This window comes from Pogoniulus pusillus, chromosome 37 (genome assembly GCF_015220805.1).
Source record: "Pogoniulus pusillus isolate bPogPus1 chromosome 37, bPogPus1.pri, whole genome shotgun sequence".
In the NCBI taxonomy this organism is placed as follows: Eukaryota; Metazoa; Chordata; class Aves; order Piciformes; family Lybiidae; genus Pogoniulus; species Pogoniulus pusillus.
In genome coordinates this window covers 2,811,269-2,879,098 of record NC_087300.1, presented here as the reverse complement: position 1 = coordinate 2,879,098, position 67,830 = coordinate 2,811,269, and the positions used below count along the sequence as shown (strand labels likewise).

The 67,830-nt window shown below is 54.5% G+C and overlaps 2 protein-coding genes and 1 long non-coding RNA gene across 10 annotated transcripts in view; 2 read left to right on the top strand and 1 right to left on the bottom strand.

Annotated features, from left to right (window-relative positions):
- Positions 1 to 10,216, bottom strand: part of RIMS3 (regulating synaptic membrane exocytosis 3) — a 21,749-nt gene extending 11,533 nt beyond the window's left edge. For 2 of the 5 annotated variants that reach the window (XM_064172734.1, XM_064172735.1), the window contains exon 1: positions 9,716 to 10,216. In XM_064172734.1, the coding sequence (XP_064028804.1) occupies positions 9,716 to 9,829 (114 nt within the window). In that variant the 5' untranslated portion in view covers positions 9,830 to 10,216. Of the gene's footprint in view, positions 1 to 427; positions 1,314 to 8,616; positions 8,665 to 9,715 lie in introns of those variants that run through there. The other 3 variants (XM_064172736.1, XM_064172737.1, XM_064172738.1) reach the window with 3 other exon arrangements.
- On the top strand, positions 2,249 to 4,963 carry LOC135190928 (uncharacterized). The gene is made up of 2 exons (XR_010308674.1): positions 2,249 to 2,393; positions 4,531 to 4,963. It is a non-coding gene; the product is annotated as an uncharacterized LOC135190928 (long non-coding RNA).
- An 8,562-nt stretch (positions 10,217 to 18,778) lies between the features above and the next one.
- Positions 18,779 to 61,521, top strand: NFYC (nuclear transcription factor Y subunit gamma). 4 transcript variants are annotated; one of them, XM_064172740.1, is made up of 11 exons: positions 18,779 to 19,005; positions 20,950 to 21,104; positions 39,681 to 39,793; positions 43,335 to 43,406; positions 45,141 to 45,254; positions 46,061 to 46,156; positions 50,673 to 50,846; positions 52,330 to 52,488; positions 58,152 to 58,259; positions 58,985 to 59,044; positions 60,523 to 61,521. In XM_064172740.1, exons 3-11 carry the CDS (start codon positions 39,689 to 39,691, stop codon positions 60,640 to 60,642), a joined length of 1,008 nt encoding a protein of 335 aa, XP_064028810.1. In that variant the 5' UTR covers positions 18,779 to 19,005; positions 20,950 to 21,104; positions 39,681 to 39,688; the 3' UTR covers positions 60,643 to 61,521. The 4 variants fall into 4 exon arrangements, with proteins under 4 accessions (XP_064028810.1, XP_064028809.1, XP_064028811.1 ...); XM_064172739.1 differs by lacking the exon at positions 20,950 to 21,104; XM_064172741.1 differs by lacking the exons at positions 18,779 to 19,005; positions 20,950 to 21,104 and adding an exon at positions 23,716 to 23,862.
- Positions 61,522 to 67,830: the final 6,309 nt, after the last annotated feature.

Sequence of the window (67,830 nt, the reverse complement as noted above, 5' to 3'; positions counted from 1 at the left end):
CCACTGGATTTCATGCAAGCCTCCTCCTTCCCTACCATGCAAACACATCCCCGAGCTCCGTGGGCTCGGGGACGACACCCCCAGCCCCCAACCCTCCCCTCCTCCAACCCCGGCAACGCTTACCGCCGGGAAACGATAACCACCACCATGAGCTGCCAGAAGTTCTCCAGCGAGCCAGCCCCAGTACCCCGCCGGGCCGGGATGGGCTGGAGGGAAGCAGCGGGCAGCAGCGGAGCCGCCAGCAGAGCTGTCATGGCTGGAGCATCCCCCGCCGGCTGCTCGGCAGCCAGCGCCCGGCGCGGTGCCCGCTGCGCAGACCCGCAGCCAACCGGGGTCCCTCCTGCCTTTCCGTGCCCTGCCGAGGCTGCTGGGGCCGAGCCCTGCCCTCCTGACGCCGCTACCCTAAAGGAAAAGAGGAGCCCCTTACCGGCCGGTGCTGAGGGAGGAGGACTGGGCAGTGCCCACCTCGCTTTGCCCGCCGAGGAGGCTCAGCCCCCCAGCCCCAGCCCCGGCTGGAGGCGACGGAGGGTGCCGGGGCGGGTTAGTCTTTAAAAGGTTCTGGAGAGCGGAGCTGTGCTGGAGCTGCTTCAGCATCTCCATGGTTACGTCGCTGACCCAGTTCTCCTCCCAGCCCCGAGCGGGGACAGAGTGGTCCAGCAGGGTGGGATGCATCTCAGGGGGGCTGGGGGCATCCCAGTGCCAGGCTGTGCCCCTGCTGGGTAGAGACTCGCTGGGGAATGATGGGGCTGGGAAAGATGGGGAGCAAGATGGCACAGAGGATGGCTGGGGAGGGAGGGGGTCATAAGTGACCCCAGGGAAGGGATGGGGCTGCACAGCCCCTCCGTGGGTGCATGCCCGTGACAGCCTGGTGTCAGGGGCTGCGTGTGGAGAGGAGCAACCCAAGGCTGCAAGGCAGTCCTGGTCCCAACTACCCGCTTGAGGTGGAAACGAGAGGGAAACATCACTGGGGAAAAGGAGGAGGGTGCTAAATGAGCACGGTGGGGCTGAGTGGGTTGCTGCCCTGCTGAAGAAGGAAGCAAGAGGGGTTTGGGGAACCCAACTGCTCCACCAGAGCCCTCGAGGTGGTTGTCCCCAGGGACAGATGGGCTTGAGAAGCCCCTGCAGGAGGGTGGCAGCCTCCTGCCTGGGCCAAAAGCCAAACTGCTGACACCTGGAGCAGGTAAGCCCTAAAATGAGCACTTTGGGAGGACAGAAACGCTGGGTAGAGCTGCCTCTCTGTGACCCAGCCAGCCCTGAGCAGGGCAAGCTGCAGCAGCACAGCTCCTGAGCTGTTAGGGAGGAAGGAAGGGCTTTATTTCCCCAAAAACTCTTTAATTGGAGCTAATTGCTCCAGGTTTGACAGGCAGTGGCTCATATCGATTTAATTGGCCAGCAAGAGATAGAATTCATTGCAGGTGAGCTGAGAAGTTGGTGGTAGCTCCAGCTACTGGAGTTTAAGCTCAGGCAGGTTGTGGAGTTACCTCCCTGCCGAAACGAGCTGCAGGTGCAGCATTAACTCTTCCTGCTCCACCTGCGCGGGAAGCAAGGCTGGAAATTAAAGGACGGGTCCCAAGGTGCTCTCTTTGCAGGCAAAGTGGAGCTCGGAGAGGAGAAGGTTGGATGGAGCCAAACCAGGGCTGTGCTCAGGGATCTCGGGGCAAGCCTCCTGACAAGCTCCTGCTGTGCTGCTCCTTCTGGATGAGCCTCCAGGCGCCTGAGCTTGAGTGCAAAGGAGGAGGATAAAGCACCGGAGCTCAGCTTGCTCCGTGTGTTGTTGGAGCTGCTCTTCAGGTAGAAAGACAGAGCAGCAGCAGGAGCTGCTGGGGTAGGCAGTGCCCTGGCACAGGGGGCTGTGGCCATGCCTCCCAGTTTGTCTGTGGCAGCTGGGGGCTGTCCTCCAGGACTGGGGGGTGCTGGTGGCTGCGGTGTGGGTGAGGAGCTCAGCTCCCTGCACAGCCCTGGAGTGGTGATGACAGTGGCCACTGCTGAGGGAAGGCTTCTCACAGACAGCTCTTCCAGCAGCCCAAGTAAGGTACCACTTCTCTTCTGGGATGGGCAGGGGGTGGCATTCCTCAAGCCTGGGCATGGGCCAGGTCTGAACTGCCTTTCTGCTCTGGGTGCTTTTTCTCCACACTGCTCCTGTGCATGGAGGGGAGGGGCAGGGGGGACTGGGAAGAGGAGTAGGACCCAAAGTAAGAGACAAGTGGAGCCCCCCCAGCCCTGCACAGCAATGACAGAAGCAGCAATAGTCCCATTCTGGAACATCTTCTGCAGTCGCAGCTGTGCCCAAGCTCACTCCTCTGCCAGGCTCCTTCAGGAGCCAGCCTGCTGCCAGAGCTCCAGCAGAAGTGATGCCCCTGGCAGATGGCATCCACCCAGCAGCACCAGGACAGGTAACCATCTCCAGGAGGGACAAGCAGCACCACAGCATCTTCCCACAGCCACCTTTGGCTGGGCGTGGGGGGAGAGGTGTGGGAGCTGGGGGACACCCAAGTCTGCCCCTCTCTGGCAGCCTGGTTTTGTGCTAGAGCCCCCTTGGGGAGGGCTGGAGCCCAGTGGCAGTGCCCTGACCACGTTGAGCCTTTCCCCATGTCCCTGCGTGACGTCTGCCGCGCGGTTAAATCAGATCTGTGCTGGATCCCAGCGTTTCCTTGGCAACATAAAAGAATCAGAGGAGCAAAAGCCACCCAGAGAGGCTGCAGCTGGGGGACAGCCAGCTCCTGCCAGCCCAGCCTGCTGGGTTAGCTGCCCAGTGGATGAGGACACTTGGCAGGGTGGCCAGCACTGGGAGAACTCCTTCCAGTAGCTGAAGGGGGCCACAAGAAAACTGAGGAGGGACTTTGTGCAAGGGTTTGTAGGGATGGGGTGAGGGGGAAGAGATTGAAGCTGGGAGAGGGGAGGCTGAGACTGGAGATGAGGGAGAAGTTCTCAACAGTGAGGATGGTGATCCCCTGGAACAGCTTGCCCAGAGAGGTTGGGGCTGCCCCTCCCTGGAGGTGTTCAAGGTCAGGATGGATGAGGTCTTGAGTGACCTGTTCTAGCAGGAGGTGTCCCTGCCTATGGCAGGGGGGGTTGGAATTGGTTGATCTTTCAGATCCCTTCCAACTCAACCCATTCTGTGAATCTATGAACTCTAATGATCAAGTCTCATCCCCCAGACCAGACTCCTGCAGGGCAGAGCTCAGTGGCTCTGCCTTGGCTGCACCCCAGTGCTGGTTTTGGCTGTGATGGGCAACTCAGGAGGGAGCAGGACCTGGCTGGGAACACGCATGAGCAGGTGAATGGTAGCCACCGTGGCTAAGTGTGATGCTGCAGCCATGTAGCCCCCAAAATTGAGCCAGTTCCACCAAGAGGCAGGGGTCAAGGTGTAAGAAGCTACCCCAGGGCTTCATGGAAAGGTTTCTGTTGGAAGGGATCTTAAAGATCATCTCAGTTCCAACACCCCCATCATGGGCAGGGACACCTCTCACTAGAACAGGTCACTCAAGGCTGCATCCAAGCTGGTGCTGAACACCTCCAGGGAGGTTGTGGAGCACAGAAGCACCCAATGTGATCAAAGATCACATTGGGTGCTTCTGTGCTCCACAACCTCCCTGGGCAACCTGTGCCAGTGTCTCACCACCCTCAACCTGTGCCACTGCCTCCCCATCCTCACTCTCCAAGACTTTCTTCCTCATCTCCACTCTCAATCTCCCCTCTTGCATCTTCCATCCCTTCTCCCTCATCCTATCCTTACAAACCCAGGTCAAAAGTCCCTCCTCAAGCCCCTTTGCTTGGCGCTGAGGCTTTGCAGCACCACGCCTGGGGCTGGTCGGGATCCGCTGGGGCTGAGGGAAGGAACCTTTCGGGAAGGAGCCTTTCCCGTTAGCTGCCGTCGCTGCCTTCCCGACCGCGCAGCTCCCAGCTCTGCAATGCAGCTCACGGCCGCTCGGCTGCTGTCTTGTGGATCCCATCAATATTTCATGGAGCTGCTTCCTCCAGGGGAAGGGCTGCTATCAGCTCTGGCTTTCTGCTGCTCCTATCAGCGCTGCACTTCTCGCAGAGAACACAGCTGATTTCTTACCATCAGCGGCCAGAACACAACAGCCTCTTCTTTGCCTTCCCCTCCCTCTTCTCCCTTTTCTCTTTCCCATCCTCTCTCTACGTTAGCAAACATCAGAGAATCACAGAATGGGTTTGGGTTGGAAGGGACCTCAAAGATCAGGCAGTTCCAAGCCTTCTGGCATGGGCAGGGGCACCTCCCATCAGCTCAGGTTGCTCAAGGCTTCATCCCAGCCTGGCCTTGAACACCTCCAGGGAGGTTGTGGAGCACAGAAGCACCTAATGTGATCTTTGATCACATTGGGTGCTTCTGTGCTCCACAACCTCCCTGGGCAACCTGTGCCAGTGTCTCACCACCTTCAACCTGTGCCAGTGTCTCCTCAGCCTCACTCTGAAGAATTTCTTCCTCATCTCCACTCTGAACCTCCCCTCTCCCAGCTTCAAACCAGCCACTACAACCCCTTATAAAAGTATCTTCCCCTGCTTCAGGAGCTCCACCTCACGTGGACCAAGAGCAATGGGTTCAAATCTAAGCACTGCCCATGTCCTGCCCACGGTCCTTCAAGCCTGCCAACAGATGCCCAGCACTACAGCCTCATGTTGTGCCCCCCAGGATCAAGCCACCAGCCCCACAGCTCCAGCCTGGATGACCAAACCCACACACCCCACGATGCCCTCAGCTCTGCATCCTGCAGCAAGATGGTGAAAGCAGCTCTGTGACTTGGTGCCAGCAGCTTAAGCCTTGTCTGACTGGGTCTGAGCTGCTCTGCCCAGCCTCATCCAGCCCACAGGTCCCAGTTTGCTCCAGAACCCAGCAGGAGCTGGGGTAAGGCAGAGTGGCTGCAGAAAAAGTTGCTTTTGAAGTGCTAAGACTGCACTATCAGAGCCAAGCTCCTGAAGGCATCAGCAGAAAACTTGCTTGCTGTAGGAAGACTTCTGGGAGCCAGAGAGATGCCAAGAAACAGCAGGGGCCTGGCACTGCTTGCAGCAAACACCCATCACTCCACCCAACATGGACACAGAAGCTGGGGCAGCAGCACCTGCAACACCAGCAGAGCAGGAGGACGCTGGGCACTGGAGAGGCTGCTCCCAGAAGAGCTACCCTGGGCTGGCATCAGCACCCACACAGCCCCAGCAAAGCAGGAGGACGTTGGGCACTGGAGAGGCTGCTCCCAGAAGAGCTACCCTGGGCTGGCATCAGCACCCACACAGCTCCAGCAGAGCAGGAGGACACTGGGCACTGGAGGGGCTGCTCCCAGCAGAGCTACCCTGGGCTGGCATCAGCACCCACACAGCCCCAGCAAAGCAGGAGGACGTTGGGCACTGGAGAGGCTGCTCCCGGAAGAGCTACCCTGGGCTGGCATCAGCACCCACACAGCCCCAGCAAAGCAGGAGGACGTTGGGCACTGGAGGGGCTGCTCCCAGAAGAGCTACCCTGGGCTGGCATCAGCACCCACACAGCCCCAGCAGAGCAGGAGGATGCTGGGCACTGGAGGGGCTGCTCCCAGCAGAGCTACCCTGGGCTGGCATCAGCACTCACACAGCCCCAGCAGAGCATGGGTGCCCTGGCCAGGGCCAGGGGTGATGAGTAAAAAGAAAGCCAAATCCTCTCACATTCCAGTACCCAGCAACTCAGAGATGCACTGGGGCAGGCTGCCCAGAGAGGCTGTGGAGTCTCCTTCTCTGGAGGCTTTCAAGACCCATCAGGAGGTGTTCCTGTGTGACCTGTCCTGGGTGGCCCTGCTTTGGCAGGGGGTTGGACTCCATCACCTCGAGAGGTCCCTTCCAACCCCCAGCACTCTACACCTCTCTTTGCAGGCTGAGAGACCTCTGTCTGTGAAGCCCCTTTTGAAGGAAGGATGAGGAGCTTGGAGAGGCTCTGCCATGACCCAACACAACATCCCAGAGCAGGTGAGAAGCTCCTGAACCTGTAAGGCAGCAAGCAGGAGGTGAGGTGGCAGCAGGGCTGTCAATCCTGTGCTAAATCCCTTTAAAAGCCCTTCCCAAGGGAGCTTGTTTGAGATGCTGTGACAAAAACCTCTCAAGTGGGTTGAAATGGATGCAAGGAGGAGGTGGTGCCCACGGCCTGGGATTTAAAAAGCAGGAGGATGAGGCTGGCTTGGGTTTTTTTTTTTCTCATAACCTGAAAGTGCTTCTTGCATGGAGGTGCTGCTGACCAGAGAGCTGTGCCACAGGGAGGGCAGGAGGGAGCCCACGGAGGGCCTGACCCACATGGGTCAACCTGGCTGAGCTCAAGGAGCAGCAGAAGCTGTAGGGGGAGGAATGGACCTGGAGAGAGGGGGAGAAGCCAGTGAGGATTTGCCATGAGGATGCTCAGAGGGCTGCAGCAGCTCTGCTGTGAGCACAGATTGAGAGTTGGGGCTGTGCAGGTTGGAGCAGAGGAGGCTCCCAGGTGACCTTCTTGTGGCCTGCCAGGATCTGAAGTGGGCAACAAGAAAGCTGGGGAGGGACTTTTGAGGCTGTCAGGGAGTGACAGGACTGGGGAGAATGGAGCAAAGCTGGAGGTGGGGAGAGTGAGGCTGGAGGTGAGGAGGAAGTTGTTGAGCAGGAGAGTGGTGAGAGGCTGGAAGGGGTTGCCCTGGGAGGTGGTTGAGGCTCCATGGCTGGAGGTGTTTGAGGCCAGGCTGGCTGAGGCTGTGTGCAGCCTGCTCTAGGGTAGGGTGTCCCTGGGCATGGCAGGGGGGTTGGCACTGGCTGCTCCTTGTGGTCCCTCCCAACCCTGCCTGATTCTACAATCTGTCCCTTGCCTTGGAGTCTAAGGGGCAGACCAAGGAGCCACCATCTCATGCCAAAAAGGTTGTTGTGCCCAATGCTGTGAGAGTGGGGATGAAATGGGGGTGCAGTGAGAGCCCAGGAGCATGGGGCTGAGATGTGGGAGGGCAGCAGGAGCCTGCCCTCACACTGGGATGTTGGAGAAGGAGCTTTGCTCTGCCGGAGGGATGGGCAAGCACAGGAGAATCTGAGAATCAGTTGGGTCAGAAGGGACCTTAAAGATCATCCAGTTCCAACCCTAAGCTGCTCAAGGCCTCGTTCAACCTGGCCTTGAACCCAGCCAGGGCGAGGGAAGGGCTTGGCTGGCAGGAGGTGGTGATGCAGAAGCGAATGGGCACCTGCCTAAAGTGGGACTGGAGGTGCCAGGTGTAGGAGCAGTCCCAGCGCGGCTCAGGGAAGGGGCTGCGTGACGCAGCTGTGCCAGGGCTGTGCCAGCCCCTCCTGCTGCAGCACAGGAATGGTCCTGAGCTCGCTGGGTCTGTGCTGGGAGCGAATCCCACCCCCACGCCTGCGGCCCGAGAGGCTGCGCAGCTCCTGCTCTCCGCTCGCTGATGAAACGAGCAGCAGCGGCCCCACGGGGTGGTCCCCACGGGCACGGCCAAGTGATGCAATTCAGCCCGGAGCTCCTGGGTTTGCCCAGCTCTTAAGAGATCCCTGGCAGCGCATCCCAGACCCTCAGGGGTGGGCACTGCCCGACACACAGCCTGGCACAGCCCCCCCCTTCTCGCGGGGACAACCCCGCAGCTCAGCGTGGGCACCCACGCACCGGCCCTGGCACTAGGGACTGCTTTGAGGTGCCAACACAGTGACAGCCAGGCCCATGCCCACTTGGGTGCTTCCTCACTGTGGTGGGGTACAAGCCGTGCCCACGCTGCCCTCGGGCTTCTCCCCACTTACCGTGACCCCAGTTAAAGCACACGGGGAGCAGGGCCGGAGCCTTCCCCACCCCGGGCCGTGCTTTTCACTCCTCCTCACCAGCCCTTTCGCAGCTTTTCCCTACGGCACCAGCCCTGGCACTCGCTCTGCCCCCCCGGGGCAGGCTTCCTGGAGCGAGCAGAGCCCAAGCCGCGGCTGAAGCAGAGGCTGGAGGTGCTGGGGAGGGCTGAGCGTTAGAGGAGGCCACAAGTCGAGTTCTTCCCCACGCAGGACCCTCCCCCACGCCCCCCACACTTGCACCAGTCCCTACCCCAGTTTCCCCAGCAGCAGGGGACCGGCGCGTACGGGACGGGCTTGACGTCAAAGGGCTTTCAGCGGGCATGATGGATGGCAGGGGAAAAGAGCTCCCGTGCCCGAGCCCGCTGGCTGGCAGACGCTGCCCGGAGAGCCGGGGAAGGCTCCGGTAAACCGGCCCCGGTAGCGCCCAACCGGCGATCCCGCCGGAGATGGGGGAAGCACAGCCCCAGGGATGAGGTTTAAAGCGATATGGTTTAGGGGGTGCCAGGCGCACTTCGTTGGCAGCCGTGGGGTGCAGAGGGAGCCCCGGGGCTGTCCCGCCGCGGGGCAGGACCCCTGGTACCCTGCCGTTTTCGCTGCTACCGGAGCGTCCATCCCGCTCCGGCCCGGTACCGTACCCGTGACAGGCATCCCCCAAAATCTCCAGCACCCCCACAGAGCCCACTCCCCTCCCCCCCCCGCCCCAAATCCCCGACACCTCTCCGCTCCCACCGCCGCCGGGATGATGCTCCGGGGCAGGTGCGGCTCTGGTGGCCGCGGGGACCGAAGCCGTTGCCGTCCTGGGCTGCCGGGAGCGCCCCACCCCGTTCCGCCGCCGCGGGCACTCACCGCCGCCGCTGCCGCCGCTGCCGCCGCCCGTGCCCGCTCCTCCCCTCGGCCCCGGCGGGCTGCTGGGAGCGGCGGGCGGGGGGAGCCCCGGCCCCGGCTTGCTGCGGTGAGGGGCCGGTAATTCACACCCCCCCCACTTGGCACCCCTATACCGAGCGGCTAACCCGGGGCTGCCAAGTGCCCCCCTGCCTGCTGCACCCTGCACCTGCCAGGCAGACCTCGCATGCCACCAGCTGGATCCTACATCCATCAGCTGGACCCCAACAGGCTCTGTGCTTGACCCCCTACGCCCACCAAACCAACCCCCAAAAGCCACCAGCTGCACCCTACACGCATCAACTGGACCCCAAACCCCCCCCCAGCTGGACTGAACAGCAGGCAGACACCAAGAGCCACCAGCAGCACTCTGTGCCCATAAAACTGGACCCCAAGAATCATCAAGCAGACCCCCAAAGAGCCACCAACCAGACCCTGCACCCACCAGCAGAACCAGAGCTGCCAACCTGACCCTCCTCCCATCAGCTGCACCCCAAGAGCTGCTGGCCAGAACCTCCTGTTACCACCTGGACCCCAAGAATCATCAAGCAGACCCCCAAAGAGCCATCAACCAGACCCTGCACCCACCAGCTGAACCAGAGCTGCCAACCTGACCCTCCTCCCATCAGCTGCACCCCAAGAGCTGCTGGCCAGAACCTCCTATTACCACCTGGACCCCAAGAATCATCAAGCAGACCCCCAAAGAGCCACCAACCAGACCCTGCACCCACCAGCGGAACCAGAGCTGCCAACCTGACCCTCCTCCCATCAGCTGCACCCCAAGAGCTGCTGGCCAGAACCTCCTATTACCACCTGGACCCCAAGAATCATCAAGCAGACCCCCAAAGAGCCACCAACCAGACCCTGCACCCACCAGCGGAACCAGAGCTGCCAACCTGACCCTCCTCCCATCAGCTGCACCCCAAGAGCTGCTGGCCAGAACCTCCTATTACCACCTGGACCCCAAGAATCGCTTCCTGGACCCCAGGGCTCACCAGCCAGACCCCACAGCCATCAGCCAGCCCCCCCTCCGCCCCACCCCAGTGGGAGCCTCCAGCCAGACCTGAAGCGCTTCCAGCCTGTCCCGGCTCAGCTTGGGTGGTCGCTGTCCCTGCTCCTCGGGGAACACATAACCCCTCCCGGCTCCGATCCCTTTTGGCTGCTGCTGGAGCGTCATCTTGGCCCTCCTGGGGTGGACAGGGACCAAGGAAGGGAACAACTTCTCGGTCCTTGGCTCTTTCCCGAAGACGAAAGTTGAGCAGGGCAGAGCCGCGGGTCCGGCGCTGCCCTTGGACTCACCTTGGCTCCCCGCACACAAACACTAATTTCTCTCTAAGCTGCCTCTCTCCTCTCCCTCATGGTAAATTCCTCCAGAGCTTTGCACACCGCGGCTGACACGGAGCCACGTGCCAGCAGGGAGCCCTCCTTCGCCAGCTTTAACTCTGTCCCTCCCTAAAGTCATGCCAGTCCTTGGGCATCCCAGCGGGATCAGCTCCTGGGCTCCAGGGTTGCCGCTGGCACCCCCTGCTCGGTGAAGAACCTCACGGACAGAGCCCCTGCTGGCTTCATCCTAAGCAGGTCAGGGTTTGAGGGGGTGATTTGGAGGGGGGATGGTGGTTAAGAAGCATCCAAAAGAGCAGGGAGGATGGGGAGTGGGGGAGATGCTTTGCAGGTTGTATCAGGCTGGAAGGGACCCTCAAAGGTCACCTTGCATTGACTCCTCACCCTGCCTCAAAGGCACAGCTCAGGCTGCCCAGGGTCACAGCAGCTCCTCACCCTGCCTCCAAGGCACAGCTCAGGCTGCCCAGGGTCACAGCAACTCCTCATCCTGCCTCAAAGGCACAGCCCAGGCTGCCCAGGGTCACAGCAACTCCTCATCCTGCCTCAAAGGCACAGCTCAGGCTGCCCAGGGTCACAGCAGCTCCTCACCCTGCCTCAAAGGCACAGCTCAGGCTGCCCAGGGTCACAGCAACTCCTCACCCTGCCTCAAAGGCACAGCTCAGGCTGCCCAGGGCTACACCAACTCCTCACCCTGCCTCAAAGGCACAGCTCAGGCTGCCCAGGGTCACAGCAACTCCTCACCCTGCCTCAAAGGCACAGCTCAGGCTGCCCAGGGTCACAGCAACTCCTCATCCTGCCTCAAAGGCACAGCTCAGGCTGCCCAGGGTCACAGCAACTCCTCATCCTGCCTCAAAGGCACAGCTCAGGCTGCCCAGGGTCACAGCAACTCCTCACCCTGCCTCCAAGGCACAGCTCAGGCTGCCCAGGGTCACAGCAACTCCTCACCCTGCCTCAAAGGCACAGCTCAGGCTGCCCAGGGTCACAGCAACTCCTCACCCTGCCTCCAAGGCACAGCTCAGGCTGCCCAGGGTCACACTAACTCCCCTTGCAAGGGCTGCTGGAGGGGGTTGAGGGGAGGAGGTGAGGAGAGCTGGGATGTGGTGGGTCCTGTTGTGCAGGGAGAAGCTGGTGGAAGGAGCAGGAATAGCTGAAAGAACTAAATATGGAAACTTGGATAAAAGGCTGCTGAAGTAGGGAGATGGTTTCCGAACTGGATTCAAAGCATATAAACAAACTGAGGGAGGGAGAGAGGTCGTCTGGAGGGGGACTGTGTGAGGAATAGGAAGGAAGAAGGAAAGGAAGAAAGGAAGAAGAAAAGGAAAGAAGGAATAAAAGAAGAAAGGAAGAAGGAAGGGAAGAAAGAAAGGAAAGAAGGAATAAAAGAAGAAGAGAAGAAGGAGAGGAAGGAAGAAAGGAAAAAAGGAAGAAGGAAGGGAAGAAAGAAATCAAAGAAGGAATAAAAGAAGAAAGGAAGAAGGAAAGGAAGGAAGAAAGGAAGAAAGAAAGGAAGAAGGAAAAAAGGAAGAAAGAATGGAAGAAAGGCAGAAAGAAAGGATAAAAGGAAGGAAGAAAAAGGAAGAAAGGAAGAAGGAGAGGAAGAAAGAAAGGAAGAAGGAAAGGAAGAAAGAATGGAAGAAAGGCAGAAAGAAAGGAAAAAAGGAAGGAAGAAAAAGGAAGAAAGGAAGAAGGAGAGGAAGAAAGAAAGGAAAAAAGGAAGAAAGAATGGAAGAAAGGCAGAAAGAAAAGCAGGAAGGAAGGAAGAATGGAAGAAAGGATGGAAGGAAGGAAGGATGGAAGGAAGGAAGAAAGGAAGGAAGAAGGAAAGGAGGAAGGAAGGAAGGAAAAAGGAAGAAAGGAAGAGAGAGAGAGAGAGAGAAAGAAAGAGAGAGAGAGAAAGAGAGAAGGAAGGAAGGAAGGAAGGAAGGAAGGAAGGAAGGAAGGAAGGAAGGAAGGAAGGAAGGAAGGAAGGAAGAAAGAAAGAAAGAAAGAAAGAAAGAAAGAAAGAAAGAAAGAAAGAAAGAAAGAAAGAAAGAAAGAAAGAAAGAAAGAAAGAAAGAAAGAAAGAAAGAAAGAAAGAGAAAGAAAGAGAGAGAGAAAGAGAGAAAGAGAGAAAGAGAGAAAGAGAGAGAGAGAGAAGTGGCTGAAAGTGTCTCCGGACAGAAGGTTTGTTCCAGCACAGCTCCAGCTCTGTGGGGAAGGATTCAGACCTTCATCTTCACAGAGCATCGTAAAAGGGGATGGGTTGTAAGGGATCTTAAAGCTCAGCCAGTTCCAACCCCTCCCTGCCATGGGCAGAGACTTCTCCTACCAGCCCAGGTTGCTCAAGACCTCATCCACCTTGAACACCTCCAGGGAGGGAGCATCAAAGATCACATTGGGTGCTTCTGTGCTCCCCAACTTCCCTGGGCAACCTGTGCCAGGGTCTCAGCACCCTCGACCTGTGCCAGTGTTCCTCATCTTCACTCTCAATCTCCCAGCTCTAATCCATTCCCTCTCATCCCATCACTCCCAGCCCTTGGCCAAAGTCCCTCCCCAGCTCTCCAGTAGCCCCTTCAGGGCTGCTCTAAGGTCTCCCTGGAGCCTTCTCTTCTCTGGCAGGCAGAGGCAGTGACACATGAGCCTGGCCTCCACCCTAACAATCATCCCCTGACGTTTGTTGTGCTCCAACTGCCACATCTGGAGCAAGCAGCTCTGGCAGGAGCTGTCCCTGCCCATGGCAAGGGCATTGGAACTGCCTGACCTTGCAGGGCCCTTCCAGCTCAGGCCATCCTAGGAGTGTGATTTGGCTGCACAAAGTTTCATGGCAATAAGAAAATCACAGGGACCAAAACTTCTGCCTCAGCTGGTAGGAAACTTTCTGACCAGCTCTGCTTTTCTGCTCCCCTCAGCAGGTTGCTCCAGGATTCTTCCTCCAAGAGGCACTTGCTGGCTCATTCCTGGGCACTTCAGACCTCCCTGTGCCCTCCAGGTCCTGGGGGTCTGCAGCTCCAATGGATCTCTCACCCAGGAGGGATTTGGAGGCTCATTCCTGTGCCCTCCAGGTCCGGGGGGTGTCCAGCATCAATGGATCCCTCACCCAGGAGGGACTTGGAAGCTCACTCCTATGTGCTCCACACCCTGGGGGTGTCCAGCACCAATGGATCACTCACTAAGAGGGCCTTGGAGGCTCATTCCTGTGCCCTCCAGGTCCTGGGGGTGTCCAGCACCAATGGATCCCTTACCCAGGAGGGACTTGGAGGCTCATTCCTGTGTGCTCCACACCCTGGGGGTGTCCAGCACCAATGGATCACTCACTAAGAGGGCCTTGGAGGCTCATTCCTGTGCCCTCCAGGTCCTGGGGGTGTCCAGCACCAATGGATCCCTTACCCAGGAGGGACTTGGAGGCTCATTCCTGTGTGCTCCACACACTGGGGGTGTCCAGCACCAATGGATCCTTCACCCAAGAGGGCCTTGGAGGCTCATTCCTGTGCCCTCCAGACCCTGGGGGTGTCCAGCACCAATGGATCCTTCACCCAAGAGGGCCTTGGAGGCTCATTCCTGTGCCCTCCAGACCCTGGGGGTGTCCAGCACCAATGGATCCTTCACCCAAGAGGGCCTTGGAGGCTCATTCCTGTGCCCTCCACACCTTGGGGGTGTCCAGCAGCAGCAGTTCCTGCAGGTGCTCCGTTGGGAAACACTTCCCTGGAGCAGGATGGACAAAAGCCCCAAGCTTGGTGTGGTGTTGGGATCCCATCAGGGCTGTCCCATCTCTAATGTCTCTTAATTGCTTAAGGAGCTGAGCTCTCTGCTCTGCCACCTTCTCCTGCCCAGCTGGGTCCGTGCTGGTGGCTGGGGGCTGCTTTAATGCGATCAGCCTGGGAAAGCTCCCGGTAAGAGGATTCCTGAGGCTTGGCTTTAGGTGCCACGGGGAGGGGAGGGGGGGGGGGGATCAGCAGCATGTGGCACTGAGGTGAAGGTGGCTTCATGGTCTGCAAAGCTGTGCCAGCCAGCACCCCAAACTCTGCTGTTCCTGCAGGGGTGACTCTGGCTGCCATGGGGCTGTCCTGGGAGCTTTGGGGCTGTCCTGGGAGCTTTGGGACTGTCCTGGGACCTCTGGGACTGTCCTGAGAGCTCTGGGGCTGTCCTGAGAGTTCTGGGACTGACCTGGGAGCTTTGGGGCTGTCCTGGGAGCTCTGGGACTGTCCTGGGAGCTTTGGGGCTGTCCTGGGAGCTTTGGGGCTGTCCCGAGAGCTTTGGAACTGGCCTGAGAGCTTTGGGACTGTCCTGGGAGCTTTGGCACTGTCCTGAGAGCTTTGGCACTGTCCTGAGAGCTTTGGGACTGTCCTGGGAGCTTTGGCACTGTCCTGAGAGCTTTGGCACTGTCCTGGGAGCTTTGACACTGTCCTGGAAGCTCTGGGACTGTCCTGGGAGCTCTGGGACTGTCCTGAGAGCTCTGGGACTGTCCTGAGAGCTCTGGGACTGTCCTGGGAGCTTTGGGGCTGTCCTGGGAGCTTTGGGGCTGTCCTGGGAGCTTTGGGGCTGTCCTGGGAGCTTTGGCACTGTCCTGAGAGCTTTGGCACTGTCCTGGGAGCTCTGGGACTGTCCTGAGAGCTCTGGGGCTGCTCTGAGTCTGTCCTCAGAGCTCAGGGGCTGTCCTGAGAGCTCTGGGACTGTCCTGGGCGCTTTGGCATTGTCCTGAGAGGTTTGGGGCTGTCCTCAGGAACTCTGCAACTGCTCTGGGGCTGTCCTGAGAATTTTGGGACTGTCCTAGAGTCTTTGGGGCTACCCTGAAGGCTCTGAGGCTGTCCTGAGAGCTCTGAGGCTGCTCAGGGAAGGGCTTTGGGGCTGCACTGGGGGCTGTTCAGTCTGGAGAGGAGAAGGCTCCGAGGAGCCCTTCTTGTGGCTTTGCAGGATCTGAAAGGGGCTACAAGAAAGCTGGGGAGGGACTTTTTAGGCTGTCAGGGAGGGATAGGGCTGGGGGGAATGGAGCAAAGCTGGAGGTGGGGGAGTCAGCCTGGATGTTAGGAAGAAGTTGTTGAGCAGGAGAGTGGTGAGAGGCTGGCAGGGGTTGCCCAGGGAGGTGGTTGAGGCCCCATGGCTGGAGGTATTTAAGGCCAGGCTGGATAAGGCTGTGGGCAGCCTGCTCTAGTGTGAGGTGTCCCTGCCCATGGCAGGGGAATTGGAACTTTGGATTTAGATGATCCTTGAAGTCCCTTCCAGCCCTGACATAGTTCAGTTAATTAGAAGGTGTTAGGGGATAGGTTGGACTCTGTGATCTTGAAGGTCTTTTCCAACCTGGTTCATTCTGTGGTTCTGTGACAACTCTTCTGGAGAAGAAGCTGTTCCTCATGTCCAACCTAAACTTCCCCTGGCATAAAGAGGAGAAGCAGCTCTTAACCTCAGCCTGCTAAACCCAGCTGCTGAGTGTCTGGGGATGGGAGAAGGGAACAGCAGAATTCCTGCTCTAGGTTGATAGAGACCTTTAAGATCATAAAGTCCAACTGTTAATCCAGGTCACCTCTAAACTGTGTCCCTCAGCACCACATCTCCATGGCTTTCCAATCCCTCTGGGGATAGGAACTCCACCACTGCCCTGGGCAGGCTGTTGCAGGGCATTGGAATGAGCTGCCTGGGGAGGTGGTGGAGTCCCTGTCCCCGGAGGGGTTTACAGAGAGACTGAATGAGGCACTTAGTGCCATGGTTTAGCTGATTAGAAGGTGTCAGGGGAGAGGTTGGACTCGATGATCTCGAAGGTCTTTTCCAACCTGGTTAATTCTGTGTCTCTGTGACCCCCACCCCCCACCAAATTACAATCAACTGAAGCTGGCTTGGAAACTGTGAGAATGAACCCAAGCCCAGAGCAAGCATAGCAGGACTGTTATTGCTCTTGGCTGCCTTGCAAGTGCCCTGAGATGACAAAGGGTTTGAATAAAGCCAGAGGAGTTTGCAGGGAGCTATCTCCCACTTCAGCATTCAGCACCAGAGTTTGTGAGCTCCCAAACCACAGCTTGGGCAGAAATGTGATCAATTCCCTGCACATGGGCAAATGTCACACAGCAGAAAGCACAGAGCTGAGCTCTCTGGGTGCATGCAGGGAGCAGGAGGGGATTTTCTCCTCTTGCACAGGGTGCAAAGGCCAAGCAGAGAGCTGCTGGTACCAGCACTACCTCTATGGGAAGGGTGAGGGGAAGTACAGCAGCCACACAGGGTCTGATTCTCCTTCCCCAGGCTCAGATGACATTGAAAGCAGCAGAGGCAAATCCTCTTTCCAGTTGTAGATGGTCTGGATGACTGGACAGGGCTGGGTGCTAGGTTGGACTGGATGAGCTTGGAGGTCTCTTCCAACCTGCTTGATTCTATGGTTCATAAAATGGGTTGGGTTGGAAAGGGTCTTAGAGACCAGGCAGTTCCAACCCCCTGCCATGACCAGGGACATCTTCCACCAGCCCAGGTTGCTCAAGGCCTGAAATCCAGAATATTATCAAAGCATTAACAACTCCCTCAGAGAGATTTAAACAGAAGATTGGGAGTGAGGTGTTTAGGCTAAGAGCAGCACATTTACATCACAGAATCATAGAATCAAGCAGGTTGGAAGAGAGCTCCAAGCTCAGCCAGCACAACCTAGCACCCAGCCCTGCCCAACCAACCACACCATGGCACTAAGTGCCCCAGCCAGGCTTGGCTTCAACACCTCCAGCCACAGCCACTCCACCACCTCCCTGGGCAGCCCATTCCAATGCCAATCACTCTCTCTGCAAACAACTTCCTCCTCACATCCAGCCTCAACCTGCCCTGGCACAGCTTCAGGCTGTGTCCCTTTGTTCTGCTGCTGGCTGCCTGGCAGCAGAGCCCAACCCCACCTGGCTACAGCCTCCCTGCAGGCAGCTGCAGGCAGCAATGAGCTCTGCCCTGAGCCTCCTCTGCTGCAGGCTGCACCCCCCCAGCTCCCTCAGCCTCTCCTCACAGGGCTGTGCTCCAGGCCCCTCCCCAGCCTTGCTGCCCTTCTCCAAACACCTTCCAGCACCTCAACATCTCTCTGCAATGGAGGAGCCCAGAACTGGACACAGCACTGCAGGTGTGGCCTGAGCAGTGCTGAGCACAGGGGTACAAGAACCTCCCTTGTCCTGCTGCCCACACTGCTCCTCAGCCAGCCCAGGATGCCATTGGCTCTGCTGCCCACCTGGGCACTGCTGCCTCAGCCTCAGCTCCTCTCTCCCAGCACCCCCAGCTCCCTCTCTGCCTGGCTGCTCTCAGCCACTCTGGCCCCAGCCTGTAGTGCTGCTTGGGGTTGTTGTGGCCAAACTGTAGAACCCTGCACTTTGCTTTGTTCAATCTCATCCCATTGGCCTCATGTTAATGGTTTTCACACTATTATATGGGGAGAGACCCTTCCTGTCTGCTGGATTAAAGCAATTCGGGCACCACAAAGACAAGGAGGAGGCAAAGATGGAGCCACTTTTCAGGATGCCCTTTTTGCTGGGAAAAACACTGAAGCAGCATGAGTCACACTTCAGTGTTCCATGTCCCCAAGCCAGAATACCAGTCCCTGGGAAATGAGAGAGCTGACTGAAGTGGAGCACAAACTCTTGCTTGAATTGGCTCCAGCTCGTGTAAGGATAGTAGCAGAAAGTTACCCAGTGATGAGAGATCAGAGGCCTGCAGGAGGAGTGTTGGATAGTTTAATTTGGACAGCTCTCAGGGCCTCGACAGGCAGGGCTGGAAACTTCCAGGGATGAGCCAACAGAGGAACAACTCAGACGAGCAAGATGCTGCAGTGTAGCTGGGGGAGCTGGGGGATGCAGAGCTGTACCTGGCAGCCCCAGCTGAGCAGAGCCTGGGCTGGACACTGGGTGAGGATCCCTGGGGGATGCAGAGCTGTACCTGGCAGCCCCAGCTGAGCAGAGCCTGGGCTGGACACTGGGTGAGGATCCCTGGGGGATGCAGAGCTGTACCTGGCAGCCCCAGCTGAGCAGAGCCTGGGCTGGACACTGGGTGAGGATCCCTGGGGGATGCAGAGCTGTACCTGGCAGCCCCAGCTGAGCAGAGCCCGGACTGGACGCTGGGTTAGGATCCCTGCGCTGCCAGGCACCCGGCGGCAGCGAGGCACAGCCACAGCTCCCTTCAGCGCTCCAGGCGAGGAGCTGGGAGCGAGGCTGCGAGTCCCCCGCCCGGGAACTGCCTCACGCTGGCCTGAGGCCTCGCAGCCCTGATGGGGCTCAGGCTCGCACGGGCCCATGCCGAAGGCCGCCTAGGGCCAGGCCCTGCCGCACTCAGGGGCTTGGCAAAACCCCGCGACGCGCTCCCGGCACCGGGAGGCACTCACGGCGCGGGCCAGAACCTCCCTCCCGCCAGATCCTCCCCCGCTACCGGACCCTCCCCGCCACGGGACCCTCCCCCGCTATCGGACCCTCCCTCCCACCAGATCCTCCCCCGCACCAGCTTCTCCCCCGCTACCGGACTCTCCCACCTACCGGACCCTCCCCCGTTACCGGACCCTCCCTCCCACCAGATCCTCCCCCGCTACCGGACCCTCCCTCCCGCCAGATCCTCCCCCGTTACCGGACCCTCCCTCCCACCAGATCCTCCCCCGCTACCGGACCCTCCCTCCCGCCAGATCCTCCCCCGCTACCGGACCCTCCCTCCCGCCAGATCCTCCCTCGTTACCGGACCCTCCCTCCCGCCAGATCCTCCCCCGCCACCGGACCCTCCCTCCCGCCAGATCCTCCCCCTCTACCGGACCCTCCCCGCCACGGGACCCTCCCCCACCCCGCCCACGGCACTCTCGCGAGCTCTGCCGCGGGTCAGGCGCCTGCGCAGTGCCGCGGCCCGGGGGAAGGGGGCGGCACCTCGGCCCCGCCGCCGCACGGAGCCGCCGCCATCTTGCTTCTCGGCCGCCGAGCCGCTCGCTCTCGCTCCGGCCGTCCCCCTCCCCCCTCTTTCCCGCTTCCCACCGATCGGGCCGGAGGCAGCGCGGGCACCGGGTGAAGGGAGGAGGAGGCGGAGGAAGCGGAGATCGCGGCGCCGGCCGCTCCGGTGAGTGCGAAGCGAACGGGCGGGAGCGCGGCGGGGGGGAGGCGGCGGCGGGCGAGGGGGCGCGGAGCGGGGGCGGCCCCGGGCGGTCCCCCCCTCCCCCCCCCCCCCCCCCGCTCCCTAACGGCTCCGCTCCGATTGGCGCAGCCGCACCGCGGCCTCTGATTGGCCCGCGCTGGGGGAGGCGGGCGAGGGGAGCTGCACGCTGATTGGGCGGCGAGGAGCGGACCGGAGAGAGGACAGGAAACCGAACCGTTTCCCCGCGCGGCCCCGGGGCGGGGGGGGGGAGGGGTGCGGCGGAGGCTGCCCCGCGGCGCGGAGAGAGGGCGGCAGGACGGAGCCGCAGGGTAGGCAGTGGCCTGCGGCCCTTGGCTTACGGGAACGCCTGGGGCAGGTGCTGGGCCTGGTGGCCGAGGCCTTGCCGGGGCGGGTGGTGCTTTCCCGGGCAGCCAGGGAGCGTCGGTAGGGGCAGGCTCCATCTGCCGCGGCTCTGACGGAGGTTCTGCAGCGGCACAGTTCGTGTTCGGATGCTGCTGCTGCTGCTGCTGCTGCTGCTGCTGCTGCTGTATGTTACTCATCCTGGCGGCATTTTGCTCCACAAGCGTTAAGGTGCTTCTCCCGAGTCTGCCTCGGCGCTGGGCGGGAAGAGGGGTGGGAGCCAAGCCAGGCCGCGGAGCAGTCAGAGATTATTTGGGAGCCTCTGTTAAACATCTGAGGGGTTGTTTAATCTGTGGCACTGAGAGCTGTGGAAAGGTCTGCCTGTAAATGTGGTCTCCCCAGATTCTGCAGTTTGCTTGACTTAATGCAAGAAATATCCCTTGGTAGCTGAGCAAGAACTATTGAGTCAATGCAGTATCAGCGTGGTGTGGATAGAAGTGAATTCCTGGCTGGGTTGGATCTCGCTCAGGTCAGTTCATTCTTTGGCCACAGCATTAGTTGTGTGGGTGTCGTGGTGGGCACAGGGCAGGCAGGGTAGCTGATGCCTTGTGTTGGCTAAGCTGTGTCCAAGAACGTGCACCAGAGTTCAGGCAGATGTCTGATTGCTCAGAGAAGAACAAATAACAGTGCAGGGTACTTTTTCTGGAATGTAGAATCATAGGATCAAGTAGGTTGGAAGAGAGCTCCAAGCTCAGCCAGCCCAACCTAGCACCCAGCCCTGCCCAACCAACCAGACCATGGCACTAAGTGCCCCAGCCAGGCTTGGCTGCAACACCTCCAGCCACGGCCACTCCACCACCTCCCTGGGCAGCCCATTCCAATGCCAATCACTCTCTCTGACAACAACTTCCTCCTAACATCCAGCCTCAACCTGCCCTGGCACAGCTTGAGACTGTGTCCCCTTCTACTGCTGCTGGCTGCCTGGCAGCAGAGCCCAACCCCACCTGGCTCCAGCCTCCCTGCAGGCAGCTGCAGACAGCAATCAGCTCTGCCCTGAGCCTCCTCTGCTGCAGGCTGCACCCCCCCAGCTCCCTCAGCCTCTCCTCACAGGGCTGTGCTCCAGGCCCCTCCCCAGCCTTGCTGCCCTGCTCTTGACACCTTCCAGAAGAGAGAGTGATTGGCATTGGAATGGGCTGCCCAGGGAGGTGGTGGAGTGGCCGTGGCTGGAGGTGTTGAAGCCAAGCCTGGCTGGGGCACTGAGTGCCATGGTCTGGTTGGTTGGGCAGGGCTGGGTGCTAGGTTGTGCTGGCTGAGCTTGGAGCTCTCTTCCAGCCTGCTTGATTCTGTGATGATTCTGTGATGAAAGCAGAGTTCTTGGTGAAAGCAGGAAAGTGGTGCTTTGAGTGGAACTTTGAAATCCAAGAGCTGCTTGGCTCCGAGTGAGGGCAGTGAACCAGGTGTAATCCTGCCAGCTCCTCAGAGTGCTGCGGGGTGGCTGAGTGACCTTGCAGCAGTCATTCCTCCTGTACCACCAACCTGTTCCCTCTCATTATTTTGTCCTTTATAAAGATAAGCCACGTTCCTCAGTGGAGGTTCTCATGCCATACATGAGTGACCTGCAGTGACTTCTCTCTTAGAAGTGCCACATCCTGCAGAGTGCAGCAAGAGGTGACAGTGACCCCAGCAGCAGCATTTCTTCCTCCTCTCTTTGCAGCAGCTTTGCAGTTAAGTGGGATTTGGTACTTCCTGTGTGGTAGATCCTCCACTGCAGAGAGCTCTTGAGGTGCTGGAAGGTGTTTGGAGAAGGGCAGCAAGGCTGGGAGGGGCCTGGAGCACAGCCCTGTGAGGAGAGGCTGAGGGAGCTGGGGGTGTGCAGCCTGCAGCAGAGGAGGCTCAGGGCAGAGCTCATTGCTGCCTGCAGCTGCCTGCAGGGAGGCTGTAGCCAGGTGGGGTTGGGCTCTGCTGCCAGGCAAGCAGCAACAGAACAAGGAGACACAGCCTCAAGCTGTGCCAGGGCAGGTTGAGGCTGGATGTGAGGAGGAAGTTGTTGTCAGAGAGAGTGATTGGCATTGGAATGGGCTGCCCAGGGAGGTGGTGGAGTCTGTGTGGCTGGAGGTGTTGAAGCCAAGCCTGGCTGGGGCACTTAGTGCCATGGTCTGGTTGGTTGGGCAGGGCTGGGTGCTAGGTTGGGCTGGCTGAGCTTGGAGCTCTCTTCCAACCTACTTGATTCTGTAGCTTCAGACTGGAAGAAGATGGATTTAGATGAGATATTATGAAGAATTTCTTCCCCAAGAGGGTGATGAAGCAGTGGAACAGGGTGCTCAGAAAGCTGTGCAGGCTCCAAGGCTGGAAGTGTTGAAAGCCAGGTCGAATGAAGGCTTAGACTGGATGAGCTTGGAGATCTCTTCCAACCTCCTTGATTCAATGATTCTATGATTTTGGAGCAAGAGCAGCTGCCATGATTGAAATAAAACCTTTCCTGCAGGGCTGCCCTAGATTCATTTTGGGTTTTTTCTTTCACCATCTTGAGGAATTATGAAATGCTGGAAGAGCAGAAACTATTGTGGCACAGGAGAGGGTCTCTGAGCTCCACGGGTGACAAAGGAGTCACAACCCAGTGTGAGAAGTCACCCAGGGATGCGTTTGGGCAGCATTGCCAGTCAAAAATAGCAAGCAGAGGCATTCCTCTCTTCCCTGGGACTGCTTACATACCACCCAAGAGCACCTCACATACCTCTAATAGTGATCATACCTTGGCTTTCCTCTGTGGAATGACAGAAAACATAGCAAAGGGTTATTATTTCAGCCATGTTTTCAACCAATTCTCTTTGAACAAATCACCAGGAAGGTCTATTTATAAATTAATCTCTCTTTGCTATCTGATTCAAACTAATTTGATCAGCAGGACTTGCTGAAGCTTTGGAATAGTTTTCTCCTCTGTCTGTAATCCTGTAAGCCTGTTACTGTGCAGCACTTGGAATGCAGCTTGAAATCCATATGGGTGTTTGTTGGGAAGGCCTTGGTTAAAAGATGATCTGTGCTTCCTAAAACCTTGGTCTGGGTTTGATTTGAGACCTCCTGAAGTGTTCTGGGAGACAGCGTGGGGCTGGTGGAGCCTTTGGCTTCTTGATCTATGGTCGGAGTTGGTCATCGTGTGGAGAAAAGGAGGCTCCAGGGAGACTTCATTGTGGCTTTGCAGTAGCTGAAAGGGGCTGCAAGGAAGCTGGGGAAGGTCTTTTGAGGAGGGCTTGTAGTGATAGGAGAGGCAATGGCTTTGAGCTGGAAGAGAGGAGATTGAGAGTGGGGATGAGGAAGGAAGTTTTGACAGTGAGAGTGGTGAGACACTGGCACAGGTGCACAGGTTAGGGTGGTGAGACACTGGCACAGGTTGCCCAGGGAGGTTGTGGAGCACAGAAGCACCCAATGTGATCTTCTGATCACATTGGGTGCTTCTGTGCTCCACAACCTCCCTGGAGGTGTTCAGGGCCAGGCTGGATGAGGTCTTGAGCAACCTGGGCTGACGGGAGGTGTCCCTGCCTATGTCAGGGGCTTGGAACTGGCTGATCCTTGAGGTCCCTTCCAATTCATTCCATGATCTTAAAGGTCTTTTCCAACCCAAATCACGCAGTAAATGGGATTCCAGCTTCCAAAAGACATCCTCAGCCTCCACTGTCCTTCCCGAAACATCTTGTGAGGAGGATATTGGAGGCGTTCACGCCTAGCGAGAGGGTCTGCGCCAGGAAATTGGCTCTTCGGGGGATTTTTGTGTCTGAAAATCAGAATTTTCTGGGTCTCTTCCCCCCCCCCCCCCCCCCCCCCAATTCCTGGACCGTTTTTAAGTCTACGCACACACATGCGGCGTGTGGTGCTGCTGCCTTAGCGGTGGGAAGTGTAAGCAAACATTCCCCGCGCATCTTTCCGGGGTCCTCGTTTCGTCTACACTCGGCGACCCCCCCCCGCCTTTACCCCTATCCCTACTCCCGTGACGCGGCGGCGGCGGCGGCGGCGGCGGCGTGGGGAAGGAGGGGCGTTCCTATGTGTTGCCGGAATGACAGGTGCGCGGGCCAATCAGCAGCCGCTTCACGACCCCTCCGTCGAGCCGAACGGCCAATGGGAGCGGGCGGGTCGCTGAGGTGGGCGGGCACCGCTCTGACCCCTGCGCCGCCTCTCAAGGTAACTTTAAAACAGGAAGCGGACGGCGAGGTTGGGCTGCCCCCGGGAGCCAATAGGCGAGCGAGGCCGCGCCCCCCGGAGGCGGCGCGCAGCCAATGGGAGCGGGCGGGGCGGGCCGGGCGGGCGCAGCAGGGTAGGTTGAGCGGCGGCTGTTAAAGGGGCCGGCGGCCCGGGCCGGCGGGGACGCGGAGTGTCGGCAGGCAGCGGTCAGCTCAAAGACAAAGGGATGGCGGGCACGTCTGCGGGCCGCCGCCCCCCGCCGCAACCGCCCCCCGAGCGTCGGGCAGGGCTAACGGTGATCGCCGCCCGGTAAGTCGATCGCGGCAGCCGGGAGCTACGCTGACCGGGGCGTGGGACGACTGCGGCCCGGTCCGGTGATGGAGAAGCAGGCCTCGGCAGCGGGGGTTGCCCGCCAGGCCTTCGGGTATCATGGCTTTGTGCGGCGGGGAGAAGAAGAGGCGGCGCTGGGAAGGCAGCCCGGGGGGCTCAAGGTGACGGCAGGAGGCGCCCGGGTCGCGGCGGCTGTTGGGACCTAGGGCTGAGTCCCCCGGAGCTGCCCGGGACGGCAGCTAACAGCTGCGGGCACCGCGGAACCGCGCCCTGCGGGGAGGGCTGCGCCGGCCCGTGACCGGTAACCGGCAGAAGGGGACACACACACAAAATGGCAGCGCCTCCCCCCCCATCGCCGGGGCTGCTGCTGGGGGGGGTGGGGGTGGTACCAGCCCCGGCTGCCCTTGTCAGGAGCTGCCGGGCCAAGTGTTAGCTGCCCGGCGGACAGCCGTCGGTAAAGCGACTCCCGAGGGTCAGCGGAACCCGCCTCACCCCCCAAACCGCCGGGCAAACTCCCGACCAGCCTGAGCAGCCCTTTTGTTTTCCTTTTTTCGCTCGGAAATGCGCACTGAAGGTCACGGCGGCTCCGCAGCCCGACGGCGACCGGCGGGGGAAGCGGGTGAGGATGTGCCTTTAGCTTCCGAGTTCTCCGGTGCAAAAGCTTTATCCCGGGGAGCCGCCGGAGCTGTGGCAAGGGCTGAGCTCTCACCCAGCTCTCCCCCCGGAGCTGCGGTTGAAGTTGCCGGAGCTAGGCCCTGCCTTCTCCAGCACGAGTGACCTTGAAATAGCACCGCTCCGAGCTGCCAGAGCGAAGGACAAAGTTTGTTTACGGCACTTTGGACTGGGGGGGGGGGGGGGGGGGGGGGGGGGGGGAGAGGAAAAAAAAAAGCCGAACAAGCCTGAAGTGGAAAAAACGAAGCTGCTCCTGAGGGCTGAGGGCACCGAGGACACGGAGGAATAGTTTGGTAGATGACAATCAAGTTTTCAGCCCGGGCTCGGCAGCACATTGCAGACATTCCTCAGCCTCCTCTGCTCCCGCTGAGAGATGCTAAAGGTTGCTTTTGCCATCCCTGCCTCCTTGGGGTGAGCTGGGTGGTGGAGCTGGAGGGTTCTCGGCCCTGCTGTTAGGCCTCGGCTTCTTTCATTGCCTTTTTTCCTGTCTCCTTTCTTTTTTTGCCTTTTTTTCCCTTTCTTTCTTCCCCATTTTTTCCTTTATTTTTTCCCCTTTTTTTCCCTTTATCCCCCCCCCTTTTTTCCTTTCTTTTTCCTCCCTTTTTTCCTTTCTTTTTCCTCCCTTTTTTCCTTTCTTTTTCCTCCCTTTTTTCCTTTCTTTTTCCTCCCTTTTTTCCTTTCTTTTTCCTCCCTTTTTTCCTTTCTTTTTCCTCCCTTTTTTCCTTTCTTTTTCCTCCCTTTTTTCCTTTCTTTTTCCTCCCTTTTTTCCTTTCTTTTTCCTCCCTTTTTTCCTTTCTTTTTCCTCCCTTTTTTCCTTTCTTTTTCCTCCCTTTTTTCCTTTCTTTTTCCTCCCTTTTTTCCTTTCTTTTTCCTCCCTTTTTTCCTTTCTTTTTCCTCCCTTTTTTCCTTTCTTTTTCCTCCCTTTTTTCCTTTCTTTTTCTCCCCTTTTTTCCTTTTTTTCCTTTTTTCCTTTCTTTTTCCTTTTTTCCTTCTTTCCTTCTTTTTCCTCTTTTCCTTCTTTTTTCCTCTTTTCCTTCTTTTTTCCTCTTTTCCTTCTTTTTTCCTCTTTTCCTTCTTTTTTCCTCTTTTCCTTCTTTTTTCCTCTTTTCCTTCTTTTTTCCTCTTTTCCTTCTTTTTTCCTCTTTTCCTTCTTTTTTCCTCTTTTCCTTCTTTTTTCCTCTTTTCCTTCTTTTTTCCTCTTTTCCTTCTTTTTTCCTCTTTTCCTTCTTTTTTCCTCTTTTCCTTCTTTTTTCCTCTTTTCCTTCTTTTTTCCTCTTTTCCTTCTTTTTTCCTCTTTTCCTTCTTTTTTCCTCTTTTCCTTCTTTTTTCCTCTTTTCCTTCTTTTTTCCTCTTTTCCTTCTTTTTTCCTCTTTTCCTTCTTTTTTCCTCTTTTCCTTCTTTTTTCCTCTTTTCCTTCTTTTTTTCCTCTTTTCCTTATTTCTTTACTTTTTTACTTATTTTTTTACCTTTTTTCCCTTTCTTTTTAATTTTTTTCCTTTATTTTTTTCCTTTTATTCCTTTTTTTTTTTCCTTTTTTTTCCTTTTTTTCCTTTTTTCCCCCTTTTTTCCCTTTTTTCTTTCTTTTTTCTTTTTTCCTTTTTTTCTTTCTTTTTTCCTTTTTTTCTTTCTTTTTTCCTTTTTTTCTTTCTTTTTTCCTTTTTTCTTTCTTTTTTCCTTTTTTCTTTCTTTTTTCCTTTTTTCTTTCTTTTTTCCTTTTTTCTTTCTTTTTTTTCCTTTTTTCTTTCTTTTTTTCCTTTTTTTCTTTCTTTTTTTCCTTTTTTTCTTTCTTTTTTTTTCTTTTTTTCTTTCTTTTTTCCTTTTTTCCTTTTTTTCTTTCTTTTTTTTCCTTTTTTTCTTTCCTTTTTTCCTTTTTTTCTTTCCTTTTTTTCCTTTTTTTCTTTCCTTTTTTTCCTTTTTTTCTTTCCTTTTTTTCCTTTTTTTCTTTCCTTTTTTTCCTTTTTTTCTTTCCTTTTTTTCCTTTTTTTCTTTCCTTTTTTTCCTTTTTTTCTTTCCTTTTTTTCCTTTTTTTCTTTCCTTTTTTTCCTTTTTTTCTTTCCTTTTTTTCCTTTTTTTCTTTCCTTTTTTTTCTTTCCTTTTTTTCCTTTTTTTCCTTTCTTTTTTGGTCTTTTTTCCCTTTCTTTTTCTTTTTGCCTTTTTTTCCTTTTATTTTTTTTTCTTGTTGCCTTTTTTTTTTTTTTTTCTTCTTCCTTTTTTTCCTTTTTCCCCTTTCTTTTTTTCCTTTTTTTTCTTTCTTTTTTTCTTTTCCATTTTTTTCTTTCTTTTTTTCCCCTTTCTTTCCCCCCCTTTTTTCCTGACCTTTTTTTCCCCTTTATTTTGGCCTTTTTTTCCCTTTTTTTGGGCTTTCTTTTTCTTCCTTTTTTCATTCCTCTATTTTCCTCTCAGTTGAACATTATTGACCTTAAAGGTACCACTGTGAAAATTAGAGATGTTTTTGGCTGCAGCAAGAGCAGTGTGGGCACAGGGCAAGGGAGGGGATTCTGCCCCTTGGCTCTGCTCTCCTCACACCCCACCTGCACTCCTGGGGGCAGTTTTGGAGCCTCCAGCACAAGCAGGACATGGAAGTGTTGGAGCCAGTGCAGAGGAGGCCACCAAGATGCTGAGAGGGCTGCAGCAGCTCTGCTCTGAGCACAGGCTGAGAGAGTTGGGGCTGTGTAGCCTGGAGAAGAGAAGGCTTGGAGGAGACTTTGGAGTGGCCTTGCAGGATCTGAAGGGGACTCCAGGAGGGATGAGGAGAGACTATTGACAAGGTCTGGGAATGACAGGAGGAGAAGGAATGGGTTTGAAGTGGCAGAGGGGAGACTGAAACTGGATGTTACGAAGAAGTAGTTTGCAGTGAGGGTGGTGAGACACTGGCACAGGTTGGGGGTGCTGAGACACTGGCACAGGTTGCCCAGAGAGGTTGTGGAGGTGTTCAAGACCAGGTTGGATGAGACCTTGAGTGACCTGTTCTAGAGGGAGGTGTCCCTGCTAATGGCAGAAGGTTGGAACTGGCTGAGCTTTGAAGTCTTTTCCAACCTAAACCATTCTATGATTACATTGTGCAGCTTCTTTTTATTTTTGAAGGGATGTTAGAACTGCTGTGGGGGCTGAAATTCAACCTGAATCATCTTTGAACCATCACTGCTTCCAAGTGGAATTTTTGGGGGTGTTTTGATTGAGATGAAGATTGGGGAATAGCATCACCTCGTTTCGGGCAAAGCTTAATCAGCTCTGTGGTGTCTGGCATGTTGTCTTGGTTTCCATCCAAGAAGGGGACAAGGAGGAGAAACATCACTTTAAGTCACCTATTAATAATGGTGGCTGTTCCAGTGGGTTAGGAGGAGGCTTCTCTAGCAGGCTGTTGGCTGAGAGCTTGAAGGTTGTCACTGCCTTCTTTTAATAAGATTTAACAAGGGAGGTTCTTGTGCCCCTGTGCTCAGCACTGCTCAGGCCACCCCTGCAGTGCTGTGTCCAGTTCTGGGCTCCTCCATTCAAGAGAGATGTTGAGGTGCTGGAAGGTGTTTGGAGAAGGGCAGCAAGGCTGGGGAGGGGCCTGGAGCACAGCCCTGTGAGGAGAGGCTGAGGGAGCTGGGGGGGTGCAGCCTGCAGCAGAGGAGGCTCAGGGCAGAGCTCATTGCTGTCTGCAGCTGCCTGCAGGGAGGCTGTAGCCAGGTAGGGTTGGGCTCTGCTGCCAGGCAGCCAGCAGCATAAGAAGGGGACACAGCCTGAAGCTGTGCCAGGGCAGGTCTAGGCTGGATGTGAGGAGGAAGTTGTTGTCAGAGAGAGTGATTGGCACTGGAATGGGCTGCCCAGGGAGGTGGTGGAGTGGCTGTGGCTGGAGGTGTTGAAGCCAAGCCTGGCTGGGGCACTTAGTGCCATGGTGTGGTTGGTTGGGCAGGGCTGGGTGCTAGGTTGTGCTGGCTGAGCTTGGAGCTCTCTTCCAACCTGCTGGATTCTGTGATCTTTAAGGGCAAAAAGAAAGAGAACTTTTAAGTTCTTTTTACCTTGCAATGGAGAAGTGTTCAGCTGCTGGCTGCTTGTGAGGGGTAGCAGGACGTGAGGGAGCCTGCAGCTGCTGTGAGATGCAGTAAATCCTGCTGGAGACTTCATTACACTCAGTGTTTAGCATCTCTCCTTGCTTCAGCTTGCAGGAGGTTGGAGCTGTGGAGGAAGAAGAAGAGGAAGAAGAAGAGGTGCTGCTTGATCTTTGTAGGTCAGGAGCAGCAAGGGAAACCTAAAGCACTAGAAAGGGATTTATTAACAAGTGACAGCAGCTTCTGACTTCTCCCAGCACTGTAAGGAAGGAGAAGAAGGTCCTTGGGTGATGTTTTATGCTGCTTGGTGAAGCTGGTTGTGTGCCTGCTCTGCTCCTCAGGTGCCTTGGCCTTTCCTGGTGGTTTTACCTGCTCAGAAAACAGGTTGGGTGGTTTTCCTTAAGGATCTATTTTTCCAGGCTTGCTTTTTTTGTCACTAACTTAATCAGCAAGGACAAGTTTGGTGGCTCCAGAAGAGGCCACCAAGGTGATCAGAGGACTGGACAGGCTGGGAGAGTGTTCAGCCTGGGAAGGAAGGCTCCAGAGGGACTTTAGAGCTGCATTTGAATATATGAAGAGGCTACAGGAGAGCTGGGGAGGGACATTTGACAAGGGCTGGGCATGATAGGGTGAGAGGGAATGGGTTGAAGCTTGAGGAGGGGAGATGGAGACTGGAGAGTAGGATGAAATTCTTTAGGGTGAGGGTCTGCAGACACTGGCACAGGGAGGTTGTGGATGCCCTCTCCCTGGAGGTGTTCAAAGCCAGGCTGGATGAGGCCTTGAGCAACTTGGGCTGCTGGTGGAGGTGTCCCTGCCCATGGCAGTGGGGTTGGCACTGGATGATCTTTAAAGTCCCTTCCAGCCAAAGCCTTTCTGTGGTTCTCTGCTATTTGCTAATGCAGAGAGAGAGAATGGGAAAGGGAAGGAGGTGAGGAGGAGGCAGTTGTGTTCTGACCACTGATGGAAACAAATCAGCTGTCCTGGATGATCTTTGAGGTCCTGTCCAACCTAACCCATTCTTGTGAGTCCCTGAAGATGCTCTGCACCTGAGCACTTTGGGCATGGCAGGGAGGAGGAGGAGTTTGGGGGGTGTGTGTGTGTGCCTGGCTCTTAGGCTGGTGCATGCCCACAGGAGGTCACCTTTCCAGCCAGGCTGTTTGGGGTTGGTTTGTTGGTTTTTAATCGGACTAAGGTTTGTGTTTATATAATGCAGTGTGACATCTGCATTGGAACAGCCTTGGCACATGAAATGCTTGCTTCATTTCAGGCCTTAGTGACCTGCCTGGGGGGGCCTGTAAGCGAAATCAAAGCTGTACAGTTACAGACTTGAAAAGTCTTTAATTAAACCCTTTTTAATTCAAGTTTTCCTTCTCCTTCATGAGCTCAGGAAGTGTAGCAGCTGTTACAAGGGATACTGACAGCAGCATCAAACTTCAGGACAGCTGCCAAAGCTTCCCAGGAAGTTGTTTGGGTTTTTATCCTTTGATTTCTTCTCCAAAATGTAGGATTCTCTACAGGCTAAAAACACAACGAGGGGGGGGGATTTTCATCCCTTGCTTTGCTGTTTGGTCACTTTCATAGAATCACAGGATCAGGCAGGTTGGAAGAGAGCTCCAAGCTCAGCCAGCACAACCTAGCACCCAGCCCTGCCCAAGCAACCAGACCATGGCACTAAGTGCCCCAGCCAGGCTTGGCTTCAACACCTCCAGCCACAGCCACTCCACCACCTCCCTGGGCAGCCCATTCCAATGCCAATCACTCTCTCTGACAACAACTTCCTCCTCACATCCAGCCTAGACCTGCCCTGGCACAGCTTGAGGTTGTGTCCCCTTCTTCTGTTGCTGCTTGCCTGGCAGCAGAGCCCAACCCCACCTGGCTACAGCCTCCCTGCAGGCAGCTGCAGACAGCAATGAGCTCTGCCCTGAGCCTCCTCTGCTGCAGGCTGCACCCCCCCAGCTCCCTCAGCCTCTCCTCACAGGGCTGTGCTCCAGGCCCCTCCCCAGCCTTGCTGCCCTTCTCCAAACACCTTCCAGCACCTCAACATCTCTCTGCAATTCAGGAGCCCAGAACTGGACACAGCACTGCAGGGGTGGCCTGAGCAGTGCTGAGCACAGGGGCAGAAGAACCTCCCTTGTCCTGCTGCCCACACTGCTGCTGATACTTTGAGCAATCAAAATGGGTCACTTTCAGTTGTCTTCTTCCCCCCCCCCTTCATTCAGTGAAGGTGACCCAGGAGAGAGAGAAATCTGCATGTTTCTAATACAAATAAATAAAGAGAAGGGCCTGAGGAGACCATCCTGAAGCAGTTGTGCTTCCTTTCAGTCAGGTCTGCTGATCTCAGGAGGCAAAGGCTTCTGATTGTTCCTGTGAAAAGAAGGATTTTAAACCTCTTTGCAAGGTGTCATGTGTTAATTTACCTCTGAAAGTCATTGGAGGGATAGGAATGTTGAGTATGAGAATAGTTCCTGTAGTAAAAGGACCCTGCAGCCCCTAAAAGCAAGAGGTTTTCTACCCAGGGTGACAAAGTTCACAGGAGATGGGAGCAGCTGTAGCCTGCTGTGGCTCTTTGCTATGCTTTAAAACCATCTCAGGTTCTTGTGAATATCTCTCAGTGATCAGAGAATCAGTCAGGGTTGGAAGGCACCACAAGGAGCAGCCAGTTCCAACCCCCCTGCCATGCCCAGGGACACCCTACCCTAGAGCAGGCTGCACACAGCCTCAGCCAGCCTGGCCTCAAACACCTCCAGCCATGGGGCCTCAATTGCCTCCCTGGGCAACCCATTCCAGCCTCTCACCACTCTCCTGCTCAACAACTTCCTCCTCACCTCCAGGCTGAACCTACTCACCTCCAGCTTTGCTCCATTCCTGATCATTCATGGCTCTCTAGGCTGTACCTGCTGCTGGCCTGGCTGTGCTTTGAGTTATTGCACTTGCTCCAAGAAGGACATTGAGAGGTTGGAGTGGGCCCTGAGAAGGACAAAGAAGCTTGGCAAGGGTCTGGGGAGAATAGGGCTGGGGAGGAGCAGCTGAAGGTGTGCAGCCTGGAGAAAAGGAGGCTGAGGGGAGCCCACCTGGCTCTGAGAGTCCTGGGAAGGGCAAAGAAGCTTGGGAAGGGTCTGGGGAGGAGCAGCTGAGGGTGTGCAGCCTGGAGAAAAGGAGGCTGAGGGGAGCCCACCTGGCTCTGAGAGTCCTGGGAAGGGCAAAGAAGCTTGGGAAGGGTCTGGGGAGGAGCAGCTGAGGGTGTGCAGCCTGGAGAAAAGGAGGCTGAGGGGAGCCCACCTGGCTCTGAAAGGAGGCTGCAGCCAAGTGGGGCTTGGTCGCAAGTGATAGGATGAGAGGAAATGACCTCAAGTTGCACCAGGGGAGGTTTAGGTTGGATATCAGAAGAAACTTCTTCCCTGAAAGGGTTCTCAAAGCCTGGCACAGGCTGCCCAGGGAGGTGGTTGAATCCCCATGCCTGGAGGTATTTCAGAGCAGCAGATCTGTGGTGCTGAGTGCCGTGGTTTAGCTTCAGCCTTGGCAGAGTTAGAGCCTGGTTGGACTGGGAGATCTTCGAGGTCTTTTCCAACCATAATGACTCTGTGATTTTTTTTTCCCCTGCCTTCTCTTCCAGCAGGGTGCTGGCTAAGCCTAAGAATGCAGCAGCAGCAGCAGAGAACCTCCCAGCACTGATGGGTTTGATTTTAATGCAGCCTTAACTTTGCCCTAGATGTGCTGCAGGATCATCTGCTGAGTGTCTGCTCCAGCTGCTCAGTGAACTGGGAGGTTAGCAGCCAGCAGCCAGTTTAGCTTTTTCTCAGCCAGGGAAATTTGTGTGGCTGTCAGAAGGATGAGAAACTGTGAAGGCACTCCCAGAACTTGATATCAAGAAACTCTTCATTTAATCCAGGCTTATTCATAAAGGAGTCAAAATCATCAACTGACAGAACAACAAAATCCATCTCTGGGCTGAAATTCTGCTTAATCCACACAGACCTGACAGGCATTTTGCTTTCTGCTTGTCCTCCAGAGCAGTCAGTGTGAGTGCTGCCATGATCAGAGCTGCTGCAGCCTAAAATACAATCCAAGAGGAATGAAGAAACCAGGTCAGGCCTCTCTTGCCTCTGTGAGCTGTTGGGGACAGCAGGTGGAGGGGGAATGAGGCTTGAGGAAGGGAGATTGAGACTGGAGATTAGGGAGGAGTCCTTGACAGTGATTGTGGTGAGACTGAAACAGGTTGCCCAGGGAGGTTGTGGGTGTCCCCTTCCTGCAGGTGTTCAAGGCCAGGTTGGATGAGGTCTTGAGCAACCTGGGCTGGTTGTAGGTGTCCCTGCCCATGGCAAGGGGGTTGGAACTGGATGGGCTTTAAGGGTCCCTTCCAACCCAAACTGTTCTGTGGGTGCCTGGGTGTGAAGAGATGCCAGACATGGAGACCTCTTAACTAGACTCAGCTGCTCAAGGCCTCATCCAGCCTGGCCTTGAACACTCCCAGACAGAAGGCATCCACAGCCTCCCTGGGCATCCTGTTCCAGAGTCTCCCCACCCTCATACTGAACTCTTCAAGCTCCTTTTAGGGAGTTGCAGAGACCCAGAAGCTTTCCCCTTAGCCCCCAGGCTCAACAACCCCAGTTCCCTCAGCTGCTCCTCCCCATGCCTGTTCTCCAGACCCTTCACCAGCTTCCTTACTCTTCTCTGGACCCACTCCAGTCCCTCAGTGTGCTTCTAGAAGTGAGAATCCCAAAACTGAACCAAGTACTCAAGGTGTGGCCTCACCTGTGCTGAGTACAGGGAGGACAATCTCTGTCCTGGTCCTGCTGGCCACACTCAGCTCCAGTCTAACCCTGCTCTCCCTCAGCTTCAAACCATTCCCCCTTGCCCTGTCTCTAGACACCCTCATAAAGTCCCTCTGCAGCCTTCCTGTAGGATCCCTTCAGCTACAGGCAGGCAGCTCTGAGGTCCTCCCAGAGCCTTCTCTTCTCCAGGCTGAGCACCCTCAGCCTGTGCTCATTGTTTTGGTCTCTGCCAAGTGTTGTACTGTGTGAAGTAGACTTTAGGCACTCGAACACACTTCACTTAAAAGAGCTTTTCCATTTCTGCTGGGTGTTGAATGCAGGAGCTGGAGAGGCTGCACAATTCCTCTGAACCACTTGTTATTTGTCTGGGAATTCTCTTCCTCTCTCTGCTTCTTTTCTCTCTTTGCTTGCCTGCCAAAATCTTTTGACCCTGCAAAGAGCCACTAATTGGTGCTGGTTAACTGTTGAAACCCCAAGTATCAAGGGTGAGCCTCCTGCTCTTGCTTTCAGATAAGAAAAGAGAGTGAAGTAACCAGGACAAACAGGATTTGAGATGATTTGGTTTGCTTTCCTTTTATTCCTTTAAGCCTTGTGCTATTTTTCTCCCCCTCCCTTGGTGTTCTGATATTTGCAGCCTCCTTTCTGACTCGGCGCAGTGCTGTGGGGGAGGTCACTTCAATTCTGTGCCTTGGTTTCTGCTGCTGTGCTTCTGGCAGGGTTTTTAATCTACCTTCAGTCTGTTGAGATGTGCTCCCAACCTTCTGGCCAGCATCTGGGTCTTCCTAGAATCACAGAATGATTTGGGTTGGAAGGGACCTTAAAAGATCCATCTCATTCTGACCCCCTGCTATGGGCAGGGACACCTCCCACCAGAGCAGCTTGGTCAAGCCCCTCTTCAACCTGGCTTTGAACACTTCCAGCCTTGGAGCCTGAGCAAAAAGAGAGGAGAAACATCTTTAGTGTGAAGCTGCTGGAGGCCTGGAGCAGGCTGCTCAGAGAGGTTGTGAAGTAGTCTCCTTCTCTGGAGAGCTTCCAACCCCACCTGGGCATTGTGATCCTGGGCAAGCTGCTGTGGCTGCCCCTGCTTTAACAAGAGGGGTTGGACTGGATGATCTCCCCCACCCTTCTCTAACCCTTCTGTTGTCTCTGCTGTAGGATATTCTCTTCCTCTGTGCAGCTGAAGCAGCTTTGAAGGCTCAGTTCTTGCTCTTTGGAGCGTGTAGCTCATGCCTGGCTGCCAGGCCATTCCCAGCTCACTGCCCAGGACAGGTACCTGTTTGCTTGCAGTCTGATGCAGCTCTCTGCAAGGTCAAGGCTGTAAGTTCACAGTCAGGTTGGTATCAGGAAGGTTATCTGCCCAGTCTCTGCTTTGCATGAGTGAAGTCAAGGTGGCTGCTCTGGCCCTGCCACCTCCTTTCCAGAGGTGCCTTGATCAACTCTGCTGCTTGACTTCTCTCCCTGTGGAGTGAGTAGTGAAGAATTGTGGCAGTTGGCCCTGGGATGGACCTCTGTGCCTATGATTTTGGTTAAAGGGGGACCTAGGAACCCTCAAACTACCACATGGATCATCAAATCATTTTGGTTGAAGGTGACTTTTAAGATCATAAAGTCCAGATGTTAAGCCAGCACTGCCAGGTCACCACTAAACTCTGTCCCTCAGCACCACATAGAAACATAGAATGGTTCAGGTTGGAAGGAACCTCAAAGCTGAGCCAGTTCCAACCCCCTGCCATAGGTGGGGACTCTTCCCTCTAGAACAGGTCATTCAGGGTCTCATCCAAGCTGGTTCTGAACACCTCCAGGGAGGTTGTGGAGCACAGAAGCACCCAATGGGATCAAAGATCCCATTGGGTGCTTCTGTGCTCCACAGCCTCCCTGGGAAACCTGTGCCAGTGTCTCCCCACCCTCAACCTGTGCCAGTCTCTCCCCACCCTCATTGCAAACAACTTCTTCCTAACATCCACTTTCAGTCTCCCCTCTGCCACTTCAAACCCATTCCTCCTCCTCCTCTCATTCCCAGACCTTGTCAATAGTCCCTCCCCAGCCCTCCTGTAGTTTCCTTCAGATCCTGCAAGGCCACTCCAGGGTCTCCTCCAAGCCTTCTCTTCTCCAGGCTGCACAGCCCCAACTCTCTCAGCCTGTGCTCAGAGCAGAGCTGCTGCAGCCCTCTCAGCATCTTGGTGGCCTCCTCTGGGCTGTCTCTAACAGTTCCATGTCCTTCTTGTGTTGGGGGCATCTCCATGGCTTTGCAATCCCTCCAGGGATGAGGACTCCATGACTGCCTTGGGCAGCCTGTTCCAGGGCATTGGAATGGGCTGCCTGGGGAGGTGGTGGAGCCTCTGTCTGGAGGTGTTTACAAGGAGGCTGGATGAGGCACTTAGTGCCAGGGTTTAGTTGATTAGAAGGTGTTGGGGGATAGGTTGGACTCTGTGATCTTGAAAGTCTTTTCCAACCTGGTTCATTCTGTGGTCCTTTGACAGCCCTTTTAGAGGAGAAGTTGTTCCTCATGTCCAACCTAAACCTCTCCTGGCACGAAGAGGAGAGGCAGCTCTTAAATCCAGCTGCTGAGTGTCTGGGGATGGGAGAAGGGAGGAGCAGAATTCCTGCTCTAGGTACTGAGGTGGAGAGGGAAGGAGTGGGAGTTGTGCCTGTGTGGGATCCAGCAAGACCTGGATTGCAGTGCTCTTTGCAGCAGATCAGCAGTGGGAGGGCTGCAGAGCAGATCTGGCCCTGCTGAAACCAAGCTGTGCTGGGCTAAGACCTTGTCTGGGCTGTTGCAAACCCTCTTTGAGTTTGTAAAAATCTCTGATTTGGGCTCAAATGCTGAGCCTGAGGTGAGTGATAACAGAAGGGATGCATGAGAGGTATTAGGGAGCTGATGGCTTTGGAGAGGGGAGAATCTGCTGCTAAATACTCACAGCAAAGAGAGCTTGGGAGGCACCTGAGGAGATCCTGCTTTATTTAACTTTGTTCTGCCTTCCAGCAGGTTCAGCTCAACTCAACCACTGCTTTGCAACCTTCTCCTTAAAGCCTTTCAGCCATAATTGCTCAATATCCTCTGCACCCAGCTTAGAGCTGTTCACTTCAATCTGCCAACAGCCACTTTGCCCACCAGCCTGGAACCAGTCTCCTGGAATCCCAGCACAATGAGGGCTGAAAGTCTGTGGAGGTCATTTCCAACCCAAACAATTCTCTGCTTCTGTGATCCTAAGCACCACTGCAGGCAGTGCCTAGGAGGTTTGTGCCTGGCCCTGCTGAAGCCAAAGGAAAGGCCCAAGCCACAGCATGCATGGATCTGGGGTTACAACACAGCAGCTTTTGGCTCCCGATGCTTTGGATGCTTCTGTGAGAAGAAGCACCCTGGGAATGGGGTCTGGAGAGAGCCAGGCTGGCACTTGTGCCATCACTCTCTGTGTGTGTGCCAGACATCTTCCAGAGGGATGAATGGCTTCACCAACCACATCCAGTAGAGAACTACTGCCAGTTTTGGACTGGCTGGTCCTGGTGGTCCTTTCCAGCCATCATAGTGATTAGATGTGCTGAGGGATTTGGTTTAGTCAAGGACTTGTCAGTATGAAACTAAGGATTGAACTCAGTGATCTTGAAGGTCTTTCCCAATCTCAGAAATTCTGTGAGTCTGTAATTTTGGTGTCACCAAGGCAGCTCAAACAGGGATTTGTCTATAAACCACCAGCCCACCAAGGGGGCTGGGTGAGAAACACCTGGAAAGACATCTATGGGATCATAGAACCATAGAATCAATCAGAGTTGGAAGGGACCACAAGGATCATCCAGTTCCAACCCTCCTGCCTTGGGTAGGGACATCTCACACTAGATCAGGCTGTCCAAGGGATGCTACAGAGATGTTGAGAGGCCTGAAGCAGCTCTCTGAGGAGCAAAGGCTGAGAGCCCTGGGAGTGTTGAACCTGGAGAAGAGCAGCCCCAGAGGGAATCTGAGCAATGCTCAGCAACATCTGCAGCTGCCTGCAGGGAGGCTGTAGCCAGGTGGGGTTGGGCTCTGCTGCCAGGCAGCCAGCAACAGAAGAAGGGGACACAGCCTGAAGCTGTGGCAGGGCAGGTTGAGGCTGGATGTGAGGAGGAAGTTGTTGTCAGAGAGAGTGATTGGCATTGGAATGGGCTGCCCAGGGAGGTGGTGGAGTGGCTGTGGCTGGAGGTGTTGCAGCCAAGCCTGGCTGGGGCACTTAGTGCCATGGTCTGGTTGGTTGGGCAGGGCTGGGTGCTAGGTTGTGCTGGCTGAGCTTGGAGCTCTCTTCCAACCTGCTTGATGCTGTGATCTAAAGGGCTGGGGCAGGAGGATGGGGCCAGTCACCATATCTTTGTCAGTGGTGCCCAGGGAGAGGACAAGGGGCAATGGGCACAAACTGGAACTCAGGAAGTTCCATTTGAACATGAAGATAAACTTGTTTGGTGTGAGGATGCTGGAGACCTGGAGCAGGCTGCCCAGGGAGGTTGTGAAGTCTCCTTCTCTGCAGAGCTCCCAACCCCACCTGGGCATTGTGCTCCTGAGCCAAGCTGCTGTGGGTGCCCTGCTGGAGCAGGGGGATTGGACTGGCTGATCTCCAGAGGTCACTTCCAACCCCCATTGTGCTGTGGTTCTGTGATCAGATGAGGCAGACCAGATCTCCTTTTCACACCCCAAGCTGTGACATGATCCTTGCTGGCCAGAGAGGTTGTTCCTCCAGCTCCTGTTCACTTGGTGATGCCCTGGAATCGCTGGTGGCTGCGGCTGGCAGCTTCTGCTCTGCCAGGGCTGCTGAGCTGTTTCTGGCCGTTGGCTTTTCCAGATGAAGAGCTTTGGGTGCCCACTCCAGATGGATTTGCAAGATGAGAGCTGTTGGATTTCTTTGTGGTCATCCTCTAGGCTGTGTTTTCAATAGCAGGTTCTTGCTCAAGCGTGCAGCCAGGGCGAGACAGCTTCATCCTGCTGCTTTCCCCTTCCCACGGCCCTGGAGAAGGAGCACAAACCAGCAACTGTTTAAAGAGCAACCAACAAACAACAGCCACAAAGAACCACAGCCACTTGGAGGTGTCTGGATTCTCCTTTAGTGCTCTTCTGAAGTGAAGCTCTTAAGCCTTTCATCAGCTGCCACAGGGCTTGGTGAGGTTAATGTTTGGCCAAGGTGTTCTGCTCCGGTGAGCAGAAAAGCTTCTTAATTGCAAAGTGTTGATGTGGTGCTTCTGAGATGTGCTTTTTAATCTGCTCTCTGATGGCCTCCAGGCATTTTAGGGCTGAGTCTCAGCTTTTACTTCTTTTTTTTTTTTTTGGCCTTCAGTTTCTTTCTTTTTGTATCTGATGAAAGGGGTGGGGGGAAATAATCTCCTGGAGCAGGTTCTGAGGTCCCCTGAGTGAGCCCAGAAGAGGGTCGCAAGGATGAGCCAAGGGCTGGAGCAGCTCTGCTATGAGCACAGGCTGAGGGTGTTCAGTCTGGAGAAGAGAAGACTCTGGGGGGACCTTAGAGCTGCCTGCCAGTACCTGAGGGGATCCTGCAGAGAGGCTTTTCATGAGGATGTCTGGAGACAGGACCAGGGGGAATGGTTGGTAGCTGAGGCAGAGTAGGGTTAGAGTGGAGCCGAGGAAGAAACTCTTCAGTGTGAGGGTGGTGAGACTGGACCAGGCTGCCCAGAGAGGCTGTGGATGTCTCCTCCTTGAGAGTGTTCAAAGCCAGGTTGGATGAGACCTCAAGCTTAGTTGAGAGGTGTCCCTGCCCATGGTGGGGAGGTGGGAGCAGATGGTCTCTGAGGTCCTTTCCAGCCCAAGCCTTGCTGTGGTTCTGCAGTTTCACACTCATTAGAATCTTGACCTCTGCATTTTCTCACAGATGCTTGAAATATCTTCATTTGCAGGCAGGTAGCATCTTAATGCCAAGAGTTGGTGAGGAGTCACCCAGTCACTTCTTTCTCACTTCTTATTTCTGTAGGTTCCTTCCTTAAGAGTTCTTCCTGTCCCCACACTCCTGCTTTGAGACTGCAAATCCAATCTCTGACCTCCTTCCTCTTTGTCATCCCCTCTCAGACTCCTCTTCAGCTCTTCCCACGCCTCCTGGGTCCCATTCTCAGGTTGACAGAAGACAAATAGAACTACTCAGAGTCTGCCTTGGGAAATGTAGGCTGCAGGAGATAACCAACCCATTGTCTGACACTCATCTCTTGGGTCTGCTGCTAGGATTGTTTGATGGCTTTGGAATAGCAGATTTGGGAATGAGTGGTAATAAATGGCTGCTGCCTCCCCTTGGTGGTTTGTGGGTTTGCCCTGGAAGCTGTTGACTTTCTAATGCTGCTTCTTTTTCGTTCCTTCCAGCTACCAGGATGTCCACAGATGGTGGCTTTGGCACAGCTGGCAACAGTGATGCCCAGCAAAGCCTCCAGTCCTTCTGGCCACGAGTCATGGAGGAGATCCGCAACCTGACCGTGGTGAGTGGGCTCTGGGGAGGCTGCTTCTAAGGAGCTGGAGGGGGAAGTGCCTGGGAATGGTGTGTGGCAAGAACAACTTCAGCCTCAATGTGTCCAAGGTGCTGTGAATGTGTCCAAGGTGCTGCAGCACCTCCACTGTAGGGACAGGCTGGGAGAATTGAGACTGTTCAGCCTAGAGAAGGCTCCCAAGGAGCAGTCTTCCAGTGCCTGAAATGGGCTACAGAAGAGCTGGGGAGGGACTTTTGGCAAGGGCTTGTCAAAAGGATGAGAGGGAATGGATTTGAGCTGGAAAAGAGGAGATTGAGACTGGAGATTAGGAAGGAATTCTTTCCAGTGGGGGTGGTGAGACCTTGGAACAGGTTGCACAGGGGAGGTTGTGGATGTCCCTTCCCTGGAGGTGTTCAAGGTCAGGTTGGATGAGGTCTTGAGCAACCTGAGCTGGTGGGAGGTGTCTGTGGCAGGAGGGTTGAATCTTTAAGATCCTTTCCAACCTAAAGCATTCTGTGAATCTCTTCTCCTGCTGCTGTTGCAGTCACGTTGGCTATTTACAGGCTGCAAGGTAGCCTTAGGAGCTACCTTGGCTACAGCTGCTGAGGTAGGAGTCAAATGCAGCTGACACACAGCACGAAGAGATGTCACAGTCATAGCTTCAGCTCTCCTTGGGCTAAAGGAGAAGACAGAGTTGATTCAGAGGTTTCTTTTAGCAAGCTAAATGATGTCTGTCTGGGGGAATTCTTTACTGTTTGGAGTGGGGGAAAAGGGAGGTGAGTTAAAAATAGCTCCAGGTGCAAGTGTGGGTGCTGTGTGCTGTGAGAGCTAACAGGAGGTTGAAGGATGAGCAGTGCTGAGCACAGGTGAGCAGCATTCTCCAACCCTTCAGCCTGCTGTTAACACTGTGCTCACAACTGGGGAGGCCACAGCTTGAATCCTGCCTTCAGTTTTGGGCCACTCCTTTCAAGAAGGACATTGAGGGACTGGAGCAAGTCCAGAGAAGGGCAGTGAAGGTGGGGAAGGGTCTGGAGAGCAGGGCTGAGGAGGAGCAGCTGAGGGAGATGGAGGCTTTTCAGGATCTGAAGTGGGCTACAGAAAAGCTGGGGAGGGAGCCTTCCTGTGAGATCTCTTCAGTTATTGGAGGACAGTTGAAAATAATAATGATAAAAGTAGTGATGAAAGTAATTATTGTGATGATAATGATTAATAATTATAATAATAGTACCTCTACAATTGAAAATAATAATGATAAAAGTAGTGATAAAAATAATGGTAATGGCAATAATAATAATAATAATAGTACCTCTACAGCCTTCCTGTAAGACCTCTTCAGTTATTGGATGACAATTGAAAATAATAATGATAAAAGTAGTGATTAAAAATAATGGTTATGGCAATAATAATAATAATAATTATTAGTAGTAGTAGTAGTAGTATTGTTATTAAAAATAATAATAATGCCAATTATTAGTAATGGATAATAATAAGACTACCTCTGCAGCCTTCCTGTAAGATCTCTTCAGTTAGTGGATGACAGTTGATAATAATAATGATAAAAATAGTGCTAAAAGTAATTATGATGATAATAATGATTAAAGATATTATTATTATTATTACCTCTACAGCCTTCCTGTAAGATCTCTTCAGTTAGTGGATGACAAATGAACATAATAATAATAATGATGAAAACAGTGGTCAAAATAATTATTGTGGTAATAATGATTAAAGGTAATAATAATAATAATAATAATTGTTATTAGTATTATTATTATTGCCATAACCATTATTTTTATCACTACATTTATCATTATTATTTTCAATTCTCATCCAACAACTGAAGAAATTATTATTATTATTATTATTATTATTATTATTATTATTATTATTATTATTATTACTCTGCAGCCTTTCTGTAAGATCTTTTCAGTTATTGGATGCCAGTTGAAAATAATAATGATAAAAACAGTGATAAAAATAATGATCATGGCAATAATTAATAATAATAATAATAATAATAATAATACCTCTACAGTCTTTCTGTAAGATCTCTTCAGTTATTGGATGCCAGTTGAAAATAATAATGATAAGAACAGTGATAAAAATAATGATCATGGTAATAATTAATAATAATAATAATAATAATAATAATAATACCTCTGCAGTCTTTCTGTAAGATCTCTTCAGTTATTGGATGCCAGTTGAAAATAATAATGATAAAAACAGTGATAAAAATAATGATCATGGTAATAATTAATAATAATAATAATAATAATAATAATAATAATACCTCTACAGTCTTTCTGTAAGATCTCTTCAGTTATTGGGTGCCAGTTGAAAATAATAATGATAAAAATAGTGATAAAAATAATGATCATGGCAATAATTAATAATAATAATAATAATAATAATACCTCTACAGTCTTTCTGTAAGATCTCTTCAGTTATTGGATGCCAGTTGAAAATAATAATGATAAAAACAGTGATAAAAATAATGATCATGGTAATAATTAATAATAATAATAATAATAATAATAATAATAATAATAATAATACCTCTACAGTCTTTCTGTAAGATCTCTTCAGTTATTGGGTGCCAGTTGAAAGTAATAATGATAAAAATAGTGATTAAAAAGTGATTATGGTAATTAATAATAATATTATTAATATTATTAATAATAATAACCCCACCTCTGCAGCCTTCCTGTAGGATCCCTGTGATTAATGGATATCAATTGAAAAGAATAATGATAAAAGGAATGATTTAAAGTGATGATAATAATCCCTCTGTAGTCTTCTTGTAGGATCCCTTCAATGAATGCATAATGAGGTTAAATGATGATGATGATGATAATCCCTCCGCAGCCTTCCTGTAGGACCCTTTCAATTAATGGATAATGAGGTTAAATGATGATGATCAAAGATCACATTGGGTGCTTCTGTGCTCCACAACCTCCCTGGACAACCTGTGCCAGTGTCTCACCACCCTCACTGCAAAGAGCTTCTTCCTAACGTCCAGTCTCTTCCAGCTCAGAGCCATTGCTCCTTGTCTTATCACTCCCAGCCCTGGTCACTAGTCCCTCCCCAGCTCTCCTGTAGCCCCTTCAGGTACTGGAAGGCTGCTCTAAAGTTTCCTTGGAGCCTCTAAGGTCTCCCTGCACCCTTCTCCAGGCTGAACAGCCCCAACTCTTCCCAGCCTGTCCCCATAGCAGAGGTTCTCCAGCCCTTTGATCATCTTGGTGGCCTCCTCTGGAGCCTCTCCAGCAGCTGCATGTCCCTCTTATGGTGGGGTCTGTAGAACTGGAGGCAGTGATGCAGGTGAGGTCTCAGCAGAGCAGAGGGGCAGAATCCCCCTCCCTGTGCTGCTGCTCTGTCTGCTCTGCATACAGCCCAGGCCAGGGCTGACTTTGGGGCTGCCTGAGCCCATTGCCAGACTAAGTTGTTTGATCCATTGGAGTTGAGCTGCAGACAATCCAGACCTTTCTGCCATTTCTTACCCTCCTTGTTGGTTGTGTGGCAGTAAAGAGTCTCTCAAATGTGAATCTCTCTGCAGAAAGACTTCAGAGTCCAGGAGCTGCCTCTGGCTCGCATCAAGAAGATCATGAAGCTGGATGAAGATGTGAAGGTAAACTCTTGGCTTTTCAGCTGCAGGATTTAGGGGCATTTGGGTGGATATTTTGGCTATAAGTGCTTGCAATTCCTTACTCATTATTTATTATTACTTCTAAACCACAGTTTAAGAGCTGCCTGGAGTGCAGGCTGGCTTTGTGCAGTGAAGCTCAGCTGGGAAAGCAAAATCCTTTGGGTCTTTAAGTCTTTTGTAGTTTTGCTGCCTTCTGTTCCAGACTAATCTGGTTATTTCCTGGTTTGCTTCCCTCTGCTCCATACCAGTCTAGTTACTTCCAGGATTTATTTCCTTCTGCTCCATACCAGCCTGGCTGTTGCCTGTCTTTGCTTCCCTCTGCTCCATAGCAGCCTGGCTGTTGCCTGCCTTTGCTTCCCTCTGCTCCACACCAGCCTGGCTGTTGCCTGGCTTTGCTTCCCTCTGCTCCATAGCAGCCTGGCTGTTGCCTGCCTTTGCTTCCCTCTGCTCCACACCAGTCTGGCTGTTGCCTGGCTTTGCTTCCTCTGCTCCATAGCAGTCTGGCTGTTGCCTGCCTTTGCTTCCTCTGCTCCATAGCAGTCTGGCTGTTGCCTGCCTTTGCTTCCCTCTGCTCCATAGCAGTCTGGCTGTTGCCTGCCTTTGCTTCCTCTGCTCCATAGCAGTCTGGCTGCTGCCTGGCTTTGCTTCCCTCTGCTCCATACCAGCCTGGCTGTTGCCTGCCTTTGCTTCCCTCTGCTCCATAGCAGTCTGGCTGTTGCCTGCCTTTGCTTCCCTCTGCTCCACACCAGCCTGGCTATTGCCTGCCTTTGCTTCCCTCTGTTCCACACCAGCCTGGCTATTGCCTGTCTTTGCTTCCTCTGCTCCATAGCAGTCTGGCTGTTGCCTGCCTTTGCTTCCCTCTGCTCCACACCAGCCTGGCTATTGCCTGCCTTTGCTTCCCTCTGCTCCACACCAGCCTGGCTATTGCCTGCCTTTGCTTCCTCTGCTCCATACCAGCCTGGCTGTTGCCTGGCTTTGCTTCCCTCTGCTCCACACCAGCCTGGCTGTTGCCTGGCTTTGCTTCCCTCTGCTCCATAGCAGCCTGGCTGTTGCCTGCCTTTGCTTCCCTCTGCTCCACACCAGCCTGGCTATTGCCTGCCTTTGCTTCCCTCTGCTCCACACCAGCCTGGCTATTGCCTGCCTTTGCTTCCTCTGCTCCATACCAGCCTGGCTGTTGCCTGGCTTTGCTTCCCTCTGCTCCACACCAGCCTGGCTGTTGCCTGGCTTTGCTTCCCTCTGCTCCACACCAGCCTGGCTGTTGCCTGTCTTTGCTTCCCTCTGCTCCATACCAGCCTGGCTGTTGCCTGGCTTTGCTTCCCTCTGCTCCATAGCAGTCTGGCTGCTGCCTGGCTTTGCTTCCCTCTGCTCCATAGCAGTCTGGCTGCTGCCTGGCTTTGCTTCCTCTGCTCCATAGCAGTCTGGCTACTGCCTGCCTTTGCTTCCCTCTGCTCCACACCAGTTAGGAGCAGAAAGTTGGACAGATTAGAATGGATCTTAGGAAGAAGTCCTTCAGTCTGAGGATGGTGAGACTCTGGAACAGGTTGCCCAGGGAGATTGTGGCTGCCTCCTTCCTGGAGATGTTCAGGGTCATTCCCCTAACTTCACTCTGAAACAGTGCAACCATTCTGACTTTGCCTAACATGCTAAAGCTGCTCTGACCACCCCTGTGTGCTGTTAGGCTGTTAATGGTACAAACAATTGTCCCTTTAATTGCAGATGATCAGTGCAGAAGCTCCTGTGCTGTTTGCCAAGGCAGCTCAGATATTCATAACAGAACTGACTTTGAGAGCCTGGATACACACAGAAGACAACAAGAGGAGGACTCTGCAGGTAACAAAGCTTCTCCTTCCCAGACTTCAGTTGCTTCATGAACTCCTTTCCAACTCTTTGCTTCCATACCATGAGGCATGTTCAGCAGACAATCACTTTGGTAGCACTGCAATGCTTTTCTCTTCAGTAGCTTTGAAGAACAACCCCCAACAACAACCAAAAAACCCACCCCAAAGCTGCAGCTGGTGGCCAGTGGTGACTGGCTGGGAAGCACTCAGGAGTGCTGTAGCAATGTCCTGGGCTGCATCAAAAGCAGTGTGACCAGCAGGATGAGGGAAGGGATTCTGCCTCTCTGCTGTGCTGAGACCTCACCTACATCACTGCCACCAGCTCCAGGATGTGGAGCTGCTGGAGGGAATCCAGAGGAGGCCACCAAGATGATCAGAGGGCTGGAGAACCTCTGCTATGGGGACAGGCTGGGAGAGTTGGGGCTGTTCAGCCTGGAGAAGGCTGCAGGGAGACCTTAGAAGCTCCAGGGAAACCTTAGAGCAGCCTTCCAGTACCTGAAGGGGCTACAGGAGAGCTGGGGAGGGACTAGTGACAAGGGCTGGGAGTGATAAGACAAGGAGCAATGGCTCTGAGCTGGAAGAGACTGGGGCTACAGGAGAGCTGGGAAGGGACTTTTGACAAAGCCTCGGAGCGATAGGACGAGAGGGAATGGACAGAAGCTTGAGGAAGGGAGATTAAGCCTGGGTCTTTTCCAGCCTAAACAATGACCATGGTAAGTTGAAAGCCTGCTTTGGTTTATCCAATGCCCAAACCCTCTCCTGAAGCTGCAGAGTGGTTTTCTCTCTGTGTTGTTGCAGAGGAACGACATCGCCGTGGCCATCACTAAGTTTGATCAGTTCGATTTCCTCATCGACATCGTCCCAAGAGATGAGCTGAAGCCTACAAAGAGACAGGTGAGACCCCTTGCTGCCTTGCCTGCCCTCTCTCTGGTGGCATTTCAGCCTCTGCTGCAGAGAGGCTTGCTACTAAAGCTCTGCAGAAGCAAGATTTCAAGGGGAGGGTTGTGGGGTCAGGTTGAAGGAAAAGGTTTGTGCCTCTCTCTGCCGCTGTATTTAGTCACTTTGCCTTTGCTTCTTAAATGCAAGTGGGGCTGGGGCAGGCCTTTGAGGGGGGCTCAGGGAAGCCTCTGAGTGGGGCTCAGGGAAGCCTGAGTGGGGCTCAGGCAGGCCTTTGAGTGGGGCTCTGGGAAGCCTTTGAGTGGGGCTCAGGGAAGCCTCTGAGTGGGGGCTCAGGGAAGCCTCTGAGTGGGGGCTCAGGGAAGCCTCTGAGTGGGGGCTCAGGGAGGCCTCTGAGTGGGGCTCAGGCAGGCCTCTGAGTGGGGCTCTGGGAAGCCTTTGAGTGGGGCTCTGGGAAGCCTTTGTGTGGAGGTGGAGCAGGCCTCTGAGTGGGGGCTCAGGGAAGCCTTTGAGTGGGGCTCTGGGAAGCCTTTGTGTGGGGCTCAGGGAAGCCTTTAAATGTGGCTTGGGCAAGCCTGGCTCAGGGATTTCTCGAAGTGACAAAACCCTTAGCCAGCCCTGACACCAAAATGAACGATGTTACCTGCTGAGTCTGCATCCTTTGACCTGTCAGGGCACAAAGAAGCTTCTCTCCTTGCAAGTGCCACCTCCTGCATCCTTTTGGGGCAGTCACTGCCACTGTAAACATCCTTGACTGGAAGCTGTAAGGTGTCAGCAGGAGCTTTCAGTCGGATGTTTACAGCAGCAGCCTGCTGCAGTCATCTGAGCAGAGGAGCCTGGAAACTGAACTGCTTTGTTAAACACAAGCCTCTTGTTTCCCTCCCTGTTTGAGACAGGGCTGAAGATACACTAAAGGAGAGCTCAAGCTCGGTCTTGCTGCTTGAAATGCACAGAGAAGCAAACCCAGCTCCTGGGTTTGTCTCCTTCAGTTTGGTGTTTTGCTGCTAGAAGTTCACCTCTTCAGTAATTCAGAGATCCACAGAGTGGTTTGGGTTGGAAGGGACCTTAAAGCTCAGCCAGTTCCAACCTCCCTGCCATGGGCAGGGACACCTTCCATCAGTCCAGGTTGTTCAAGACCTCATCCAACCTGGTCTTGAACACCTCCAGGGAGGGGACTCAGCACCACATTTAGTGAGTGCTGCTGGCAAACATCCTTCTGGCAGATGTGTCACTTGGAAGGTTTTCTTGGCTATGTTTTGGGGTTTTCCATTCCAGTCTAAACCCTGCAGGAGAAGCTAAAAGATGTCTGCTCTGTGTCCAGAGACTGGTCCCTACAGAGGCCACATCTGGAGTACTGGGTCCAGTTCTGGGGACATGAAGAAGAGTATGGCCAGCAGGGCAAGGGAGGTTCCCCTGCCCCTCAACTGCCTTTTGGTGAGGCCACATCTGGAGTACTGGGTCTAGTTTGGGGCTCCCCAGTTCAAAAGAGACAGTGAACTACTGGAGAGAGTCCAGAGGAGGCTCCAAAGATGCTGAGGGGCCTGGAGCAGCTCTGTGAGGAGGAAAGCCTGAGAGCCCTGGGGGTGTTGAGCCTGCAGAAGAGCAGCCCCAGAGGGCATCTGCTCAGCCAGAGCTGAAGGGTAGGGGGCAAGAGGACAGGGCTGGGATTTTTTCAGTGGTGCCCAGGCACAGGGCAAGGGGCAAAGGGCACAAACTGGAACCACCTGTGCAGGAGGTGAAACTTGTTTGATGGGTAAAGAGAAACTTGTAGCTGCTGGAGCCCTACAGCAGGCTGCCCAGAGAAGTTGGAACTGGATAATCTTTGAGGTCCCTTCCAGCCCAAACCATTCTGTGATTCAGCAGTGGCTGCTGTAGCCTGGCAGCCTTCCCACCTCCCAGAGCTGTCACCCAGCCCCACTTCTATCCTCACCAAGCTCCTGAAATCAGTCACCTGCACTGCTGTGTCCAGCTCTGGAGCCCACAAGGGCAGGAATCTGTTGGAGAGGATCCAGAGGAGGCTATAGCCAGGTGGGGTTGGACTCTGCTGCCAGGCACTCAGGCATAGAACAAGGGGACACAGTCTCAAGCTGTGGCAGGGCAGGGTCAGGCTGGATGTTAGGAGGAAGCTGTTGGCAGAGAGAGTGATTGGCACTGGAATGGGCTGCCCAGGGAGGTGGTGGAGTGGTTGTGGCTGGAGGTGTTGCAGCCAAGCCTGGCTGGGGCACTTAGTGCCATGGTCTGGTTGGTTGGGCAGGGCTGGGTGCTAGGTTGTGCTGGCTGAGCTTGGAGCTCTCTGCCAACCTGCTTGATCCTATGATTCTCCATGAAAATCTTTTCCTGCTGTCCAATCTAAACCTCCCCAGCCTCAGCATGAGGCCATTCCCCTTTGTCCTGTCTCCAGTTCCCTGTGAGCAGAGCCCCAGCAGCAGCCTCTCCACAACATCTCTTCAAGTAGCTGTAGACAGCAATGAGCTCTGCCCTCAGCCTCCTCTTCCTCACACTAAATGAACCTTCTTTCATTATCATTTAACTATAACTAACCTCCTTTAGTGCCATGGTCTGGCTGACTGCTGAGGGCTGGCTGCTAGGTTGGCCTGGATGATCTCAGGAGACCTCTTCCAACCTCGTTGATTCTCTCATTCTAACCTGACCTTTCCTTTTCCCTCTCCAGTTGACTCTTCTGGAGGTAATGCTTGAGCAGGCCTGGTACAGGGCAGTGCAGCAGCCTGGTGATGGGGATGTGCCATGTTGTAGCACGTGTAAACATCCTACACTCTCAGCTGTGAACTCGAGGTGGCTGGGAGAGGATTGTTTACGCCTTCTGCCATGGAGTGAACATCTGGCAAGCTGCTGCTGCTGCTGCTGCTTCCACCAGCTGCAAGATCTTGAGGAGCAGGGATTTGATTCTTGAGCCTTCACCACTTGCTCACTTAACATAACCTCTCCAGATCTGCTTCTTTGCCTCAAGTGTCATTCATCAGAAAGGGATGTCCTAATTGCAAGGTTTAGAGAAAACAAAGCTGGTTTTACAGCCTCTGCTACTGATTTCCAGCTCCAGCAGAGGCTTTTTGGGTCCTCAAGCTGCTGAGGTGTGTGCCAGCTCCCAACAGGGATCAGGCAGTTGGGATGGTTTGGCTTCATACTAGCACAGCAGTGCAGGGTGGAATTGCTTCTTGTGCTGGGGGAATCTGGGTGTAAATAAATAACCAAAGGTCTGGCTCTCTCCCATCAGCTCCAGGAGTTTCTTCCCAGAGGTTTAACATCCCAGCTGGGCTGAGGTTTGTGTTGGGCACAGAAGGGTTAGTGGAGAGCTGGGGCTTTGTGGGGTGCCTTTGCAGCTCAGCCTGAGTTAAATCAAGAGGAGGTGGATGGGATTTTACTGATGAGGAGTTGCCTGGGTTTTCAGCTGTGGTGGTTTGTGGTTTGCCTCTCAGAATGGAATTGGAGGCTGCTTCCTTGCACACAGGTTTGATCTCCACAGAGCTGAGTAAATGAGGGAAAGGCTTTTTCTGATTGATCATCTCCAATGGGCTGCAATGCCTCCTCTGTCACACTTGGGAGATGCTTTCCCATGGAGCCTGCTTGGGGGGGGGGGGTGATCTTTCAGCTCTAGGGATGGTTTGGATGTTGATCCATCTAGAGGGACCCTGACAGGCTGCAGAGGTGTGCCCAAGCCAACCTCATGAAGCTCAACAAGACCAAGGGCAAGGTCCTGCAGCTGGGTCGAGGCAATGCCAAGCACCAATATAGGCTGGGCAGGGACTGGCTTGAGAGCAGCCCTGAGGAGTGGGACATGGGGATGCTAAGGAGAAGCTCAATCTGAGCTGTCAGTGTGCTCTGGCAGCCCAGAGAGCAGCCAGAGACTGGGCTGCAGCCAGAGCAGTGTGGGCAGCAGGGTGAGGGAAGTGATCCTGCCCCTCTGCTCTGCACTGCTGAGACCTCACCTGGAGCACTGCATCCAGTGCTGGAGCCACTGCTGCAAGAGGGATGTGGAGGTGCTGGAAGGAGTCCAGAGCAGGGCCACGAGGATGAGCAGAGGGCTGGAGCTGCTCTGCTGTGAGGAGAGACTGAGGGAGTTGGGGCTGGAGAGGAGAAGGCTCCCAGGTGACCTTCTTGTGGCTTTCAGTATCTGAAGGGGGCTACAAGAAAGCTGGGGAGGGACTTTTTAGGCTGTCAGGGAGTGACAGGATTTGGGGGGGATGGAGCAAAGCTGGAAATGAGGAGAGTCAGCCTGGATGTTAGGAAGAAGTTGTTGAGCATGAGGTTGGTGAGAGCCTGGCAGGGGTTGCCCAGGGAGGTGGTAGAAGCCTCATCCCTGGAGGTGTTTGAGGCCAGGCTGGCTGAGGCTGTGTGCAGCCTGCTCTAGGGTAGGGTGTCCTAGGGCATGGCAGGGGGGCTGGAACTGGCTGCTCCTTGTGGTCCTTTCCAACCCTGCCTGATTCTGTGAGTCTGTGATTTACTGCTCTGTTGTTTGGATGCTGATCTCTTCCCGGTCCTTGTCCCTGTGCCACAGGAGGAGGTCCGTCAGGCTGTCACCCCTGCCGAGCCTGTGCAGTATTACTTCACCCTGGCTCAGCAGCCTGCTGCAGTGCAGGTTCAGGGCCAGCAGCAGGGCCAGCAGACCACCACCTCTACAACAACCATCCAGCCAGGACAGATCATCATTGCCCAGCCTCAGCAGGGACAGGTGAGCCACAGGCAGCATCGTGCAGGGGGACTTTGCAGAGCCAGCAAATCCTTTCAGCTTCAGCAGCTTTGGGCTCCCCTCATCTAGTGAGAGGTGTCCTGGGGAGGGGAGGGTTGGAACTGGATCACAGAATGGCAGGGGCTGGAAGGGACCTCCAAAGCTCAGCCAATCCAAGCCCTCTGCCAGAGCAGGAGCACCTGCACCAGATCACACAGGAACACATCCAGGTGGGTTTGGAATATCTCCAGAGAGGGAGACTCCACAACCTCCCTGGGCATCCTGTGCCAGGGCTCTGCCACCCTCACAGAGGAAAAAAAATCCTCCTCATGTTTAAATGAAACTTCCTCTGCCTCAGCTGCCACCCATTGCCCCTTGGCTTGGTTGATCTTTGAGGTCCTTTCCAACCCTGACAGTTCTGTGATTGCCCAGTTCAAGAGAGGCAGGGAATGAGTGGAGAGAGTTCAACAGAGAGCTGTGAGGATAACTGGGGACTGGAACCTCTCTGTTGTGAAGAGAGACTGAGAGCCCTGGGGCTGCTTAGCTTGGAGAAGAGAAGGCTGAGAGGGGATCTGTGGGGATCAAGCAGAAGGTGCCAGGCTCTTCGTGGTGGTGCCCAGTGACAGGACAAAGAACAGCAAGCACAAACTGGAACCCAGGAAGTTCCACCTCAACATGAGGAGAAACTTCTTTGCTGTGAGGCTGCTGAAGTCCTGGAGCAGGCTGCCCAGAGAGGTTGTGGAGTCTCCTTCTCTTGGGACTTTCAAAACCCATCTGGGGGTGTTCCTGTGTGGCCTGCCCTGGGTTGCTTTGGCAGCAGGGTTGGGACTGGTTGATCTCTGGAGGTCCTTTCCAACCCCTAAGGTTCTGTGAGTCTCTGCAATGTGTTTCCTGCTCTTGCCCAGGTGTTCAGATCCCTCAGTAACAAGGGTCAGCAAGGTCCTGGCTTCCCTTTGTGATGATGAAGGGGCCTGGAGCACAGCCCTATGAGGAGCAGCTGAGGGAGCTGGGGGTGTGCAGCCTGGAGAGGAGGAGGCTCAGGGGAGACCTTATTGCTGTCTACAGCTCTTTGAAGGGAGGTTGTAGCCAGGTGGAGTTGAGCTCTTCTCCCAGGCACCCAGGGACAGAACAAGAGGGCACAGCCTCAAGCTGCAGCTGCACCAGGCTGGGTGTGAGGAGGAAGTTGTTGGCAGAGAGAGTGATTAGCATTGGAATGGGCTGCCCAGGGAGGTGGTGGAGGTGTTTAAGAGGAGGCTGGATGAGGCTCTTAGGGCCATGGGTTAGTTAATTAGAAGGTGCTGGGTGATAGGTTGGGCTCTTTGATCTCGGAGCTCTTTTCCAACCTGGTTAATTCTGTGACCAAAGCACTGCCAAGCAGCAGTGGCTCTAGGAAGCAGCTTGCCTGGTACAACCTTTGTACCTCCTGGCTGCTTCCCACTGTGCTCAGCTTTTGCTTGGTCCTTTCTCCCCTCCTTCTTGCCTGCAGAGCACCCCTGTGACCATGCAGGTTGGAGAAGGTCAACAGGTCCAGATCGTGCAGGCCCAACCCCAAGGGCAGAGCCAGCAGGCACAGAGCAGCACTGGGCAGACCATGCAGGTCATGCAGCAAATCATCACCAACACTGGGGAGATCCAACAGATCCCGGTAAGGCCTTGACCAGCAGAGCTGTGCCACAGCAGCACTGCTCCCTGAGCCTCTGGCAGCAAGCTGGAGATGGATGCTTTGGGTGGTTTGGAAGCTGCAGGAGGAAGTTGGGATTGAGTTCTGGGCTTCCTGGCACTTCACAGGAGGAAAATGAAGCAGGTGTGACGAGGAGAAGGGCATCAATCCAAGCCCCTCTTAGCCTCACCACCTGACCCCCCCAACCACTCAGCCCTGGGTTGAAATAATTGTGGTGAGGAAGCAGCAAATTAACCATTGCCTGGATGGAACTTTTTGGGGGTTTTCACTACAGCAGAAAGCAGAATTCACTTTTATTTTTGTCTTTATTTGGCCTTTACTTGTTGGGTTTTTTTTAACCTCTTTGAGGTCAGGAGCTGGCAGACTTGAGTGGGGGAAGTGCCATCTGGGAGCTTGTTCAGTTAGAAGTGATTTCCACTTGGAGCTGGCTCTATGGAGCCAGAAAACATCTCCCCACTTCCACTGAAGCCAGGCCTCTGTGGGCCTTTTGAAGCTGGTAATTAGAGAGGAATTAACACCTTGGGAAACATTGATGCCTAACAGGGACAAATCTCTGCTTCCCTGGGGTTGGCATCTCCTGAGCTCCTCAAGCTCAGCAACATCTCCCAGTACATAGCAGAGGCTTTTCTCCCTCAACACTTTGACTTAAGAGGGATTAGACTTTATTTTAGGGCTTTCAACCTCTCTCTTTTCTTTCCCTAGAGCATTTGAAGCTCAGGGAGAAAATTTGGTGCAGAGAACAGTGTCTGTGCAAGGTTGATCATCAGCCTGGGAGATGGAGGAAGGACCCCAGAGGAGAGACTGAGGGGGTTGGGGCTGTTTTGTCTGGATTGGAGAAGGCTCCCAGGTGACCTTATTGTGGTCTTGCAGTATCTGAAGGGGGCTACAGGAAAGCTGGGAAGGGACTTTTTAGGCTCTCAGGTAGTGATAGGACTGGGGGGGATGGCACAAAGCTGGAAATGGGGAGGGTCAGAGTGGATGTTAGGAAGAAGTTGTTGAGCATGAGAGTGGTGAGAGCCTGGCAGGGGATGCCCAGGGAGATGGTGGAAGCCTCATCCCTGGAGGTGTTTAAGGCCAGGCTGGATGAGGCTGTGGGCAGCCTGCTCTAGTGTGAGGTGTCCCTGGGCATGGCAGGGGGGTTGGAGCTGGATGTCCTAGGGAGGGAACAGGCTCTGCTCATTTGCTCCTTAGGATAGGACAAGGAGCAATGGATGGAAGCTGCAGCTTAGGAGGTTCCACCTGCACACAAGAGGAGGTATCCCTGGCCATGGCAGGGGGGTTGGAACTGGATGGTCCTTGTGGTCCCTCTCAGCCTTGACTGATTCTGTGATTCTACATCAGTAGAGACCTGGCAGTAGTGGCTTCAAGGATGGCATTTTGAGTGCCCAGTGCCAGCAGTGACATTCTGCCATCTGCCTTCTCACCTTTGTCCCCTCCCTTGGTAACAAAGCTGAGGCTTTTGGTTCCCAGCTGGAAAATTTCCACACCTCTTCGAGCTGAAAAATAGAATCTGTTGGCTCCTGTGTGCTTAAGCAGCATCCCAAAGGGCTGAGCAAGGGACACTGAGACAAGCTTTGCACTTGGCCTCAGGCTTGGACCCACAGCTGTGACCAAACTCATTTCTCACACCCAAGCTTTTGCTTTGTGCAGCTTTGCTGAGCTTCCTTCTGGATGCCTGGCAGAGGTTCCTGCTTGGACACAGTACCTTGAGGCAGGGGTTAGGTCGTGGGGTGTTGCCAGGCTCACTTCCAAACCCTTTTTTATCTCTTTTAAGTCTTCAGTTGGTTTTTTGCTGCTTGGCTCAAAGTGTTGGGTCAGAAAGGAAGTGACTCTCCTGTCAAATCTGGTGGTTTGCTACCAGCAACCTTCTATCTTCTCTGAATCTTCCCCTACCTCTCCTACTCTCTTCTTTTTCTTTCCCTTCCCTCCTTTCCTTATGAATCTCTCCCAGACCCTTCATGTTTTGGAAGTTCTTCACCTCCAGCCTCAGTGACTCTGGCACCATGGCAATAAATGAACACTTCAGGCTTGTTTTCTCCAGTCAGTGCTGCAAGTCCTTACAAGAAGACAGCCTGGGAGATGTGCTGGGAGAAAAGAACTCTCTAAAGTAGCTGTGAGGGGACCATCACCTTCAGAAGGTTCTCTTCTCCACAGGAGTGGACCCTCATGCAAATGATCTCCTGGTTCAGGAGTGGGAGGCTGGAGGCTTCTTAATTAGTGTCTGATGCTGCTACCTTCCTCTTGCCTGAGAGCATCTCAGAAGAGGCAGCTTGGAGTGGCCCTCAGAAGCTTCTCAAGCAGGAGAGAAGCTGCCAAGTGTCAGAGTGTGATGTTTTGTGTCCAACAAACCTAACCAGAGCAGCCTGGGAGCAGTGTTCTGCTGACCCAGGCCCCCATCACCCTCCTGCAGCTCGCAGATAGGCTGCGAACGGAGACTCCTCAAGCGTGGGGTGGTGAATCTCAGCTCATGCTGAAGGAGAGGCACAAAGAATCTTTCTCCTTGCTCACCTCTCCAGCAAATGATTTTAAGTAGAACTTGGAACCATGCAAGAGATTCCTTTTTTTTTCAGTGTCTTAACCTGGAAAGCACTTCTGGTTCCCCAGAGTTCCAGTCCTTGATCTCTGGAGTGCTGCTGCCTCTTCTGCTCTTTTTCTGCTGGGCTTTTCTTCTTCCTCCCCTTGAGTTTCCTTTCTCTCTGCTGCCTTCTGATACCTCTTTTTCACTCTGCTGCCTGATCAGGTTCAGCAGAGAGTCTTCTCACAGCACAAATGTGACAGCTTGAGAACCCTTTCATAAGCCTGGGAGTGCCTCTGGCGATGGCAGGAGTGCAGAGGGAATCTCACTGAAGTCCTCTGCTGCTTCCCTCCACCTGCTCCTGACAACTCTCTGCACCTCTCTGCTGCAATTTACCACTCCAGGATCCTTGGGAAAGTGATTTTAGCTCTTTTATAACTGAGGAAAAACTGGAAGGAGGTCTCCACACCACCTCAGGATGGAGCTCCAGATCCATTTCAGGTTGCATTTAGTCTGTGTCTCTGCTGGACCTCATGGGACAGGTTCTTTGGAGCTCACTCTCATCCTGCAGGGAATACTACTCAAGAGTGTAGTTAAAATCAAAGCAAGAAGTCCCTCCAGTGTGGAAAACAGAATCTGCCAGCAGATTCCCCTCCCTGCAGGTGTTCAAGGCCAGGTTGGATGAGGCCTTGAGCAACCTTGGGCCAGTGGAAGGTTGGGAGGCAAGGGGGGAAGGGTTGGAACTGAATGATCTTGAAGATCCCTTCCAACCCAGTCCAATTCTCTGAATCTTGGTGCAGAGGCAAATGTTGCTGCTCCTGCTGCTGCTGTGGAATTTCTTTGCTCTTGAAATGCTCTTGGGAGTGCTCAGGCACAGCTGATGAAGTCAGTGGCCCCTGTGTAAATGCCAAGCCCATGGTTTGAGACCCTTGACCCTTTCTCACTGAGCAGTTTGTGAAGTGTTTTCTCTTGCTTTTCTTCTGTTCCACTTCCTAACAAGAAAACCCAACCCCATTTTTGTGCCTGAATTAACCCTAAAGTGACCTTTTCTTCTGTTTCACTTCCTAACAAGAAAACCCAACCCCATTTTTGTGCCTGAATTAACCTTAAAGTGACCTGTGAAGGTCACCAGCACAGAAAGAAAACTTCCAACAGTGACATCCATTCATCCTGGGACCTTTATATTGCTTCTCAGATGTCTCTTAGCTGATTTCAAGCCCAGGTTAGGATCTTCACAACCCTCCAACCCCAAGCAGAGTAAAGGTTGGAGGAACTGAACCTGCATTTGAACCTTGGACACAAAATATTGGTGCAGAATCTGCCTTTTGCCAGCTGGGATTGACATGAAATTGGCAGAGGAATTGGGGTTAAAAGCTTCCAGATGTATCCTTTGGGGGTTTTGTCACCTCTGCTGCCTTTGTTTCTGTGGCAGCTTCCCATCTGTTCTCTGTTCTTTTCACTGGCACAGGTTGCTCAGGGAGGTTGTGGAGCACAGAAGCACCCAATGTGATCAAAGATCACATTGGGTGCTTCTGTGCTCCACAACCTCCCTGCAGGTGTTCAGGACCAGGCTGGATGAGGCCTTGAGCAGTCTCTATTGACAATTTATGGTGAAGTTTCTCCTGTCCAGCCTGGGCTTGAACACCTTCAGGGAGGGAAACAGCTACAACCTGTTCAGATTGCCCAGGGAGGTTGTGGCTGTTCCCCTCCCTGAAGATGTTCAAGCCCAGGTTAGATGATGACCTTCTCTAGTAGAAGGTGTCCCTGCCCTTGGACCTAGATGACCTTTAAGGTCCCTTCCAACCCATTCAATGTGCAGCAAGCTCCTAACCTACTCTCTTCATGTGAAGTGATTTATCAGGGCAGGAGCTTCAGCCTGACAACCAACCAGACCATAAACATCTGTTCTCAGAGCTTCCTGCAATTCAGCACTTAATATGCTTTAGCTACTAACAGACCTTTCCCACCTCACCCCAAGCTCTGGAGGAGGATGTGTGGACATGGCTGCCTGGGGAGGTGATGGAGTCACTATCCCTGGAGGTGTTCAAGAAGTGCATGAACACAGCACTTTGAGTCATGGTTTGGTGGCTGTGGGTGGTGATAGGTTGATGTTTGGACTCAGTCATCTTAGAGAAGCATAAAACAGAATCACAGTGAGGATGGTGAGAGCCTGCAACAGGTTGCCCAGGGAGGTGGTGGTGGAAGCCTCATCCCTGGAGGTGTTTAAGGCCAGGCTGGATCAGGCTCTGGGCAGCCTGATCTAGTGTGAGGTGTCCCTGGGCATGGCAGGGGGGTTGGAACTGGCTGATCCTTGTGGTCCCTTCCAACCTTGACTGCTTCTATGATTCTGTGATGTTCCTTTTGGGTTTTACTTCAGGAACCTGCAGGAGTTCTCTGGATTTAGGGTGTTGGAGCAGCTCTGCTGTGAGGACAAGCTGAGGGAGCTGAGAGTGTTCAGCCTGAAGCAGAGAAGGCTTCAGGGAGACCTAATAGTGACCTCCCAGTACCTGAAGGGGACTTCTGCATTTAGGGGGTTGGAGCAGCTCTGCTGTGAGGACAAGCTGAGGGAGCTGGGAGTGTTCAGCCTGGAGCAGAGAAGGCTTCAGGGAGACCTAATAGTGACCTCCCAGTACCTGAAGGGGACCTACAAGAAGGATGAAGAGAGACTGTTTACAGAGGCCTGCAGTGACAGGATGAGGGCAACGGCTTCAAACTGGAGCAGAGCAGATTTAGGTTGGATATTAGGAACAAGTTCTGCACCAGGAGGGTGCTGGAACACTGCAACAGGTTGCCCAAGGAGGTGGTTGAGGCCCCATCCTTGGAGATACTCAAGGGCAAGCTGGACAAGGCTCTGGGCAACCTGATCTAGTGGAGGATGCCCCTGCTGACTGCAGGGAGGGTTGGACTAGATAAGCTTTGGAGCTCCCTTCCAGCCTGGACCATTCTAGGACTTGGCTCTTGCCTCTGTGGTCATTAAATCAGCCAAAGCTCCCCAGGTGGCATCCGCGGCTCCGGCATCCGTCACGGAAAGAAGGTGGCAAAGTTGATGTGTTTCAGGCTGCCAGTTACCTGTTTAATTTTCTTTCCCTGCCCCTCCCCTGCTTGTCTCCAGGTCCAGTTGAATGCTGGCCAGCTGCAGTATATCCGCTTAGCCCAGCCTGTGTCAGGCACCCAGGTAGTCCAGGGGCAGATCCAGACGCTTGCAACCAATGCGCAGCAGGTACGAACTCCACCGGCAGGGCTGCCACCCACTCCACACTCTTGCTCCTCCAGCTGCCAATTCCAGTCTTGGGCCAGGATTCCTGCATTTTGGTTGTTGTTGTTTTTTTCCTCCCCTCTCCTTCCTGTTCCTTTCATCAGCATACCAGAAGCCAAGGAGCACAGCAGGAGCCTCCTTTAGCTGAACGTGAAGGGTGCATGCTTGTGTCCGTCCGTGTGTCTGAGTGGCTGTGTAAAGCTCCTGCTGCTTCTGAGCTGGCTGCAGGTTAACCTTCAGTTCATCAACCTTCTCTTTGCTTCTGCTCCTTCTGGCTGGGTGAGAGAGGAGCAGCCCTGCAGCCTCTCAGGAAAGCTGTGGGCAAGGTGAAGCTGCAAGCCTGGCAGCAGGTTGTCTCCTGTTCTTGTTGAGGCTGGTCACTAAGGGATTCTTCTCTGCCTTCAGAGGACAGGGAGGTTGCTGCTTGTCTCTGCTCCTGGAGGCCACCTTCTCCTCAGGGAAGCCAAGGCTTTGGAATGGCTGACTCCATGGCCTTTGGTCTTGACTTGTGCTTGGCACCAGCAGGACTGCAGGGCAGGGGCTTGAGCCATATCCTGCCCATGATGTGATGGGGTGATGAGGTCTGAAAGAGTCTCAGAGCTCTCGAAAGGCAGCAGCAGGATATTGTTAGTGGGGCTCTGAGCCTCTCCCAGGTGCTGTTAGTGATCATCCTTCTCTTCTGCTTGTAGATAACACAGACAGAAGTCCAGCAAGGACAGCAGCAGTTCAGCCAGTTCACAGATGGACAGGTAAGAGCTTGAAGTGTTCCTTGGTGCTCAGGCCCTTGTAATCCAGGGAGGTTGTGGAATTTCCTTCCTTAGAGACTTTCAAGACCCATCTGGACCTGTGTCACCTGGGGAGGGGAGGATGGTACAGGTTTTGTTTGGGCCCAAGAGTTGCTGTTAATCACAGGCTCACAGATGTCAGGGGTTGGAAGGGGCTCAAGGAGATCATCCAGTCCAACCCCCTGCCAGAGCAGCACCACACAATCCAGCTCAGGGCACACAGGAACACATCCAGACAGGCCTGGAAAGGCTCCACAGAAGGAGACTTCACAACCTCTCTGGGCAGCCTGTGCCAGGGCTCTGGGAGCCTTCCAGACAAGAAGTTTCCCCTTGTGCTGAGCTGGAACCTCCTGTGCTGCAGCTTCCATCCACTGCTGCTTGTCCTAGCCCAGGGAGCAGTGAGCAGAGCCTGTGCCCCACTCCTGACCCCCAGCCCTCAGAGAGTTACAGACATTGATTCAATCCCCTCTCAGTCTTCTCCTCTCCAGACTAAGCAGCCCCAGGGCCCTCAGCCTCTCCTCATCAGGCAGTGCTCCAGTCCCCTCATCATCCTCACAGCTCTCTGCTGGACTCTCTCCAGCAGATCCTTGTCCCTCTGAAACTGGGGAGCCCAAAACTGAAGGCAGTACTCAAGATGAGATCTCCCCAGGGCAGAGCAGAGGGGCAGGAGAACCTCCCTTGATCTGCTGGACACACTCTGCTCAATGCCCTCCAGGACCCCACTGGCCTCTTGGCCCCCAGGGCACATTGCTGTGCCATGGATGCTCTCCCCCAGCACTGCCAGCTCCCTCTCCTTGGGGCTGCTCTCCAGCAGTCACCTCCCAGCCTGGACTGCTGCAGTTTATTATCCCTCCCCAGGTGCAGGACTCTGCACTTGGCCTTGTTGGACCTCATTTGCTTCCTCTGTGCCCAGCTCTGCCCAGGGCTCTCTGGATGTCCCCACCAGACATGCAGAGATCTGTGTGAGGAGCAAAGGCTGAGACCCCTGGGGATGCTGTGCCTGGAGAATAGCAGCCTGAAAGGGGATCTGTGCAATGCTCAGCAAGAGATAAAGGGTGGGGAGCAAAAGGCTCCTCTCAGTGGTGCCCACGGACAGGACAAGGGGCAGGGAGCACAAACTGGCACGCAGGAGGTTCCATCTGAACAGGAGGAGAAACTTGTTTGGTGTGAGGCTGCTGGAGGCCTGCAGCAGGCTGCCCAGAGAGGTTGTGGAGTCTCCTCTGCAGAGCTCCTAACCCCCCCTGGCCATTGTGCTCCTGGACAAGCTGCTGTGGGTGCCCTGCTGGAGCAGGGAGGGTTTGTTCTGGATGATCTCCAGAGGTCCCTTCCAACCCTACCACGCTGAGGGTGCTGAGCTGCTCAGTCTGTGCTCAGAAGGAGCTGGTGCTGGGCGTGATGAGCACTCACAACCATTTATTTCCCCTGCTGCTATCTCCCACCAGCAACTTTACCAGATCCAGCAAGTGACCATGCCTGCAGGCCAGGACATCACCCAGCCCATGTTCATCCAGTCCACCAACCAGACCTCAGACGGCCAAGCCACACAGGTGACAGGGGACTGAAGGGGGACACTGCATTGGATCTTCTCCCTGCGTGGAGCCAAACCAGCCTGACCTTTACCACACCAACCTGGTCTGATGCCTACATCTGCTTCTGTCCACCTGCCCTCCACAGCAAGCCTGTAGCAGGCTGCAATCTCTGCTGCACTCTCTCCACCTTCCTCTGGTGGGTCTGGCAGGACATCCAAGAGGCCACTGAGAAGAAGGCAGGAATTATTCCTTTGGGATTCTTGGGGTTGTTTTTTTTTTTAGGAGTCAATATTTCAGCTGCTTGTCCAAGCCCAGAAAAGAAGAACAACTCCTCAGGAAGGGAAAAAAACAAAACACAAAAAGGGATTTGTAGCATCTCAGTGGAAGGTGGAAAAGGTTTTTTTTATCTGGTCAAGTTGTTGTTGCTGTTACTATTAAAGGGTCTTGCATCTGGTGTGTGGTAAGAGCTTTATTCCTGCTGGTTTCTTGGGCTACTTTGGTTGTTTTTTTCCCCCCCCCTCTGCCTAGAGCTAGATCCAATCCTCTCATCTCAGTGCTTTAGCCGAGCCTGTATGGGAGGGAGTGGTGGATGTGTGTGGTAGGTTCTCCTCTCCTCCTGTTTTTGGGGTAAAGCCTCAGCCATTACCTGTAGGCAAAAGGGAGTAGAGGAGGAGCAATTCAAATGCAAACGAACATTCCTCCTGTGCTGTCTGTGTTGGGTTTGGGTTTGAGGTTGGTTTCTTTGTTTTTCAAGGGGCAAAATGATTTTCTTTTCTGGTTTTCAAGTTGATTTATTCCAGCAACACTAAATGGAAACCTGGCCAAGGCCCAGCCCTGCTGTTAACTGTTGTGTTAGCTTCAGTCTGCCTGTAATATAAGCTTCATACCACGCAATAAACCTCCTTTGTAAGATGATTGCCTCTGCTTTGTGAGCCCTGCCAAGCAAAGTGGCCTCAAGCCCCTGCAAAACCTTGCACCTGAAACACTGAAACCAGCAACCCACAGCTTGAAGGTGGCCCTGGAGAAGGGGTTTGGGGTGGCACAGAATGACAGAATGCCAGGCTGGAAGAGACCACAAGGATCAGCTGCTCCAGGCTTTCTGAGGGGTGGTGGAGCTGAAATGAGCTGGCCCAGCTGCCTGGCAAGCTGAGTCTTCAAGCTGCCCGCTGCAGGTAACTCCACTGCTGCCCCTGGGGGATGATTCCAACCTCTGACTGTTCTCCTGGGGAAAGATTTTCCTCTGGAGTCCAATGGGAACCTCCCCAGCAGGAACTTGGCCCCATCACCTCTTGTCTTCTCTGGGGGACTCCCTGTAAAAAGAGTCTCCATCATCCTTGTAGCCACCAGGACTGCTCCATGGTGCTGAGGTCTCAAGGCTGAACACACTCGGCTCTTTCAGCCTTTCCTCCTGGTAGCACTTCCAGGGCTCTGAGGAGTCTGGAGAAGTGGGACTCAGGCTATCATGAGGTTCAACGAGGCCAAGTGTAAGGCCTTACAGCCAGGCCAGGCCAAATCTTGGTTTCAGTCCAGGCTGGGGATGAAGAGCAGCCCTTTGGAGAAGCACTTGAGGATGCAAAGCTGGACCTGAGCCAGCAGTGGGATGCAGGTTTGTGACTGAGAACCTTTGTGTGTCCAGCATGAAGCTACTGGACAGAGTTGGCACTTTGTCCAGAGGAGGTTCTGTGGCTTTGTTTTGTGCTGGGCAGAGCCAGGGGACAGTGCCAGGACAAGGCCAGCACTGCCACTTGCTTTCCCCTGGCAGAAGTGCTGAGTTTGTCAGGCTTTTGCCGTGAGGTGAGGCTGACTGCTCCTGTGGGTGGCACAGAACACAGTGCCCAGGCTGCTCAGCCTGTGTGGATGCTTCCTCTGGCAGTGCAAGCTGTGGAGCTCACCCTGGCACGGGTGCCCACACAAGAACTGCAGGGTGGGAGGGGGGGAAGCTGCTGCTGTGGGGAAGGAAAACTCCACTTCAGCACTTGGCTGGAGCCAACTCCTTAAATCTGGGCCAGGTTGTTCCAGGCAGGCAGAGGAGTTTGCTGCATCACCTGAGCTTCTGAAATGTCAATTCTCTTATTTTGGGTTCAAACTTTCCCAATCTTGCAGTGCTCAGGAGCCAGCAGCAAAGTGCAGCAGCAGCAGCAGCAAAGTGGTGCAGCCAGGCACCTTCCTGGGCATCAACCCTTGGGTACCACAGCCTTGTGCAGGTAGAGTTTGAGGGGTGGTGGGCACAGAGCAGCATCCTCATTGCTCTCCCTGAACGGTGCCAGGTGGAAGTTGGCCTCTTCTCCCTGGGAGCAAGAGGAGGTGGCCTCAAGTTGCACCAAGGGAGGTTTAGGTTGGACATGAGGAACAATTTGTTGACCAAAAAAAGCTCTCAGAACACTGCCCAGGGCAGCGCTGGACTCCCTCATCCCTGGAAGGCTTCCAAAGGCGTGGAGCTGTGGTGCTGAGGGCTGTGGTTTAGCGGCGACCTGGCGGTGCTGGGCTGCTGGTTGGATTTGATCGTCTGAAAGGTCTTCTCCGACCAAAAGCGAGGCTGTGGCTCTGCCTCCTGTGCGGGAGAATCGACGAGGCTGGGAGGGAAAGAGCAGCTGCGGCTGTGGGATCGGCCACGAGAGGGCAGCAGAGAGCGGCTGGGGGGAGCAGGACTGGAGGGGGAGCAGGGCAGGGGGCGCAGGGCTGGAGCGGGAGCGGAGCTTGGAGGAGCAGAGCTGGAGCAGGGCTGGGGGTGCAGGGCTGGGAGGAGCAGAGCTTGGAGGAGCAGAGCTGGAGCAGGGCTGGGGGGAGCAGGGCTTGGAGGAGCAGGACTGGAGGGGGAGCAGAGCCTGGAGGAGCAGGGCTGGAGCAGGGCTGGAGGGGGAGCAGAGCCTGGAGGAGCAGGGCAGGCAGTGCAGGGCTGGAGGGGGCGCAGGGCTGGGAGGAGCAGGACTGGAGGGGGAGCAGGGCTGGAGGGGGCGCAGAGCTTGGAGGGGGCACAGGGCTTGGGGGAACAGAGCTGGGGGCACAGGGCTGAGGGCACAGGGCTGGGGGCGCAGGGCTTGGGGCACAGGGCTGGGGGGAGCAGAGCTTGGAGAAGCAGAGCTGGAGCAGGGCAGGGGGCGCAGGGCTGGGGGGAGCAGGACTGGAGGGGGAGCAGAGCTTGGAGGGGGTGCAGGGCTGGGGGGAGCAGAGCTGGGGGCACAGGGCTGGGGGGAGCAGAGCTTGGAGGAGCAGGGCTGGGGATGCAGGGCTGGGGGGAGCAGAGCTGGAGCAGAGCTGGGGGCGCAGGGCTTGGAGGGGGAGCAGAGCTTGGAGGGGGCGCAGGGCTTGGGGGAGCAGAGCTGGGGGCGCAGGGCTGGAGGCGCAGAGCTTGGAGGAGCAGGGCTGAGGGTGCAGGGCTGGGGGGAGCAGGGCTGGGGGTGCAGGGCTGGGAGCCTCCGAGGTGCCTCTGCAGAATGCGTTTGGTTGGCAGAGCCTTTTGAGCTCGCCCAGTCCAACCCTTCTCTAACTCTGCTAAGCCTGGGGCTAAGCCATGGCCCTCAGCACCACAGCTCTGCCTCTTTGAAACACCTCCAGGGATGAGCATTCAGCTACCTCCCTGGGCAGCCTCTGCCAGAGTTTGAGAAGGCTTCCAGGGAAGAATTTTCTCCTAAGGTCCAGCCTGACCCTCCCCTGGTGCAGCCTGAGCCTATTCCCTCTGCTCCTAGCACTTGTTCCTTGGCAGAAGAGACCAACTCCCACCTGGCTTCAGCCTCCTGTCAGGGAGATGCAGAGAGCCAGAAGGCCTCCCCTCAGCCTCCTTTTCTCCAGGTTGAACACTCCCAACTCCCTCAGCTGCTCCTCAGGAGATGTCACAGTCCCACTGCTACTGCTGGGCCACTGCCACTAACCCATGTCCCTCAGCACCACAGCTCAGTGCCAGTGGGACAGTGATGCTCAACCCAGCCACACTGTTTCTCTGAGCTCCAGCAAGCAGCTGATGGTCAGGTTGAGAAGCTGAGGTGATGCTGAGCACCTGCCCTCTGCACCACAGAGCTGGACTGCACCCCAGCAGCTCTGCTGGCAGAGCATCCTTCTGCTTGAGGGCCCTGGGGCTGTTTAGTCTGGAGAAGACTGAGAGGGGATTGAATCAATGTCTGTAACTCTCTGAGGGCTGGGGGTCAGGAGGAGGGGGACAGGCTCTGCTCACTGCTCCCTGGGACAGGACAAGCAGCAATGGATGGAAGCTGCAGCACAGGAGGTTGCATCTCAACACAAGGGGGAACTTCTTGTCTGGAAGGGTCCCAGAGCCCTGGCACAGGCTGCCCAGAGAGGTTGTGGAGTCTCCTTCCCTGGAGCCTCCCCAGGCCTGTCTGGATGTGTTCCTGTGTGCCCTGAGCTAGATTGGATGGTCCTGCTCTGGCAGTGGGGTTGGACTGGATGATCAATTTGGGTCCCTTCCTATCTCTGAGATCCTGGGGATCCTGTGTGCCTTGCAGCTGGGAGCAGAGCTGGGGAATCAGCTTGTGAGGGTGAAGAGATCCATGTGGCTCCTGGGTGGACACAGGCAGCTGCCTCCTGTTTGCTATCAGCCCTTGGCAGAGGCTCCTCCCCAGGAAAGCTTCTTAGCCAAAGCCCTTCTCTTTGCCTAAAATAGGTTAAATCTGAATGGCAGTAAATTGGTTAAAGGGCAGCAAAAGGGGGAGAAGAAGATGCTGAGATGCTGCTGATGAATGGAGAGAAGATTCCACTGGAGGCCTCTGCCTCCAGCTGGAGGTGATGCTGGGTTTGACCTGCTCAGCATCAGCTTGATGGTCACTCAAAGCCTGATCTCACCCAGGAGTGTGTGGGGACCTGAGGGAGGCTGCTCCAGCTGTGGAGCTGCTCCAGCTGAGCACTGCTCAGCTTTCCACTGCTTTCTCTTGAGCACTGCTCAGCTTCTCAGTGCTTTTTTCTAACACCTCTGCTGGGTTTCTAACTCTTTCTTGCTGCTTTCTGCTGAGGCCACACCTCGAGTGCTGGGTTCATTCAGTTTTGGGCCCCACAGCCAAGGCAGGAGCCCTTCCAAGCGTGGCCACAGCATCCCAGCTGCTGGTTCGTCTGAGTGTGTGTGAGCACTGCCCTCAGGAGCTGATCGTCCTGGGATCTGGCCGATCCTTCAGCACAGGAAAGTGCTCTGCAGCTCTCCCCACCCCTGCCACCCCTGCCTGCTGTCCTCAGTGCTCACCCAGCTCCCAAGGCAATGCCTGAGTTTCCTCAGGCCACCAAGCACCGAATCAGGCACAGAGTCGGCTGGTTGCATCCTCCCTTCCACGATACCACCCCCCCAGCTCTGTCCAGGAAGCCCAGGGAGCCAGGCTGAGGCTTTGCTCTGGCCCTGCTGCCTCCATCCTGCCTGGCCCTGGCCCTCTCCTCCCCTCCAGCAGCCCTGCAGCTGCATACCAGGGCTGCAAAACTTACTGGAAATCCTGTAGATGCAAATCCTGGCCTGGCTGTGCCAGGAACTTGAGCTGCAGTCCCAAGAGGGCAGCAGGCTCCAAGCATGCAGGCTTCTCCCCCTCCGCCTCCCCTTGCCATCAGGAGGTCCTCTTTAAAGTTTCACCGTGGCTGGAGGGTGCCAGTGGCTCTCTGGACCCCCTGTGGCCAGGCCAGGCAGGAGGAGGGGGTGAAGCCAGCAGAGCCCAGGACAGCTGACCAAACCCTCGCTGGTTATGATGGATGGGGTCAGTGTGGTGTTGATTCACCCTGCCTGGCTCCATCCCAGACCTGTGCTGATTCTGCTGGATGAGTTGGTACCACATTGATTCATCCTCTCTGGCTCCATCCTGAAACCTCCCAGCTCCAGGACTGATGGAGCTTCCCCTGGAGTGGGCAGGTGAGGAGATGCAGATGGGACCTGACCCTTCCTCATGTGTGGGCACCCAGTTCCATGCCCAGTTAAACCAACCCTGGGTGCTCAGCTCAGCCAGGAGCTGCCAGGCTCACAGCTGTGCCCACAGCCTGGCAAAGCTTCACTCTCTACTGGGGGCTGCTCAGGGTTCAAGTTGTGGAAGCAAACCCACAGGGGGCAGAAAGTGACAGCAGTGGGGATGGGAGGTTGGGGGGAGGGAGGTGTAGGACATCTTCTCCCCTAATTCCTTAGCTGCCAGCCAAGAATTGTGAGCAGTGAAGAACCTCAGCACTGCTTCCTCACCTACAAACCCAATTCCACTGAGGCTTCCTTGGCAGCCCCAGGATATCAGCCTGGGTATTCCCCATGCTTTATACCCAGGTGCTAAACGACCCCCCCCCCAGCTCCTCCACTCAAGCCAGCAGCCACTTTGGCCAAAGTCCTTTCCAGGTCACCTTAACTCTGCCCCCTCTGCAGCCTGGAGGCTTCAATCAATCACAGGATATCAGCCTGGGTATTGCCCATGCTTTATACCCAGGTGCTAAATGACCCCCCCCCCCACCCAGCTCCTCCACTCAAGCCAGCACCCACTTTGGCCAAAGTCCTTTCCAGGTCACCTTAACTCTGCCCCCTCTGCAGCCTGGAGGCTTCAATCAATCACCAGGTGAAACCTAAACCCTGCAACCGAGCAGGGGAAGACGCTGAACCAGACACCAGCAGATGAAGGTCAGGGCCATGGTGGCTCAGCTGCAAGAAGCATCTGCTGGAGGTACTCCAGGGGGGCTGCTGCATCCTCTTGGGGAGTACATTCAGAGGGGCTGCAGGGGTTGGGAGTGGAGGGGAGTGCAGAGCAGACCACACAGGGGCGAATTTGGGTTGGATTTGCAGGGTTTCAGCCTCCTCTCCTCCTCATTTTGCTGCCCTAGGGGTTGTGTGGTGCTGCCCTCATTGCTGGGGAGGGGGGGGGGTTGCAGGCTGGCACCTGGGGTGGGTTTCAGCAGCACCATTTCCCCTGTGCCCAAGGAAATAAAACTCTCTATTCATTGTGAGTGCTCCCCAAGACCAACCCCACACTGCAGTGCTCACGAGGGCCAGGGCTGGTGCCAGCATCTCCAACCACCACCTTAAATAATTCACTGCCCAAAGCCTCCAGCCTGGCCTCTTCTCCAGGAGCACAGGCCCTGGCCACCTTCCTAGGGTAGTGGGGGAGGGCACCCAGGTTCTGCTGGGCATGGAGACTGTGTGGTGCCAGCCAGGATAGGGAACCTCTGCCCCTGGCTTACTCGGAAAGGGGAATGCCAGCAGCATGCCTCAGTTTCCCAGGCTGTTAATGAGAGGCTGTGTGGAGCTGAGGGGAATGAGGTGGGAGAGCA

What these genes read in the sequence shown, in the direction of transcription:
- NFYC (XM_064172739.1), top strand. Translation starts at nt 39,689, where the DNA reads ATGTCCACAGATGGTGGCTTTGGCACAGCTGGCAACAGTGATGCCCAG. An exon ending in AGATCCGCAACCTGACCGTG is followed by an intron (nt 39,794 to 43,334) that starts GTGAGTGGGCTC and finishes ATCTCTCTGCAG; the next exon opens with AAAGACTTCAGAGTCCAGGA. An exon ending in TGAAGCCTACAAAGAGACAG is followed by an intron (nt 46,157 to 50,672) that starts GTGAGACCCCTT and finishes CCTGTGCCACAG; the next exon opens with GAGGAGGTCCGTCAGGCTGT.